Source organism: Glycine max, chromosome 6 (genome assembly GCF_000004515.6).
Source record: "Glycine max cultivar Williams 82 chromosome 6, Glycine_max_v4.0, whole genome shotgun sequence".
NCBI lineage: Eukaryota > Viridiplantae > Streptophyta > Magnoliopsida > Fabales > Fabaceae > Glycine > Glycine max.
In genome coordinates, this window is record NC_038242.2 from 13,546,609 (window position 1) to 13,618,697 (window position 72,089).

The 72,089-nt window shown below is 30.6% G+C and overlaps 4 protein-coding genes, 1 long non-coding RNA gene and 2 other non-coding genes across 9 annotated transcripts; 2 read left to right on the plus strand and 5 right to left on the minus strand.

Moving 5' to 3' along the window:
- Window positions 1–12,988: 12,988 nt before the first annotated feature.
- LOC100801568 (protein MHF1 homolog) lies at window positions 12,989–16,951 on the minus strand. Of its 2 annotated transcripts, XM_041016549.1 has the most exons (5): window positions 16,819–16,951; window positions 16,647–16,718; window positions 16,303–16,383; window positions 16,057–16,192; window positions 12,989–13,309 (listed from the first exon to the last, which is right to left on the minus strand). In XM_041016549.1, the coding sequence occupies exons 1-4, from the start codon at window positions 16,919–16,921 to the stop codon at window positions 16,068–16,070; spliced, it is 381 nt and encodes a 126-aa protein (XP_040872483.1). In that variant the 5' UTR covers window positions 16,922–16,951; the 3' UTR covers window positions 12,989–13,309; window positions 16,057–16,067. The 2 variants fall into 2 exon arrangements, with proteins under 2 accessions (XP_040872483.1, XP_003526924.1); XM_003526876.4 differs by lacking the exon at window positions 12,989–13,309 and having other exon boundaries at window positions 15,948–16,192.
- A 3,869-nt stretch (window positions 16,952–20,820) lies between these two features.
- On the plus strand, window positions 20,821–29,490 carry LOC100802094 (probable alpha-mannosidase At5g13980). Its single transcript, XM_003526877.5, has 29 exons — window positions 20,821–21,188; window positions 21,269–21,352; window positions 21,549–21,637; window positions 21,896–22,070; window positions 22,240–22,359; window positions 22,481–22,564; window positions 22,647–22,718; window positions 22,941–23,054; window positions 23,288–23,388; window positions 23,611–23,704; window positions 23,899–24,066; window positions 24,150–24,239; window positions 25,114–25,179; window positions 25,272–25,328; window positions 25,640–25,859; window positions 25,953–26,089; window positions 26,227–26,298; window positions 26,440–26,502; window positions 26,590–26,661; window positions 27,282–27,329; window positions 27,428–27,547; window positions 27,643–27,708; window positions 27,812–27,924; window positions 28,029–28,113; window positions 28,224–28,331; window positions 28,430–28,525; window positions 28,752–28,799; window positions 28,940–29,008; window positions 29,118–29,490. The coding sequence occupies exons 1-29, from the start codon at window positions 20,979–20,981 to the stop codon at window positions 29,313–29,315; spliced, it is 3,039 nt and encodes a 1,012-aa protein (XP_003526925.1). The 5' UTR covers window positions 20,821–20,978; the 3' UTR covers window positions 29,316–29,490.
- Window positions 29,491–31,629: 2,139 nt separating this feature from the next.
- Window positions 31,630–36,447, minus strand: LOC547736 (cyclin-H1-1). 2 transcript variants are annotated; one of them, XM_006581779.4, is made up of 13 exons: window positions 35,832–36,447; window positions 35,586–35,636; window positions 35,167–35,245; window positions 34,879–34,997; window positions 34,687–34,760; window positions 34,343–34,463; window positions 34,189–34,257; window positions 33,981–34,046; window positions 32,943–33,020; window positions 32,493–32,551; window positions 32,225–32,309; window positions 31,999–32,087; window positions 31,630–31,904 (listed from the first exon to the last, which is right to left on the minus strand). In XM_006581779.4, the coding sequence occupies exons 1-13, from the start codon at window positions 35,889–35,891 to the stop codon at window positions 31,823–31,825; spliced, it is 1,032 nt and encodes a 343-aa protein (XP_006581842.1). In that variant the 5' UTR covers window positions 35,892–36,447; the 3' UTR covers window positions 31,630–31,822. The 2 variants fall into 2 exon arrangements, with proteins under 2 accessions (XP_006581842.1, XP_003526926.1); XM_003526878.5 differs by having other exon boundaries at window positions 34,005–34,046; window positions 35,832–36,439.
- Window positions 36,448–41,167: 4,720 nt separating this feature from the next.
- LOC112997675 (ADP-ribosylation factor GTPase-activating protein AGD1-like) lies at window positions 41,168–48,713 on the plus strand. Its single transcript, NR_163597.1, has 19 exons — window positions 41,168–41,339; window positions 41,909–42,009; window positions 42,436–42,506; window positions 42,857–42,919; window positions 43,230–43,274; window positions 43,466–43,531; window positions 43,642–43,689; window positions 43,786–43,881; window positions 43,972–44,013; window positions 44,310–44,528; window positions 44,624–44,755; window positions 44,853–45,077; window positions 45,163–45,243; window positions 46,294–46,554; window positions 46,748–46,893; window positions 46,964–47,054; window positions 47,332–47,500; window positions 47,574–47,824; window positions 48,519–48,713. It is a non-coding gene; the product is annotated as an ADP-ribosylation factor GTPase-activating protein AGD1-like (long non-coding RNA).
- A 1,633-nt stretch (window positions 48,714–50,346) lies between these two features.
- Window positions 50,347–53,623, minus strand: LOC100788688 (rRNA 2'-O-methyltransferase fibrillarin 2). Its single transcript, XM_003528043.5, has 7 exons — window positions 53,293–53,623; window positions 52,831–53,132; window positions 52,610–52,705; window positions 52,423–52,500; window positions 52,157–52,333; window positions 51,010–51,078; window positions 50,347–50,626 (listed from the first exon to the last, which is right to left on the minus strand). Exons 1-7 carry the CDS (start codon window positions 53,306–53,308, stop codon window positions 50,447–50,449), a joined length of 918 nt encoding a protein of 305 aa, XP_003528091.1. The 5' UTR covers window positions 53,309–53,623; the 3' UTR covers window positions 50,347–50,446.
- On the minus strand, window positions 51,403–51,473 carry LOC113002015 (small nucleolar RNA snoR60). The gene has a single exon (XR_003267544.1). It is a non-coding gene; the product is annotated as a small nucleolar RNA snoR60 (small nucleolar RNA).
- On the minus strand, window positions 51,732–51,802 carry LOC113002014 (small nucleolar RNA snoR60). Its single transcript, XR_003267543.1, has one exon. It is a non-coding gene; the product is annotated as a small nucleolar RNA snoR60 (small nucleolar RNA).
- Window positions 53,624–72,089: the final 18,466 nt, after the last annotated feature.

Consider the following 72,089-nt stretch of genomic DNA (forward strand, 5'->3'; position numbering starts at 1 on the left):
AAAAAGTATATACATTTTATCGATATAGGTAATATCAATTAATTCATTCAAGTCATTCTTAACTGTACAATCTCATACATACACAACTTCTGAATCTCTCTCGTTTTAGTATGATTTGATCAGAATATTATAATCTCAACTAATAATCATGAGGAAATAAATTATTTTAAAAATAAATTTAATTTGCATGCATTATTAGTATAATAAAAATTACATCATCAACTAATTTAAAACTATTATTTATGTGACTTTTAAGATAATTATTATCATAAAAAATATAAAACTTATCATAATACTCTTTATTTTATTTTTATAAAAAAATGTTGATATGAGAATACAAATAATTCATATTTGAAATTAGTCATTCTAAACTTAATTTTCCTTCTTGTATTCCTTGGCTGAACAGTAATACTGTTACTTTTTAGTGGGTTCCACGTTCAGATTATTAATATGTATTCCAACATAATAATAGCTAGAAAAAAATAGCATACTTAAGGCAGTTCTGAGCGTCTTATTTATAGGCTATAGATTATTAGTTAGGTTTTGCGTCTTAACTTTTAGCTATATCCTTAAAACGCAAGCTCTTAAGGAGAGATTTGCCTGTTGGAATATTTTGGAATCCTAACATAGAAAGCATGCCCCTCAAGTGAAGTGAAGTGGTCCTGAATCACAATTGACCAAAAGCCAGTATAAAATATAATTTTAAACATATATAATCAATAGTTCTTTTAATTTTTTTTTAAATTAAGTTTTATTAAATAATACAAAATTGCCTGTTTTTAACTCGAGAATTTCTTCTAAAAAAAAGTCGAGAATTAATTAAAGATTAACTGCTTTGTACAAAAAAAAAAAGGAAGGTTAACTGCTATATTAAGAGACAATATAGAATTTATATAATTGATAAACTGATAGAAAGGAACTGTTTTAAGTAAATTAATGGGAGATTTAAATAATTTACAAATACTTCCATAAGTGTTTATTGAGTCTGGAAATTTATCGGAAGTTTTAGATAAGACACACACCCTTAATTACAACTTTAAATGCAGTACATAAATTAGCATTTGGGATAAGATCCTTCCGCAGCTCCATTCCAAAAATTATTGGTTTGATTATCTTTATCTTTAAATATGTTTTGTTATACTCCAATCAAGGGACAAATTTAACACTGCGATGTTGCCTCTCTCCTTCCTTTGGGTGGAGTATGTGGCTAGTCTCAGCTCATGTACTTGCCATTTTCCCCAATCAATCAGTTGCACATTTTGCTCGTTTACCCAATCACATGGCCAATAATCTATTCTGAACCTCTCATTCATTCATTCATCAATTTATAAGTATTTTTTTTTTGTTTGTTTCGTACACATCATTTTATGATAAGTAGTACTCCATGTTCGTTTTTACAATTTAATATACATGGATTTGTCCTAATATCCTGTGCCTTTTACTAATAAATATTCTATAAAGTTTAGTCGTATTCTTTAAATTGAATTTAAATTAATTTTATAATTTGAGTTTAATTTTGATATATTATTATCATTGTGAAATTGCATTATAATTGCACCTACTAATATATTGTCATATTATTTAATAAGTTTGACTATAAAAAAATTGCAAAGAATATTATAATTATTAAATGATATTGCAAAATATCTTTATATGTTAATATATAAAAAAATCATATTAACAATGTATTTATTTTCAATATATGTAAAGTTACCATCAAATTATCTTCCAAAAAAAATACATTCACATTTTCGTGCTATATTGAGAATCCATCTCACTTGACTTAGTGAATTAATGTATTCTTTGCTTGCGATATATCCCTACACCCTTTGCTCTTGCTTGAAAAAATTCTTATATGTATAATATGCTTAGAGTCATAAAAATGAAATCAACAAAATAATGGGGATTGACACATTTGGATTATTTGTTAATCAAAACATTCCCTATGATAATTGCAATTACTAATAAAAAAGATAAAAGACAATTATTTATCAAAACAGACAACTACGGTAATATGGTAGCTTCGACCTTACCGCCCTTGACTTCTTTTCACATTTATTCTTGATCTTGTCCTCTCAAAGAAAGAGTACCAAACATTGATTCATTGGGATGTCAAGAAAAATTGTTTCTTTCTTCCTTTTCTTTTGCCTAATATGTTCAGGTAGGAAAGTTTATCTATATATATATATATATATATATATATATATATATATATATATATATATATATATATATATATATATATATATATATATATATTATTTTTTTCAAACATTTTTATATTAAGATCTTTTACAAGATCTTTCTCTCTATTCTTGAGCTCAATGACTTTGAGATGAGATTATGAGAATATTAAAATCATTGAAGAGAAAATTATAGGTTATCTGTTCGTCAATATATGTTCAAATTTTTTCTCCTAATTGTTCATCATCTATGTCAATATATTGTTGACCATTTTTTTGGCATATTCTCATAAGTAAAAGCAAAAGTATCTTGCATTTTCTGGTTGTCTTGCAACCAAAGACTTCATTGCATACTAATATAGATAGAGAAAGCATGATAAATTATCTTGGTTTTTACAACAACAAACAATTGATATGTGGTAATAGCAACCAATTGCAATGGTGATGAAAGTGGTAATAGTAATATGCTAAGACCGATTTATGGATTCTATGAAATTGTTTGTAATTAATCACAATTCAATAAAATCACATCTTTATATTAAATATTACTACCACATCTTTATATTAAATACGAATATTAGCATACATAAATAAGTTTTGAGATATTTAAAATTTGGAAGTATTTCAGTGACCTACAATTTTTCTTGAATTTTTATTTTTATTTTTTATGATGTTACATTTTTAAAGTGAAATTCTAGGATATTGTTGGATTTTATTATAAGAATTTTATTTAAGACTCAGTAAGTGTTTACATTTTCTGTTGGAAAGGTTTCAAATAATTGTAACTTTAGCTCAAATTTTAATTTAAGAGATTCTTAACTAAAATCAAAGTGTTAATAACATATTTTTTTAATATATTTCTTATTTATTAAAATTTATTAAAAATTATAAAATCACGAGAGATCTATTAAATAACATGTGAAACCTATAAAATTGTATGATTTTCAATCAATTTTAACCATTAAAAGAAGATGTCTATAAAAGTGAGTGTCGGGTGTATTTTTAGCACTTTTCTAATTAAATTCAACTCTTAACTCAAACCTTCTTTTACCTCTAACTATGTGTTTGTTTTTTAGTTGAACAAGCTTCAAACATACGTTTACGAAGAAGTAACAATTTATTATTTTTCACAAAATAATATATCAAAACATATACCGACAGAAATGATAAAAGAAACACACCCTAAGACATTTAGTTATAGCTTCAAATGCGATAACCTAAGTTTGAAATTCAACAATTGCTAGTTACAATTGTATTATTTTCATACTAATGTGGGTTTGTTTGTGAAGGTTATATGCAAATATCTTATTCCCACACTTGACTCTTTTGGCATCATTTATGGTTCCAAATTCCATCACGGGATGTTATTGGCCTTCATATTTCTAATCAATGGATTCTCAAGTTAGAGTTTTACTTGGCAGGGAGCCAATATGAGGAATAGGTTAAACAAGTTCATTGAAAATTTGGATTTGAATTTCATATTTTATTGTCCTACCTCATTCCAACAAATGGAACAAAATGGATTGGGCATTAGTCAAGTGAGTTAAAAAAATTTATCTTTCTCACTCAGTAGTAGCAGGTTAAAATTTTATTGACAATTTAAGCTATATTCAGAATAAAAAAATACAAAATATATTCTTTCAAAAATATATTCAACTTTTAAAAGTACATTTAAAATAATTATCCAAACATACACTTGGATGGATCAAAACCAATTATCAAATTTATATGGGTGAATATATTTTATGTCATTCAATAGAGACATATGACGTAACTTATATTAAACTTAAGTCAGGTAAAACTTTTACATAAGATAGGTCAGATCAAAACTTTTAGTAAAATTTATTTAGTTAAACATATTAAGTTATAAATCATTCAAAAAGTCTTATAGGCCTAATTGACTATTTAAAAAAATATAAATAATTATTTATTGTTAGTAGTATTATTATTATTTTAAATTTGTTATAATTTAGTAAGATATTACATTTATTAGTTTTTTAAAATGTTAATCACGTTGATCTACATAAAAAAAATCAAAAGTCAAGTTAAATTAAGTTTCTTGAAAAATAAATTTGTCATATTTAAATGTCTCATTGTAAAATATATTTTAAAATAAGATCATGAATATTATATTAAAGGTTTATATTATATAGATAAGTTATATTTAATTTGTGTAAAACCTCACATACATAATTTTATTCCTATCTGAGTGATAAATTAAAAAAAATTAGACCCATAAAAAAATTTGTAGATCAAACAAACTTTTATGTACATGATTCAAACTCATATCCTTAAAAAAAGTGTTTGACAAATAAAAAAACAAACTTATGCCATATATTTTTAACTTAGATCACAATCAAACTCAGCAAAGCCTAATTCTACCCTCCCCTATTTTCACCACTACCCATTAGTGAAAAGAAATAGGTTAAATAACATCACTAACACCAGTCCAATAAAATTACTAACACTACCCCTAATATTTCGAGTATGGCAGAGGCACACCATTCGAAATTGAAGTCCAATCACATTCTTCTCCTTCTCAGCTTTGTGATTGGTAACAATGAAATCTCTAGGCACTAGGAAATACACAAAACGTGAAACTAAAAATCCCACAATGCACAAAAAATCTCTACTTCAACTAATGGCTCACAACACTTTGGTTACAAACTTCAATCTTAGAAGTGGGCATCTCATATACTGGCCTTGTATGTGGGGGGCAAGAAAGCATTTTACATATGCCGAGGAAATATCGTCGCATAGCTTCAAGCGAGTGGTATGACTTGGTTTATTCCAAGTATGGAACATTTTCTTGCTTGGAAGAGAGACTCATGGCTCAATCATAAATTATAAACTTCCACTGCCAAAAGGGAAAGATCATGAGTGCAAGTATGGTGTTCAGTCCTACTTTATTTGTCTTTAGGCAAAACCGTAATCATCCAATAATTAATAACTTTTTCAACAGGGACAAAACTTGAATATGTTGTTATTTTATTTGATTATAGATGTATATATCGACAAAATTATTAAGATAAATTATTGGTTAAAATTTACTTTTCCCTATCTTTCTTTAATTATGTGATTCGTTTATTCTTCTAATTCTATTTTTCTTACATTTAATTTTAAGACTTTTAAATTATTAATTTTTTGAAAGGTTTCAATTATTAAAATTAAATCTTTCAACTTGCATTCTATTTAATGATTAATGAATATATAATAAAAGTGTGTCGTGATATTAATTTATACACTGACAAATAAATAAAATAGTTAAATAAATAAATGTCAATAGACAACACTTTGAAATCATTTTTATTTTTTATTTTCATTTAATGATTTAATATAGTTTTGGTTTATTTACAAGTCAATGAGACATTAGCCCTGGGGCATGTATATCAAACTAATGTAGGATTGCTTTAATTAACTTAATTAGTAGCATCAAGAAAAAAAGTTTTATTACGTATAATGATCATACCTGGTTTCAATAGAATAATTTGTTGTGACATATATTTGTAATTTTTTTCTAAAAAAAATTAATGTTACATTATACTTTTGTTATATTTTCCCTCATTATTTGACTATATTTGAGATTAAAACTATTAGAATATATTTAAAATCAAGCTCGTCAGTCAATTCTAATTGAATGGTATTTGTAATAGTATATAAAATTGATCTTACAAAATTAACATCGACCGTCATGATTGACTGAATGATACTCTTATATCTTAAACGTATAATTAAAGATTTCATCTCTAGTCTATACGAATGAAAAACATCTATAAAGAGAAAAATCAATATATTAAATGAATATAGTAATATATCAAAAGATTACTCATCGGATTTCAATGGTGGGATATCCTAATTTTTTATTAAAAAAGATAGTCCTAAAAAAATACGTAGTACTGTATTTTGTCCATTTTATTACATAATTTAATAAAAATATCATGTTTGATTATTTTGATTTAAGAAATTAGCGATGAGAATATGAATTTCTTTGTACTACTGTATTAATTAACAACCACCTCACATAAAAAGTAAACTCTTTGTATTAACAACCATTTACTACAGTGTGTGTCTGCATAAATGTTTGTTCCCATTGATGCAAATGATAAATCACAATCACGTCATGGCATTGGCAGTGGCAGTGGCAGCTCCATTAATATTGGCCCATGCGGGTGTCACGATCTAGCGTGCAAATTCAACGGCGAGGATGGCATCGGCGCCACGTGAACCGTTCTAGTTTCCTCTCATGCCCTTGTCTTCATTATTATGTAACCGTTCGTTCCTCTTTCGCTGTCACAACGACCACCTTCAAGCCAAACCCAAACTAACTAGTTAGGACTTAGGAGTATGTATATCATAGAGAAATATAAGTAACATGTTTTTAACATACTTTTTCAAACATATTTCTTATTATTATTCATTTAAAATCACAAATTTTAATACATCTAACTTTTCATTTAATATTTTTCTCTCCATTCATTTAAAAAATATGTTACTTAGACTCGTATGTCATATCATATGTTCAAGCTGCATTTACATAACATATGCTTCTGCCTAGCTCCCGCACCCAACCCCAACCCATTCTCTTTTTTCTGTGGTCAGCAAAGTTTCATATGCCATGTGGCTTTGTGTGAATGTGCGCAATGCAATGCAACCCAAACATTTTGAATTCCATCTATATTTTGGCTCTATATATAGTTTTTACGTGTGTCTACTTTGCGCCTAAGCTACGTGGAATGGGGGACCACCACCAAACGTTGTTAGAATTTGCGACATATACACAAACACATCATTTCGGTATGCCTAATTCCTAAGGTTCTGCCTAACTTTTTTTTTTATATGCCCAGATATATATATGACATAACAATATGTTAGAAGATACTATAATAATTCAAGGGTTTTGTTACAACAACACCTTTCTCTCTTCTTGGAATGCCTATAGCAATGGATAATAGATATAAACATAAATATAGATAGATAGATGCTCGTGTTTTATATATATAAATTGTTGTGCTCTATGGGTAGAGGGGAATAATCTCGTAGCACTGTCAATTAGTACACTATGTATCATTTTAGAATTAACTTCCAGCAATTAGTACCCCTTTGCTAGTTGCATGCTTCGGTGGCTTTCGTGATTGCTTTGATCGGATAACTTAGAAAAACAGAGTTGTTCGGCGCTTCTCAACTTCATCTAAAAATAGATATAAATAAACGGCGTCGAAGGAACACCATTGTCAATCTCATTAATCACGTCGTATATGTTCTTTGCCTTTTCTTTCAACTTCTTCTGAAGGTTTCTTCATGTTCAGGTCCATTATTAATCAGGTTTTCTCATCTACATGGCCGTACAATATTTATGAAAAAGAAAATAAAAAACATAGGAAGGAATGCTAAACAGAATTACTATTAAACAAAATTTATTTATGTAAAAGTTAAAATTACAAGAGGGTGTAATGCACTAATTATTTGAGGAGTACTAACCACACTTTTTAACTCGTTCTTTATAACACATACTTTATATTACTTAAAATTTATAAAATCAAGAGAAACTCATAATATAAACTACAAATTCAACCAACAATTTTGTCTTCATTCTTGTTCACAAGGTGCTATGTTTATTGAAAAAAGGTTTTTCTGACGTATTTAGATGTTTTAGGGTCATTTGATTTGTTAAAATTTATGGCATTGGGCAGGATAAATATTTTTATTTTACATTTGATTTGAAAAAATTTATGAAATAATGCAAATTAATCACATGAGACAAAAATTCAATTTTTTGTTATTTTGAAAATCGGATAACTTTTTATATCAGATGCAAAGTATTTAAAAGACACGTATATTCAAAACATATTAAGATAATTAATATTAAAAATATTTTAATAAATTTTATATTATTATGCTTGTGTTATTCATTATTAATCAAACAATACATATAATAAAAAAATTGTCCTGTAATTTGAATATTTTATCATGTGTTGTACCCAGTAACAAACTTAATCTTATATTATAACCAACTCACAATCATAAAGGATAATGTCAGATTCATGTGTCATGTTTTACTCATGTTTTGCATTTTTTTTGTTAGATTTAGGTATCATTCTATTATATTTTTGTTTAATTTCTTTTGTTTAGGATTTTGTACAACATTAGGATATGTTTTTGTTTTAGGAAAGATAGCTTGTAAAGTAACCAAGTGTTAAGGAATCGCTAAGAAGAAAGCAATAGGAACTAAAGGTAGTAGAAATCCTGAAGACAAGCAATCAAGCAAACTGAAGGCCTACTCTGCACCCAAGCTAGCAATTTTGCCAATTGGGATATAATTGCAAAAAATTTCAATATTCCATCAACTTTGATTTATGTGTTGAAGCAAAACGTATTTGGCGATATGATTCACCATCAAAAGAACCCAATTATCACATTGAAAGGTTCTTGGAAATCTATGAGACCTTGAATCATGAACTTGTGATGCATTGCAACTTCACTTATTCTTTCTCACTATTAGGGATAAGGATAAGGCATGGATGAAAATCATTCCCAACTCCAAAGGGCGTGAATACTGGACATTGTGTGAACAAGGTTTACCGGAATGAGAAAACAAGACACCTATTTCAACTAAGGGGGTTGTGACAATCCCTATATGAAGCATGTGAGCAATATAAAAAAGAATTGGACTGTGAACCACCGCTCAAGGTTTACTTAGAAGCATGATCTCATTGTGGGCTTGAGCAGTGGGTCATATAATCTAATTCTTCTTGAAAGTGTTGAACTATCACTACCAAAGTATAGTGACTTTAGATTCTGCAATTGGGAGGAGCTTTCATGAACAAGCCAATGGAAGAAAGCATTATCATCCTCGAGGTTGTGACTTCAAAGGAAAAATATAGTCCATGTGGGGAGAATGAGAAAGTAAAGTATGAGGTCAATAATGTTGACCTATTAAAGGCAGAATTAGATGCTCTGAGTCTAAAATTTAATAAACTGGAAATTTAAGGCTAAGGTTGATTCTATGGGTACTGTTAATCTTTATTGTAAGCTTTGAAGTGTGTGCATGGACATATAATTATAGACTGTCAAGCATAAATATCCAATGAGCAAGAGGTATAGATAGAAATTTCATCTATATTCAAGTGACGGATCTAGAAACTTGAGTCAGTGGAATAATTTATTTAATAATTATTATATATATATATATATATATATATATATATATATATAAAGATAAAGACATAAATAAAGATATGAGAATAGTGGAAAATAGTGTAATAACATATAACAATAAGTAATAGGTGTGTAAAATATAAAATTTTAAGATAAAAATTTGTAATTTTATTAAAATAAGGGGTGTATTTGTTTATTTCATGCGACGGAATCCGTTTCTAAATTTTATAATTTAATATCAAATTAGTTATTGAAAATAAAATTTAATATAAATTTGATCCTTAAAAAATACAGTTTTGTGTCAAATTAATCCCGCAAAACAAATAATATAACATAATTATTACACTTCTTTTTACATATTTAAGGATTAAATAAGAATTTTTGATATTTCAAGAACTATATTGAGACTATTTTTTATTTTTGAAAGAGGCAAAAATTTCGTAAAACAAAGGATGAGTGTCGCCATAAGAAATGACCACCCTAAAAAAAAATAAACAAAACCAGAAAATCAGCTATTACAAGAAGCTCGACTACACCAAGTACCAGAAAAATAACGAAATTAAACTATTGCACTTGCTGACCTCAGTACCTCTATAACACAAAATTTCACACAGAAAAGTAACGAAATTAGGATTGATTTACACATCCAAAGACAAAAATAGTCATTTATCAAATAAAAATATAATATAATTAAAATTCAAATAAAGTGAATTATATTTCTTAATTCATCTGCATAATTAACTTTGTAGACTTTAAAAAGTGTGGTGTAATAGACCCATCTCAAAAGGATGTAAAGTTTGTGCGTTTTAGACCCATCAGTAACTTAGAATTAACAAAGATGCTTAAAGATACTAAATTTGAATGATGAATACGCCAAATTGGCCAGTTGTTTACCTCTTGTGGCCAATCATGAAACATAATGATTACATTAGCGGGGTAGCGAATCTTCTTAAACTAATTTGAGTTTTGGATAGCGAATGATTTGTAAAGGTCGCCAGTGCTTTGAACTGCCTGCAAAATAGTATAGTTATTAAATACACTACAATTAAGATTGCAAAATATTTAGAATTTATTTCGTATTCAAATATTTTATTAAAAATTTAATAGTTATCATCAATTAATAATTATAAATACACTTGTAATAATTAATAAATTTATTCTAGATGATGATTTTATGATTGGATCACGATCAGTGCATATATTATTTTATTGCAAAAATATCAGGTAAATATAGTTCAGTTGAACACTAAATTTATAAGAACATGGCTTCAATAATATACTATCGAAGAGGAATGAAAAGTTTTAAGACTGTGTTTGTTACATACTATAGAAATTAGTTGTCGCAGATGAAAATGTAAGACGCAGGTTTGACGGGGTTGTACCACATAAAAATAAGATTGAGTGATGTGGGTCCCATTTTGTTGATGAAAAAGTCTATTCTATCCTCCTGAGTATCTTCTTTCACACAAACAAGAATTATTGCATAGGATATTTTTATCATTTTATCATAAAAAATAACTTTATAATATTATATATATATATATATATTTAAAATTTGTTCAGCCACCATTTTTTCATTTATATGTCATTTGGTGGTGTGTTGTAGATTTATTTTTATTTTCTTTCTCTCTTTTTTACTTTTTAAAATTTTTCTTTCCGTTGGTTTTCATGGTTTACTAAACCTACAAAGCAAGCTGGGCCCACGCCTAGTTTTTATTTTATTTATCTTAAATCAAACAATAAAATATATCATTTTATTTTTATTATATATTCTTTTTATTTTTATCTATTATATTTTTTTCTTTTAAATCAAAGAGAACTTAAGAGCTTAATTATGATAATTTTTTTTAAAATATTTTATCGTAAAGGTAATTTTGAAAAGCATATGCTGCTGACATGCGTTTCCTTGGATTGCGACGTGGCATTTAGGGTGGTGAAATGAAGCTATTGTCAGGTTCCTAAAACTAAAAGATGGCACGGGCTTTGCGGTGAAAAAAAATGGGTTGGTTTGTGATTGTGATGAATTGCAGGGATAGAGGAGAAAAGATGAACAAGTTTGGATTTGGACCACTTTGTGCGTGGGTAGCTAGGTGGGGCAAACAAACAAACAAACAAGAAAAAGGTACTAATTGACACCCCTTTTCTTTCTTTCCTTTGTAACTGAAACCGTGACATCCTCGGCTTTCAATTCCTTTTGGTTGAAAATCGAAATATGAGTTTGATTTGGTAATGGAATAGTGGGGGGAAGGTAACTGCACCAAAACATAACAAAGCTTGTTTGGTTTGGAATCTAAACAGTTAAAGCAGAGAGAGAGAGAGAGAGAGAGAGGGTACGCTATTGGAAGTTGAAACAGAATGAATGAGGCCCACGTGAACAGTGAGTGGATCAAAGCCTCAAACTACTTCATTGTGGTGGGGCCCACTGTGGTGTTGCAGTCATTTCGCGACCAAGTATTAAGATGCCTGAGTTACTCATTGTGACTATCGGCGCCACAAACGGGAGCGTGCAAGTGACTATTACTATTTCAACCCCCCCTATTTTTTTTTCCTTTTTATGTTTAGCTACAAATTCAACTATTAAAAATATATTTACGTTAAGGAAAAAGAATAATAGTATTTTCACTTTGCAATTGAAGACAATCACTAACAAGGTTGAATCTTACAGAAAGGGTTAGTCTCTCAAAAAAAAAAAAAAGTGTCTACATTTAGTGTTACCTCAAACTGAAGTGTCTCCACAGAGGAGACTTTTAGAAAACCAAAAAAGTTGAAGACAATCCAAATCTTATTGACATGGTTGTTATTAATTTATTGTCCAATACACAATTAAGTGACGTGCATTCACTAGTCGTATTTTATTACCGGAATTATGAATCCGAGTTAATAACTTAATATAAGGCAATCACAAATAACTAATCTACAATGGTAAAAAATAATGGTGGCTGACGAGTGATGACGAGGAGAAGTAAGAAGTGGTAAACGTTTTTTGAAATTGAAACTGAAGCATTGGCATTTGGCAGCCCTTTGAGGTGTTTGTGTTCCCCAATTCACCTACTTTCGATAGATTCTTGACTCTGATTATGCACATTCAACACACACTTTATGGCATTTTACTCCTCTCTTTATCATAAATTATAAAAGAAATATAGATTCATAACAGTATGTTTTGGTCTCATCTTTATTAGTGGGAGTATTAAATATTCACTAATAATTATCATTTTAATTTTTTAATACAAGTAAAATTCATTATTTTTATATTTATATTCTTTATAATAGTAATAGTGAATACAATTTTTAAAATAAATTAATAATAATATAAAATTAATACTTTTTATCCATTTATTATTTTTAATTCACATGAAATAATACAAGAAATTAATTATTTTAGAACACAGGAAATTTTATTATCCTTGATTCTTATTTATAAGATTAAAATTTAAAATGATATTTATTTTTTCATAATATCTAATTTGTAATATTTTGTATATTAATTATTTTTTACTAAAAATAATCCTAAATTAAAAAACCATTAGAAGAAAATATTAAATGACAAAAATAAATTTAATTTTAAAATAAATTTATTATTATTTATTTTGATTTAGATAATTGAGTCTTAGTAAGATACTAATATGAATAAAGATAAGCTGAGAAGGTGCGAAAAGTACAGAGCAGGCCAAGATGCTTTTTCCATGTGTATGTCCCTTCTACGGTTGAGTGTATCATAAAACTCTGCACAGTTCAAATTTCAAGATTCTCGTCAGACATATACATTGAGCTGCGCGCATTGCAATACCGTAACGTAACAAAGACATGAAACAAAACTGATTCAGGCGCAGAGTCTCCAATAAATACTGTAGCAGAGTTATTCCTAACAATAACCTTTATGCTAAATCCATTTATAAATACCCTAAACGGAAACTTGTACAGTCGTGGAAATCCCGCGTATCATCCAAATATCCAATATTGTACGAAACCTGAAAAGAAAATTTAAAATATTACAAGAGTGTTCGATATTTAGATTTACAAGTGTCTAAATAGTAATTAGCATTGCCCTATATATTAATAACTCATGCGTGGATGTTGAGTTCATAACTTATATTAGTTTTTTTAGAAGTTATATTATTCTTTGATTTAATTTTTCTAAATTGCTTAGAAATTATGAAATTATAAATATAAAGAAATTTAGCAAATAAAGTTAACCTAATTGGAAACTAATGTAAGCTAGGTTATAACTTACAAGTCCTCTCCCAGAGAGTAAACCTATTTTCATTCTTATTTTTTAAGTCAAAAATATATCTTAACACTATAAATTTGTATAATGATTTATTGAAGTAAAAAAAGCATACATAATTTTTTTATTTTATACCGATCTGAGAAATATGTTATACATCAATTTGTTTTTTTTTACAGCTACCTCATTCAGTTATATATAGTAAGTTATGCAATTATTTTTACTTTTAAATTTAATATTATAAATAACATATAGCAAAAAAAAATATAATGAATAACATGCAAATATAGAGTTATTTACAACTGAAATATCCTATTCAGCAAAAAAAAAAAAAAAACTGAAATACCCATAATTGAAATTAGATTCATTAAATGAAACTTTAAAAAAATCATTAAATGAATAATTCTCTTTTCGATTGTGGATATCTTTTTACAAATACGTATTGGGTCTAACACTCTAACTCCAACTGCCGATGTCTCATATAATTTATTAAAATTGTCAAATCAATTAAATAAGATGTCAAAACAAGATTAAATTTTAGGCGCTAAAGATTTTTCCGTATCAAATCAGTACAGGACTATTTTAAGTAGTCAGCGAAAAAAATATCAATAAATTTAATTACACATTTTTTTAAAGCATTTAATTACACATTTTATCATAGATCTATCACCATTTCACCAATTCTACTATTAAATTTTTTCCGTACATTTTATTATCATATTTTTTAATATCTACATAATTTACTAATGCTATACGTGTAATGAAAGATTGACGTATCCCACAAGAATGACCTTTTTTTATCATTAATTTTTACAAAATGACATTTTGTAATTAACGTGATAAAATATGTAAAAATTAAAAACTAAAGCATGCAGAAAAAATGTTGCGAAAAATCATATTGAAAATCATAAATTATGTCTATATAATTAATTGTATTTAATAACGTAATGTTTTAACTTTTTTTTAAATGATCATCCGGAGAAATATCCTCCTCAAATTGAATAAAACCACTGTAAGCAACAAGTCCTCTAAATCTTTAACTTATGCTAGTTGTAGGACCAAGTAATGTTTAACTTCTGCTGTATATAATATCTATTTATTGAACATCTTACAATATTTTTTAATTCCTTACTTTTTTAAATAAATAAAAGTTTTATATGTGTTAAAAATATTTAATACGTTTAGTTCTTGTTTAATAGTTTTTTTTGTTTAGGATTAAAAATATCTTTCATGAAAAACAACTCACGAACGTTCCTGATATGATAGAACTAATTCTTCTATTAGAAATCCTGTCATACATAGAGCTCGAACATAAGATTTTATTCAAGTTATACATATATTACTTAAATCAACCATTCATAGAAATAAAATAGAAACAAAAAACAAACAACTCCATTGGTTATTTAATGCTTTCTTCATAAAATATTATAAAGATTAAGATTAAAAATATATTATAAAGGGATATAAAATCAATCTTATTATTTTATAAACTTTAACTCAGCAAATAATGTTTTGAGTATCGTAAGAATGTCACTTTACTCTCTTGTCATCCTTGAAAGAGAATTTTTGTGGGCACAACATGCTAAAATTATTGCAACGATACTCCTAATTAATTGCATGTTTCAGAAATATTATTTTAAAAATTAAGCAATAGTCTTTTCAAAAAATGGTTTAAGATACTAACAAAATTAAATAGTCATTTATTTAAAATAAATTGAACTAAATATGTTTAAAATATATGCCAATCAGCACCATCCATGTTCAGCGCAAATCCGCATCCAAAACAGTATAAAAACAACTATTAATTGCTCTGTGGATTCACATCCAGTGGTTCAAAGAGCGTTACCAAATTGAAGTTAGAAATGTTTTTCACTTGATGCGATATAAATCCAACGAAAAAAATGAAAATAAAAGTAAGAGTCCTGGTCCTTTATTAGCAAAATTATTTTTTGTCTCAAATATTTTTTTACTTGATTTTCAAACATACACTAAGTGTATTGGATTGAATGTGCTTCTAAACATAACAACCTTTATAAATTATAATAGGTTTTCTAACTTGAATATCTAGAGCTCGCACTCTGGCTTGCCTAGCAGAGTCTAATAGCGTGTTTGAAGTAGATTTATGATGAGAAAAAATCAATTAAATAATTACTTCTATTTTTTTTTCATAATTTCTATGATTTTGTTAAAAGTAGAATCAATTATATATGTGTGCCATCCAAACACACTATACACCTTTTACTAGCAATATTTGAATTTGAAATCGTGTTTCTTAAGGACATATTACTTATTTCTTAAAAAAAAAAAAGAAACCATAGATAGAAAATGCTCCTAAATTAAAATGATTCAATTACACACATCATACAGTGAGTGGTATTAAGTTTAAAGGCACCCATAAATGATTAAGATGGACTAATAGATTCCAGCAATAGCTAACAAGTCCAATAAAAGTAAGGAAATAATATATATATAAGATTTTACTAATCATACCAAAATATGTTCTAAGCGGTTCCTTTGTCGTTCTTTTTGGTTTCTTTCTTTCGCTTCCTTTCAGATTGAGGATCGTTGGCTTTTAAAACATTGGAGAAGCTCCTCAACATGCCAGATACATGTTCATTCCTATGTCCTGAAACCAAAATACACTACATATTAAACACAGAACGACACATAAGTCATCTTCGTTCTTCTTAAAAAAACAAGCAAAGTTTCAATGCTGCGAAAATAGACGAAACTAACCACAAAGTATCACATCTTCCATATTTACAGATTTACGATTCGCATGCTGCGCAAATAGATGAAGATCCCTAGCCACGCACTCTGCTCACGAAACAAAAACACTTTCCTCCAATTTCATTATTTCAACTCAAGAACTATTTGCATTGATCATAATATGTACAAAGGAAGCATGGAAGATACGTGCACCGTATCGATGCAATCGTAAGCGACATTATGTCATGCACGTTGCAATCGTACTGATTTCAATAGACGGCGTTTTCATTCGGTGTCGTTAAAGTTAATTGTAACAAGGTGCCGACAGAAAAAGCATTGTGCAGCGAAAACGACAGTAATGTTACTGCTACCTGTATATTTGAAGGCCAAATCCGCAATGCAAGTGACTACGATTTTTGCTACTTCCATGCCATTTTGTTTTGCTGCGTAATTGCGTTGACGTACACAAGAATTAGGAACTGGAATTTCGCGCGAATGGAGAAGTAAAATTGACGAGAGAAAGAAGAAGAAGTAGAATTGAACCTTGAGATTCGATTATGGAGATTGCGGAGAGCCTGAATTTATCTCTCAAGAGCTTCATTTCCGCGTCGTTTTCGACTTCGCTGTTCGCGTCCGCGTTTTCCATCGTCGAGATTTTTTGCAATGGACACGAACGAGGGAGGAGGGAAATTAGAATATTAATGGGCTCTATTGAGAAGATATACTATGGGCCCAAAATCCAATGCTGATTGGGCCGATATACGGTGGCTGGATCCAACTACGGTTTTGCTCTTGAAGTAATAATGCCTTGGGATAATTTATAAAGAAAAAAAAGGTATCCTTTTGCTAAACACACCTCCATCTGTACTTGTACATCTCCTATCCCTTATTATTTTTCAATAAGTGAAGGGGTGTAAAAGTACAAATGGGAGTGTATTTAGCATAAATCAAAAAGTATTTTAACAGAAAGAGTAGTGTGTAGTGTTTTTAAAGGGAAAAGTCTAAAATTAGTTTTGAATATATCATCATTGATTTTGAAGTTGCTGTTTTGTTGTTAGGTTCATTTATTCTCAATAGTTTAACACTTATTTGAATGCATGTTGATCCAAATATCATGATCGGATCGATTAGTGATCTACCGTTTGGTTAAATTGATCCAGCCAAATGGTTAGATTTTTTTATATGAGGAAAATGAATTGGTTTTGAGTAAAGATGACCAGTTCTTACATTTTGGTCTTGAGTTAACTGTTTAACAGTTGGTTGTTGGATCATAACTTATAAGGCTTGAATTGAACTAATAAGTGAATCATTTCTTGTTAGACTAATTATGTTCTGTTTAGATTTTTCTCGTGAATATTTATAGAAGAAAATAAGAAGGAATAACTTTATCCAATAAGTTAAAAATAGTTTAAGCATTTTTTTTGTCAAAGTTTATGAATAAGTTAAAATCAATATTTTAGAGAAGCTGAAATCATTTAGTTTTCTTTTCTTTTCAAAAAGTTATTTTTGTTTGTAAGAATTAAACTCATATAGTAAATATTTATAATAACTCACGTATATTATTTAATTAATTAAATTTCGCACAAATTATTTTAACTTATTTTTTTATTTGTAAAAATTAAAGATAGTGTTTAATAACTCACACGTTCTTGTTTAAATGACTGAATTAGACCCTTCAACTTTCTAATTAACTTACTTTTAACTCATAAAAGATACTTATTTTATTTTTTCTTATTTTTATAAATATTTATGAAGAAACTTATGTAAATAACACCTTAGTCTGATTGGATTGCTTTTATAGAGTTAAATAGTAAGATGTTATGAAGACATATAAGGGAGAAAGAGGTAGTCACAAACAATGACCCGTTGGTGCTGCTAACTAAGTGGAATTTATTGTATTTAGAAGAAAGAGATAGGGCATGCATGACATTGCATTTTTTGGTTTCTTGTCTGGAATGTCTCACTAAATAAGTGCTTAAACAACTTAGTTAAGATACAACTTCAGTTCCTCTGTCTTGCTTAATATGCAATTTTAACCATCTAGTTTAAAATTGTGACATTAGTTCACCAATTTTTAAAAATAAGTAAGTTTTGTCAAATCTTCAATTTTACATACCCCTTAAAAGATATGAAACAAACTCCAAACATGCATTTGCTCATATAATAAAGTAAAATCATTTTAGAAATAAATTTTTCACTTATTAAAAAACAAATTTAAGAAATATATTTTGTAAATTATACAATTATAATAAATTTTACTAAAAAAAACCTCTATTAAATAATTATATCCACTGAAAAATTGATTTTAAAATGTTATAAAGATACATGTGGAAAAAAAACGATTGAATTTTACTATCTAAAGAAAATTATTTAATTTAAACTCATTTTAAAATATTTTTTCTTAACATAAATTAATATTTTAAAATCAACATATAATTTTCACACACGAAATAAATATGTAATTTAATACGCAATCTCATATTCGAATCTTAAACACATATTTGCACTAAATATTTTGAGAAAAAAAATTGTCATCCATTATAATTCTATTTGACTCAGACGTAATTATCTTATTTTAAAAAGGTACGCGCAACTGAAACAGTTTTTTCTTATTATAAAGAAATTGTTTAAATTTCCATTTATGTTCGTTAGGTTTTATTTGAAATATTTGGAGTATTATTTTATTTTATTTTTTGTCAAAAAGCTAAGTCTAGCAATATAATCGAAAATAGGCCAAACTAGTGATAATCTCATACAATATTTTAAATAAGTATGAAAATTTCTTAAACTTAAATGCTTGATTTTTGCTTATAACATAAGTATTTTTTTTAAAGGCTTAATTTATCTGTCTTTTTTCAAAAGCCTATTTTGTGATTTAAAAAAAAATTAAACATGTCAATGGACCAACCTTTAAATAGGTTCATTGACTTAAACTCATACACCATATTCAATCAATTAAGCTAGAATCCCTTATGTTAATTTATTGTGTTTAAAAAAAAACTTAATTTTAAGGACAGAAAAACCCCGTAAGAGAAAAAGACATAAAATCCAACTTAGCTAAATAAATGTTGTTTAAAAAATATTCACCAAACTTATTTAATAAATAAACTTAGGTTAGGTCATATTTAATCTATATATACGCTTAAAGAGGGATAGTAATTATGAAATTTAATAAATATATTATTTAATCATATTTTTAATTTCATTTTATATTAAATTTTAAGTTTAAATGCAATTTTGGTCTTTTATTTTTAAAAATATGCAATTTTGACCTTTTTATTTAAAAATAAATACATTTAATTTTTTATTTTTAAATTCTGTAATTTCAGACTCACTTTTTTAAATAAAAATATTTAGTTTTTCAATTTTATAAAATTTATAATTTTAGTCATTTCATCAAATTCAAAAAATGTTATCCATAACAAATTAAATCAATGTATTCCAAATTTAGTAATGTGTCACAATATAATTTGTTTAACCTATGTCCTAATCATTCTTAATATTTTAATAATCAACTTTCTTAGTTTGAGAGAAAGACAAAATTTATAAATTTTACAAAAATAGAAAACTAAGGGCTGATTTGTTTAAACTTATAAAAAAAACAATTTTAAAATAAATGTTTTTTTAATAAGCACATAGGATTTGTTTTTTAAAATCAATAGAAAATAACTTTTTTAAGTAGAAGCAATTTAGACAAATGCATTAAAAAAATAAAAAAATTATTATTTTATAAAAATAAGTATTTTCTTCAAGAAATAGGTTTAAACAAACACATCAGGTTTAAACAAACACATCAGGTCTCTATTTTAAAATAGAGAACTAAAATTACAAATTTAAAAACCAAAAAAATTAAATGTCTCTATTTTAAAATGAAAAATCAAAATGAAATTTAAAAAAAAAATAGAGAAACAAAAGTTACATTTAAACCTATATTTTAAAAAAAAATTATGAACATTAAATATATTTAATAAATGCAACATAGAAATATTTAATTCCATTATTTCTTTTGAATATATATATATATATATATATATATATATATATATATATATATATAATGAATATAATAGTATTTAATTTTTAGGGAATCAATTTTACCAATAATATTTATAGTATTCATTCAATATAATATACAACTAATTTAAGTGATATCATTAAATTTTATATTTATTAAATATAATATATGTTTGTTGAACAAATGATTTTTCATATATATATATATATATATATATATATATATATATATATATATATATATATACACACACGTGTGTATAATTAAAATACCTATATATATAATATTGGTCGAACATTTACCATCTTTATTAATTTTTAACAAATTAGCTTAAAAAAACATATTTTAAATAAGTAAACACAAATATAGTTTATCTATTTTTAATCACTCCTGACTCCATCGGTCCAACCTTATCATTACTGTTTTTTTTTTTTTGTTGGCTTTGTAATCTCATGGAAATCCTAAACTGATACTGACATCTTAATACTCTTTTTATAGGAATCAGCGAATCGCAACCACACCACAAGAAAAAACCGACAAAGATTGCGGAGTATCCTCCGCCAGCTAGTTCTTCCATATAATATAACCACTTTATTACAAATAAATAATAACATTAATTCTCTTTGGATTAGACTTAGATCAAATCAAAGTGTTCTTCTTGCTTGGTCACAGACTCATAGTCACTTCCATGGAGAACACTGGTTTGTGTGTACTATGCTTTATACTACTCCTGTTGGGGTGTGTCATTTCCTCAGAATGTAAGTATATAAGATACAACACAACATCAACCATTGTTCCTGGGAAACTCAACGTTCACTTGGTCCCTCACACTCACGATGATGTTGGATGGTTGAAGACCATTGACCAGTACTATGTTGGTTCCAACAACTCAATTCAGGTCACTCTCACACTCTCACTCAATTTAGTTACATTAAAAGGTTTTGAATTGTGAAGTTTTTCACTGTTGGGGTAGTGCAGGGGGCGTGCGTTCAAAACGTGCTCGATTCCCTGGTAACCGCATTGCTGGCAGATAAGAATCGCAAGTTCATATATGTTGAACAGGTAACTGTTCTTCACACCCTACATTGACTAATGATATGACCAAAACAGTGAATATAATAAGTGAGGGACTGTACAATACTCATCTAACAACTTAATTTTTGGGGTTGAGTTAGTGCCAAATTCTAAGAACTACTTCCTCACACATTAATTTTGGACAGTGAATTCATATATGTGATGTTCTTTGCTTGCGTTGCAGGCATTTTTCCAGCGATGGTGGAGGGAGCAAAGTGATGATATCCAGAATATAGTCAAGGAGCTGGTCAACTCTGGTCAATTGGAGTTCATGTATTCACCTATCTCATCTTCCTTCTGACTTAAGGGTGTGTTTGGTTGAGTTTTTGTAGAAAGTGGGATTTGAAAGTTTCATAACTAGTCTACTTTTCCAAATTCACACTTTCTACCTACCTACTCAACGAAGCACTTTTTCATTATTGGAAGTCATTGAAAATTGATTAATGATTATTGCTCGTCTGCTTGACTTTAAAGTATAATAGCATTCAGTATCAATGGCATTATGTTAAGTGCTAAGATTTTGGATTGCAGAAATGGTGGTTTTTGTATGCATGATGAGGCTGCTACTCATTACATTGACATGATTGATCAGACAACTCTTGGACATCAATTTATTAAAGAAGAATTTGGAGTGACTCCGAGAATAGGGTGGCAGATTGACCCATTTGGACATTCTGCAGTGCAGGCCTACTTGTTGGGGGCAGAGGTAACGTTTTGCTAAAGCATATGCAAACATCGATGAGGGAAAAAAATGACATGGAAGTTGATTAATGTCATCTAAGTTGATTTACCAACTGAATCTCTCTCTCTCTCTCTCTTTCTTTTCTGCCTAGCATTGCTAGTTGTTTCTTAAGCAAAACTCTTTGTTGGCATAGGTTGGATTTGACTCTCTATTCTTTGCACGGATTGATTACCAAGACAGAGCCAAGAGAAAAGATGAAAAAACTCTTGAAGTTGTGTGGCGGGGCTCCAAGAGCTTTGGTTCATCATCACAGGTGAGTAATCCATAGTGGTTTATGTTTATAACTTTATATTGATTCTGCATTCTGTTGGATTCACTTCATCCTCCCTAGTAAGCTTTTAGGTACAAATCCTTAAAATTGTTGATGGATACAGATATTTTCTGGTGCATTCCCTGAGAATTATGAACCTCCCAGTAGTTTCTACTATGAAGTAAATGATGATTCTCCCATTGTTCAGGTAAATTCTAAGTCAAATATTGATGTAGGGCCAATTACCTTTTCTTGTAAGTGTGCTAAGAAAACTTTTTCTCCCCTTGAAGGATGATGTCAGTTTATTTGATTACAATGTCCCTGAAAGAGTAAATGAGTTTGTGGCAGCAGCAATATCACAGGTATGAAATTTATCTTAAGAATGGATGGTTGGTTCTACATACTGCAATTTGCCTGGTTTAAAATGCACTTTTAAAATGTCTACTATATAGATATATAATTGATGTGTCTGAAATTCTGAGAAATCAATATAGAAATGCTCCAAATGAAAAATGATTTAAGGCTTGTCTGTTGCACTTAAAAACTGATTTGAGTGAACAACTCCACTGGCTTTCCTGTTTCAGGCCAATATTACGCGCACAAATCATATAATGTGGACAATGGGGACAGATTTCAAGTACCAATATGCACAAACTTGGTTCCGACAATTGGACAAGTTTATTCACTATGTTAATCAAGTTACTTATCTTCAACTCCCTGCTCAATTGACAATTTTTTTCTTCTTTTTACTTAAATGTTGCATTTTAGCCATCTAACATTCTTCTCCTTGACCTGCTAAGTTTGACATTTTATATGTTTCTTTAGGCTGCCTAATTTTCCATAATCTATCTTATGAATTTAAATCGAACTTGACTTATTTTGTTTTAGTGGTTTGGCATACTAATGGGACATCTGACTAATGCTTATTTAGGATGGTCGTGTTCATGCCTTATACTCAACTCCATCAATATATACTGATGCAAAACATGCTGCCAAGGAGGCCTGGCCAATCAAGACTGATGACTTCTTTCCGTGAGTTCCAAATACAAGACATAAAGTATATGAGCTACCAGCTCAAAATCATGTTCATGAAGAAGCAGCAAGTAGTGGTTTATGTCTACTACATGATTTTGAAAATAACATTTGGGTGGCTGCACTGCCTGCACTGACAATCACTTCATATTTAGCTTCATGTTAACATTCTTTTTCGTTCTTCTAACTTGTTATTTCATATTTGGACCATGTAATTATTAGGTATGCAGATCGTGTAAATGCCTATTGGACCGGGTATTTTACAAGCAGGCCAGCAATCAAAGGTTATGTCAGATTCATGAGTGGCTACTACTTGGTACACCTTCTAACTGTTAATTGAAGTAATTAAGTAATTGATTATATTTGAAATGCTCTAAGAGGCTTAAGGGGTATTCTGTGCTGCTCATTTTGGTTTCTGAAAGTTGTGATTGAGAGCATTTTACTTGAATATTTTGGAATGTTACCAAAATTCTACAAGTGGCCTCTTATTGCTCTTTAATCTTGAAACAGGCAGCAAGGCAGTTGGAATATTTTAAAGGGAAGAGTCCCTTATGTCCCAAAACTGACTCTTTGGCTGAAGCCTTGGCTATTGCTCAACATCATGACGCGGTATCTGGTACAGAAAAGCAGCATGTTGCTAATGATTATGCTAAACGACTTTCAATAGGTTACACAGAGGTAATAATAATTGTCTATATCTGTTCTTTGAACATTATTACTTATAATCTCAAAAAATGTTTTTTTTTCAATGTCTTGTTCAGGCTGAGAAAGTTGTTGCATTATCACTTGCTTGTTTGACAGAGGGAGCAACCAAAACAGGTTGTAAGAACCCACAGACTAAATTTCAACAGGCAAGTAGTGATGTTCTTAGTTCAACAACTGTGAGCTGTTGATTACTAGTATTCAAATAGCATCTTAAGGCATATGGCTAATCTTTTTGTGATGACTGCAACTTACCACAGAATTCAGTTTTGTAGGATAAACACCATTCAAGACAAATGACTTAGGAACTCTAAACTCATACCATTTTCCTTTCCTTTTTTACCTTTTGTATGACAAATAAATTCATGAACTTATGCATGTTTATGCACTGATAATATTTCTTTTGATAGAGATAATCCAAAAATTTAATGAGAGTAAGTCCTGTGCCTCTTTTCTAACACTTAATTGCATATATTTCAATATTTCATGAATTAGGCTACCAATTTTCCTTTTGAACTTCTTTTATGAAATCAACGAAGTTGTTATCAAAGAAAATAGAATGTGTACAGCTTCTGAGAAAGAGAGAGTAGAATGATATAGAGGTCTTTCATGCATGCTTCACTGGAGCAGATGCATATAATAGACTAAAGCAGTAGTTGTTATGCACTTACATCCACGGAAATGAAATTATGTCAGAACTTTGAGGAGGTTTCATTTTCTTTTTTTGAATTTTCCTTCTTGATATTAATTCTTTGTGCACAACGAGAAATCGTTAAGGCAGTAAAACTAAATCAGGAATTTACAATTCATAACCATCACAAAGCTTACTATGCAACTTCTTCAAGATCAAAGCAGTAGGTGAAGTGAAAGTTGCATAACTTTTGAAACAATACTGACATATTTTAAGAAGCAAAATTATGAAGACTTGATGCGGAGGTTGAGTATTGGTTTGGTTGTGTTTTGTTCTGTTCATTGATTTTTATTTTTACTTTTTTTTTTATTTCTTCTATCTTGTCATTGCAGTGTCCACTTCTGAACATAAGTTACTGTCCTGCATCAGAAGTTGATTTCTCAAATGGGAAAAACTTGGTGAGGATCTATGACATCTACTCATCTAATCTATTGCTTATTGAGACGCAAGAATTTTAACTAAGATTTTCCTGATATATTGCTTCCTGTAGGTAGTTGTTGTTTACAATGCTCTAGGATGGAAAAGAGAGGATATCATAAGGATTCCTGTGAGTTTCTTCCTTCAACTTCAATCACCTACATTGCCTCCTTTCTTTTTCTTCTTAAATTACGAACAATCTACGAGCCATACAAATATTATCTGCTACATGCACAAGCCCTTCGATACTTAGCTTTTATGTGCCAATTGATGCCTTCTAGTTGAAGCATTGTGATGCATTTTTTCTTGTTCTGTGGAATTATTTAACTTGTGTATCAACTTGAATGAAGAATGTTTTGAACTTAATATGGAAAAATCATTTTGCAAGGACAAAACACGGCTATCCTCAAACACTGTTTTTGTTTATCAAATCTGTCATAGGTTGTCAATGAAAATGTTGTTGTTCGGGATTCCAGTGGAAAAAACATCCAATCCCAGCTGGTGCCAATACTTGACGATTTTCGTGGTTTAAGAAACTACCACACTGTCGCATACTTGGGAGTGTCTCCAACTGCAAAACCCAAATACTGGCTTGCTTTTGCAGCAACAGTTCCCCCCATTGGTTTTAGCACTTACTATGTATCCTATGCCAAAAAAGAAGGTTAGTCTTGATTAGTTATTCCCTTCCTGAAAATTGTGCTATCATCAAATGCAAATACAAGACAGAACTATAAAATTTGCAATTGCATTGCAGCTACTATTTCAGATAGAGATACAGCTTACCAACCAGGGAATAAGAGTGATACAATTACAGTGGGCCTAAAAAACTTGAACCTAGTTTATTCTGTGAAGGAAGGGAAACTTATTCAATATATCAACAGCAGAAGCAAGGTTTGTGATTTGGATGGCACATTACTATTTATCCCAATGTATTGCCAAAATCTATACCATTATAAGTTAGTGCTTCTAAGGATGTATTCTATAAGTTTTACATGATATACATTCTAAATTTCTGTTCACAATGAAAGGTCAATGAATCTCTAGAGCAGGCATATAAATTTTACGCTGGGTATGGAAATGATGGAACAGAAACTGCTCAGGTAATAACATGTTTCTTATATCCGGAGAATTTGAATTGATTATTCTTTCCATAAGATAATTCTTTTTATCAGAATAATAGATGGTTTAATTATTATTCTTTATGCCAACCTATTGATTTAAATGTTCTGAATTGTTAAAAGGCTTCTGGAGCATATATTTTCCGCCCTGATGGTTCACCCTCTCCCATCAAATCCAACGGGAAGGTGAAGTTGTCTATCTAAACATTTATGTTCAATTACCAATATTTAGTGGTAACAAGAAATTCACGAGTTTTTATTTCAAAACTTTAGTCTCCTCTCACAGTTTTTCGGGGACCAATTGTGCATGAAGTGCATCAGAAGATCAGTCCATGGATATACCAGGTAGTATGAAACAAATTATTTTTGGCAAGATCATTTTGTTTTAATGTGATCTCTCTATTAAACAAGTTTTCAAATCTGTCTTCAGAATCTGTTACTGTTATAACAAAGTATGATGTCGTAGGATCAATTAAAATGCGTGCAAGTTATGAAGACAAAAAATATGTTATTTATGGATAATATTTTTTAATTTTTAATTTGGTTCCCACACTTTGCAGTAATTCCATTTCCATGTCAATTTTACAATATCACTGAATTTTACTCTTTAAAAATGAAATGTGTAAAGTGAGAAAAGGAAGAATAAAAAAAGACATAAAAAGAAAAAAAAGACACATGTAATAAGTGAGCCACACTTATCTCATGTATCCTTAGCCAATTGAAGAGGAACCAGGAGACATCACAAAAAAAATGATGCTTTCTTTCTTTCTTTTTGAAGAAAATGTTTAGACTATACAACTTTCTTGATTGTTTCAAACATCAATGGTTCTAATATACTTGCACAAGTATAAATAACATGAATTATTGTTTGGAAACGAATAAAACTTCTCGAATTTGTTAGTGGTTAGCATCCCTCATTGAAAGCTTCCTACAGTTCAATATTTGACCATGGCTTAATTGAACAGACTACTAGACTGTACAAGGGGAAAGAACATGCTGAAGTTGAGTTCATTGTAAGTCATTTTTTTCTCCCAATTTTTTTTTTCTGATTTCGGTACATAGAATTTTATTCTCTGAGAGCCAATAATCATGATGAAGCTCTTGACATCAGGTTGGACCTATACCCATTGATGATCGAGTTGGCAAAGAAATTGCAACTGAGATCAAAACAAATCTAGCAAGCAACAAAACCTTCTATACTGATTCCAATGGACGTGATTTCATTGAACGTGTAAGTCATACATGTTGAACATTTGCATTCTAGTAATGGTTTTCCATATGAAGGCCTAACCTAATGAGTTTTTATAATTATGCATACCTTTACAGGTTCGAGACTATAGAGAAGACTGGCACTTGGAAGTAAATCAACCTGTTGCTGGAAATTACTACCCTGTATGTTTTGTTTAACCATGTGTGTTACAAGATGCTACATTAATACCCACAAAGACACGGTCCTTGAAGTTGTTGACTAATGGAATCTAGTTTCATGTTTCAGATCAACCTTGGAATTTACCTGAAAGATAAAAGCAAAGAGTTCTCTATATTGGTAGATAGAGCCGTGGGGGGCTCCAGCATCATAGATGGACAATTGGAGCTAATGGTTCATAGGTTTGTTATGCTGTTCAAGCTCAACTGCTTATGCTCATTGTGTATCATTCAATATTCTACCAATCAAACTCCACTGTCTCCATTTCCCCGCCTATTTTATATAGGAGGTTACTTGAGGATGATTCCAGAGGTGTTGCAGAGGCACTGAATGAAACAGTTTGCATTCATGATAACTGCACTGGGTTAACTGTAAGTAAATCTAAGTAGCATGTGAGTTTTGGGTTGACAAGGATCATAGGCTTTTTCTTATCTGGCTCCTTCATCAATGATCATATACAAATATACAATAAATTTTGCAGGTGCTAGGGAAGTACTATTTCAGAATTGATCCTGTAGGAGAGGGTGCCAGATGGCGCCGATCATTCGCTCAGGAGATATACTCACCCTTGCTTTTAGCCTTCACAGAGGTGGTTAAAGAATGGTTGTTAGAAGTGTTTGAAAATTGCAGTAAGCTGAACTTGTGACTTACCACTAATGAATGTTTTCATTTTCACATATTTTCTAGGGTGAAGGTCACTGGGGAGATTCTCATGTCACAACCTTCTCAGCAATAGATTCCTCATACAACTTACCAGATAATGTTGCCATAATAACCCTCCAGGTGCATGTCTTTCATTTCACCAAACATTTGTCCAAAATATATTTATTCAATGCTTCTTAGTACTCACTACTCCCTCACCCTCCATTGGAAAGTGTAACCAATAAACAAAGATCTTTTGACATTTGTTGAAATTCCTAATTCAGCTGAGCTTCTTAATGGACACTGTTGAAGATTTACATATCTTTTGTTCACTGCTAATGTTATGCCATCTTCTGGAACTCTGCAGGATCTAGGTGATGGAAGAGTTCTCCTACGGTTGGCACACTTATACGAGGTATATTCTCTTTAGCTTCTATCTATGGTTATAATGTTACACTCTTAAATGATTTTACCCTTCTTATATTCCCTTGTTTCAATTGTTTTTGAGCCTTTTTTTCTCGACACACTGAATTCTTATTCTTTGCCAAATGCAAGATTGATGAGGACAAGTATCTTTCAGTGAAGGCAACTGTAGAACTTAAAAAGGTGTTTCCCAACAAGCAGGTAGAAAAACATCACAACTAATAATCCTTTATTAATTGCAAGTTGTTTCAGATTTAGCATGTCATTGTCTAAGGTGTTTCATATTAAATTCCTTTTGTGTTCACTTCAGATAAACAAAATAACTGAAGTGAGCTTATCAGCAAACCAAGAAAGAGCAGAAATGGAGAGGAAGAGATTGGTTTGGCAAGTTAAAGGGTCACCTCCAGAACCCAAGGTGTGGAGGGGAGGACCAGTAGATCCAGAAAATCTAATTGTAGAACTTGCTCCAATGGAAATAAGGACTTTTATCATCAGTTTTAGGCATTAAAAGTCCACTAGGAGCACTACTGAAAAATAACTAAAATAAGAAATTGCATCAGATTAGATATTTCCAACATCATGTAAGCCAGCAACAAGAAATATGTTCAGAGTTCGTTTGGCTAAAGGTGTATGGACTCAATCAAGTTCATTGCCAATAAAAGTGCATTGCTTCTCCCCTTTTCTATTGACATCTAACCAAAATTTATGACTACTTTTTTTTTCTTGACTTAATTGCAATTTTAGTAACGGTACTTGAGAGTTTACGTATGAGTTTACAACTTTGCAATTTGCAATGCCAGCATCTATATCCATACTCCAAAGACCATAGTAATTAACAAAAATATGAAATAGAATGATAACAATGAACTGGCTATAATAAATAGAACCATCCTAAACAAAACCATAATCCAAATAAGTTTGGTAAAAATGAATATGAAAGACAAGCCTGCAAGAAGAGACAATCATATTATATATCGAACTATGCAGTACAAACTAATGATATTGGATGGTGGTGACCGAGATGGCTTCATTAAGATGGATTGCACCAAAATGGGCAAGCAAGAGCATTGCGCCAGTTCAATCGGTTTAATTCTTTGCATGGAGAAATAAGACAAATCTGATGAATGATGATGCTCTTATTCAATGTGGCTTGGATTTGTATCATCATATGACTCAGTTACGAGTTAGTGTGTGGTGAATGTTTTTCTCCCAAAAGCCAAGTGATTGCTACTTTTAAACACTGACCTCGATTTTAGTTGAGTTCAAAGGGACAAACATCTCCCACATTCAAATGATTATCTAATGCAAAGTTTTAAAGACGTCATGGTGGATTAATTCGATTGATTCAAGTTGACTCACCATGAGTAGTTGTTCAAAAAATGAGTCAATCCAACCTATGTCATTTTTAGTAAGCCTAAAACTAGTCAATCTAACTCGCCTACTACATGTTACTAAGTAAACAAGGTTGACTCTTCTAAACATAAAAAATAAATGGATAAATTAAATATTATTTTAATTTATAATTTGAGTGTTGTGTATACTTACTCCCCTGTAATTGAGAGTCACAAATTCGAATGAAAAAAAAACCCGATTATATATGATATGAATGTCAAGAGACTATATAACACAAGTTTAAAAAAAGGCAATCAAAAGTTATTGACATATATAGTTCGATTTTAGGTTTCTTAACTATGATCTAAAATTTAATCTTCGGCTTGAACATGAAGTGATCGGAGGTTAGGATTATGGACAAGGAAAGACCATTTGGGTCATTGTTTTGGGAAAGACCATTTGGACCATTGCCTTAGGCCTGGTATGTATTCATTTGTTATAATCATATGTCATTGATAGAAGTATAAAAAATATCTACCGTTTGAAATTTAAATTTATTGTTTATTGATAGAGAAAATCATTGTTAATATCACATGAGAATTGTATTAATGTGCTTAAACTATGTGAATAGTTGTTACAAGTAAAACTTAGGGGGAAAAAAGTAAATATTTTTAATGATCATTTTATACTTTATATGTTTATGATTTAAGACATTGAAAAATAATCATGAAAAAAATTAGGTATTTAATGATAGAAAATGAAATGATTAGATATAACAATTTATAATATTCAAAAGTTAGAAAATTAATATGTAAATTGATAATTTTATATTACACAAATGCAAATTAGTGCTCTAAGGGTAATGGTTAGGTAAGTAAAAGATGAATTTTTTTTTATTGAGATGAAAAAAATGTATTCTCCCATGATTTTCAAGATGTGTTCTAATGTGAGTTCCACTAAAATTGTCTCTTAATTTATTAACAGTGGACACTAATTAACAAAAAGTCTTTATATAACAAATTTCTTAAAGAAAATTTGTCTTTTAAGAACTTTTGCACTTATGCAACGCTTTTCACAAGGTAGAGAAAAAGATGAACCTTGCAAATGTCAATCATTTTCTGTTGTCATCGTCGACAACAGCATTTGATAGATGGAGATACTATGCCTCCATTCAAAACAGAGAGAAAGAACAAAAAGAAAAAAAAAATACTTGATTTTTTTATATTTAATCTGGTGTAAGATGCCCACCGTAGTTTTCACTTATTTTAACCATTAATTTTATCTAAAGCACAATATTACTCCATTTTTTCTTCCTACCGTGGGAAAGGAGTTTACCATTCCCACCCTAGTCTTAGCCTCAACAAATAAAAATAGTGTTGCAGATGCGAAACTATGGGGGGGAAATGATTTGTAGTTTAAACAGAAATATTTGTAGAAGTGAAATGTGGCAAGGGCAAAATAAGCAAAATAAAAACACCACGAGCATGGAATTTTTAATCGAAGCATTTTCAGGCAATAAGTTCATTTGGGAACAAAGAAGACATAAGTGAAGCAACAAAATCAGACTCACTAGTAAGCCAGCGGAAGGAGTTTTCAAAAGATTCCTTTTCCTTTGGCCACTGACCGAGTCATTTTTTGTATCCAAATAGAAACAAAAAAAAATTGCCATCCATATGAAATGAGCTAGGCAATAGATGGCATATTTTGAGCTTCATTTGAGCTCTTTTTGGACTTGTGCTTTGATTTCTTCTCCCGCTTCTTGCCCCTGTAAAACAAGCCAAAGTTATTATATAACACAATTTTCTCGATAAAAAATCTTTTTTTGGGTGTGTGGATCTATTTAAGGGTAGAGAAAATACTCGTCATGAGAGTGATGACCCCAACAAGACTTCAGTTTTCGGTTGATATGCTTCAATTCCTTCTCAGAAGGACTTTTGTATTTTCTAACCTGCATACAAAATCAAGGCCACACAGTGGTCCATGTAAAACAGAAGTAACCCACGGTTCCCAGCCAATACAAAATGTTGATTTGGAATTACACATTTGTTCGGTTAAAGGACAAACATTAGAATGAGAAACAATTACCCAAGAATCAATTGCATCCAGTGATTCAGAAAGCTCGGACATTGTATGCATGGAATTCTCACGGGAAAAAATACCCCTAAGATAACTGCAATTAAGTGCGAGTGTAAAGAGTATGCTACAATTTGGGTCAAAGAATATGCTACAATATCACACCCAAGGCAGGCCATTTTGTTACATGACTTTGTAACAAATAATAACAAAAGGGAAAAGAACAGGGGGAATGGTTAGAATAAATTATCGCAAAGAAACATGTGAAGCAATAAAGTACCTATCAAAGTCAATGACTCTGTGGAATGCATTTGAGTTGCGTAAAGCAGCCAAGGCCAACTGCATCCAAAGTCACAAACAGGTAGTTAGATTTTCGAGTAAAATGTTTAAAAGAAGAAAACTGAACTAGAATATTGAAATCTAGATTGATTAGAAAATGTTAAGTTGCAAATCAGTAATTGTGAAGTTTTCTGTTCTAGGAAACCCTAGCAAGTATATTTTCAATTTTGAAACAATCAACTGAAGTTTAAAAAAGAATAATGGTTAATCAATTTGCATAGAAGTAATGGTTGACCACTCTTTCTGACATGGATTACTTGTTTTCCGCTGAATAAATTTATTTTAAATCCTTGGTAAAGGCAATGCAGAACAAGAATTTTTTTGGCTGCTGTTTGTAACAAAACCACTGCTACAAGGAAATTTCAATATTTACAGATTATTTTAAGAATACCTGCCCAGGAGGAAATAAAAGTGGTGCATCTGTAAGCATCATTTTATCAACTTCAAATCTTGCTGTCTCTTGCAAAGTCTATATGCATCAGGAGAAAGTTTAACATAAGACAAGGAAGTTATTTGAACACCAATAAGTCAATGAACATGTCCAGGTAAAGAGGACGTATATAGTTTAATATACCTACAGAAGAACAATGGTTAAACGGATAAAAATTAGTTTTCCATGAGAGAAGGGAATAAAGGAAACAATAACTAAACACATTGGAAGTGCATTGGGAAAGTGTCAGATGTGAGAATAGCAAATGTTGATCATCGATATAAGATTAAATGATCAAGATTAACTCTGCACAGCCTTAAGACCCTTTATTTTTATAAGGGCAGTCTTTTAGTAATTAATGCTCAATATTTGGCCAAATGCCAAGTATTCCATTTAATTGAAATATAAAAAATAAAAAATCAATATATTTCAAGTGGGAAAATGGATAAATGAATCGACATCATCTGCAGTCTAGAAAAAAAACTGCAAGCTGTGAAGTTCCCAATGTAATGATTTAAATATATTATTCTAAAATAAATTTTAGCTATAGAATACGAATAATGGGTACATTTGTTAATAATTTTAGAAAGAGATTATAATGTAAAATAATATAATGTAGTGATTATATTTTAGAGATTTAAAAAAATAAACTAATTTATGATTGTTTACAATCATAAAATCACTTTTAAAAGAGTTGGTTTTTATTAGAAGCTATTTCAAAATAGCTTCTGATTTTAATCAGATTTTAGATTTTTTTCAGCTTATGATTATTTTGAAAAGCTCACACAAATGCATGAAAACCTTCTAAAAGTGATTATTAAAAACAAAAAGGAGACTTTTTATGAAAAATAAAAACTGTAACAAACAGGCCCAATAACCACTAATTGTCACAAGAGAGGGAGGGGGGGGGTACCAGATGCACATCCTACATATAAAATAAAAAGCCAAAGGAATTTCATCTGCTCACAGTCACAACAATGTGCTCGGCCAGACAATTACATTGAACAATAGGATTACTAGTACCTTGAGCATTTCAAGCTGGTTATCACCAGCATTAAAGAATTCCTGTCAATGCCAATAGTCACAATTTTTAGAATAAAATAAAATCATTGAAAAATAAGATTTATTCTGACTATTTGAGATGCAGAAATAATTTTTAAAAATGCATCATTTTAAAAAGTTCCACTCATGGGCCAACCAGACAAACCTCCATATCATTTATAAAACCTTCAACTGAGCGATATGGTGCATACACAATAAGATCAAATTCCAAACTCTGCAAAACAAGGGTTTCTTGTCATAGATGAACAAAAACAAAAAATAAGAAAGAGACCATTTTGTTATTTGAGGCCTATCCATGCCTGATAAACTATCATCTCATTATTGAGAATCATTTGATGATCCTGTGATATCCCCTTACCAAGCTCCTCAGCTGACACATGATTTTCTTCTATTTTACAGGCAGCATATATGCAGGTCAACCTGTGAAAAAGTTTGATCTGACATACTGAGAAGCTAACAAGTAAATAAAAACTTGAAAACTGATGACTAACCAGGTACAATCATCCTAACCAATTTCAACATATTAAAATAAATTTAAGTAATGAATTCACTATTATGATCAATTAGTTTCAGTTCCAACTTAATATTGCCAAAAAAAACAGGTGTGATACATAGGTCCTCATAAGACTGAGGCAAATCTTACATAATGTGTTTTGGTTGATGTTCCATCACTGACCATTGCAGATAGAATCTTTTAAAATAGATAAGGGCTGTTGCCTGTATATCATAAACTATTTCAAAATATTGAAAAAAGAAAACAGTATTGCCCTAACAGCTCATTAGCACAGACTGGTTCACAGTTACATTTAAAATATCAGGAGGAAAGCTTGCATACCTGGATCTTATGAGGGAAGCGGAAATTGTTACATACTTCTTGTAGCTTGTTTTCATAAAATACCTTTATACATTGTTCTTCTTCAATAGTAAGAGGTTTTGTTCGAGAATGCTTTTCAGCTGACATAAAATACTACACTTGTGAACAGTAGAAAATAGAAATTTACACAGACAATCAAGGGGAACAAAACCAAATGAAATGCTTTGAAAACAAATAAAGATTAAAAGACATAATGCTATCTACATATTGAGGGAAAAAAATGAGTGAAATTTACACTAATAACATTACCACTATCCTTTGCAGTCATTTGGGGTTCAGGATATGACAACGATCCATCAACATCTACTTCCATTAGTGTTGCTCCACACTTTAAAAAAAAAAATAGTCATCAGCAGCCAGATAATAAAGCTTAACAGGATACCATGAAATATTATGGAGGCATTTGGAAGAGCTTCTGAGGAGCTTATTTCAGCTTATGAAAATAGCTTATGACTCCCATAGGCTCATTTTACTTTATTTCAACAAATTTATCGGCGTACGTTATCAAAATAAATTCGTTTTAATTTGAACTTATTGGAATAAGCTCTCATGTGACAAGAGCTTATTGAATAAGTGTTTAACTAAGTTGTTTACCCAAATGCACTTGCAGGTTAAAACTCTCATTAGTGTACAAAGAAATTTATAAGGCTAGGGGAAAGTCTGCATACCTTCTCTAGAATTTGTTTGGCTCTCTGATTGGCAGCTCTATATTTCTCAACCTAAAACATAAATAGATATAAGAAAAAAAAAAAAGAGTAGATTGCACACATAATATAACAGAGAATATCAGAATATTCTATATTCCTTGAAGCCCCTCTGGTGCAGAAAAATTAGATCAGCCTCTGTTGGGGGAACAAATGTGACTATGAATATTAATTTAAAATGAATAGAAAAGACAGAAACAAAACAAGTACCAGCTGTTGAGGAGAGAAAATCCACTTGGCTCTGTGGGTAGAGGTCTGAAAATCAGCCATGACCGATCAGGAATTCTAACCGAGGAGCCTTGTTATTTGATCCACAAATTAAAATGGTTCAGACCACGGTAGTTAGTATCGTACGATTCACGATACGTATCGCACGATTCGATACGATACCAGCTTCTACCGATACGTATCGCACGATTCGATACGATGCCAGCTTCTACCAATACGAATCGAAGGTTGTCTCGTTTTTGTTCCTGAATCGTGGTTGAATCTATGTATCGGGGGTGAATCGTGCTTGAATCGCGATTTCCAGACGAATCGCGCGATTCTTCACCGGCGGCTGGCCTCGCAATTCTTCACCCTGCGGAGACTCGTCGGAGAGAGGAATCGCAGGACACGCCGCGCTGGATCGCAGGGTCGTGAAGACGAGCGTGTTTCCGCGTCGCTATTTTCTCAGCCGTGGCAGAGCGGAGTCAAGGTAAGTTTCAGATCTAGGGTTCCTGTGAAGGAGATGACTGATGTTTGGGCTTGCGGGTCTTGGACAAATTGGACTCACGTGATTTTTAGACTAAGTAACACTCCTCACGTGCCTTTCTAAAACATAATAAGGATTTAGATTCTTTTTGTCTACTACATGTACCGGAAGTTGTTAGGTGCATCCAGCATTATCATCATCCAGCATTATTTGACCATAGTGAGCAAGTATTTTTAAATTTCTCAAGACACTCTTCAAACTTTTGTTTAAAAGGACAATCCACCAAACTCCTCACTTTCATTATATAATCTCATGCATTCTTTTCATAAGTGTAACCCCAACCCCAACCACCCTAGCTGGGTCCTCAGTCACTTTACAAATTTTTTCTCATTCCAAACATCGTGCAACACATATGAGCGAAAACTTGAATTGATTTTGAAGTTGCTCCATCGAAAACATACTTCAGCCACAACACTTCAATCTCGAAATCTAGGATTATGTCTTTGACGTTGGAGACTAGCGGCTTCATTTGTCTCAGCCATTCACTGAATGCATTGCTCTGCCACATCTTTTGCTCAGCGCCTACCAGAAAAGCTCTGATAAGTGCCATAGCCTTTTCCATCCTTTGTAGATCGTGGTACTCACTACTCACCAAGCGTGTGAGAAGCTTTTTCAATAGTACGAGCTTCCCTATCCAACAAAAGAAGTAACAGAGAGAGAAAGGAGCAGAGGACCAGAAGTGGTTTAAACTTGACCCTTTTCTTTTATTCACCTTTTGCTTCAAATTTTATGGTTTTTAAAAGAAACAAGGAATGAGACGTTTATATATGGATGATCACAGAGACATCTTCATTTCTCTTTAAGAACAAGGAATGTAAAAAAGGTATGGACTGACACTGTAGCACTAAAAAAAATGAAGGGATGAAATAAGAGGGTTATGTGGTGATGGAGCCTATCTCTTGTGAGTTGGAGAAAGTTGAGAGAAGATGAATTGAGAAGGGTTGAGTGTTGTGTATACTTATAGAGAACATATGGTAGATTGAGGACCATAATGATTAATGACATGTAGCAGCATTATGCATTTATAATAGTAGCACTTTTCTTCGTTAGTCAGGGGTCTCAAGACTTTAAATCGTTTGTTTCTTTTCAGCTACGGGCAAGTTGAATTAAACATCCATGCAGCTTACATGTGTTGTCCCGTGACATGCATATATCATCCACCTTGCTTTACAGTTCAATTCATCACCTTCTTCTCTCTCTTTGCATATTTAGTCTTCTGTATTTGTTCATTGATATTGTTGCTGTGCCACTTTGTTGCACTGCTTTCCCATTTTCTCGTTAGTTAATTCTAGCAAGCAAATACATGGGCAAGTCAAATTGGTGAAAGTGAAAATATAAACATCATCATGTATGTATTTTTTATTATGCACATCTTGTACGTGTGAAACTTTGCTTTCTGTCTTTTCTAATATATAATTTTTTTCTTCTCTGCCTTTGTATATGTTGTCTCAAAAGTAAATCCTTCCCTTCTTGGTTTTATTGATTCTTATGTTATGAAAATATTTGTTTTATTTATTATTATTCTAAAAAAATATTTTTGTATGCATATGAAAGAAATTCACATAAATTGAATTGAATGTAATACACTGCTTTCTCTTGAAACTAAAACTAATTTCACCAAACTCCGCTTCATGTCATTGCATCATCTTACAAAGTACCATGGAAATTTTTGGTATATAAAGATTGGAACTATTTTCTTTCCCCGTTTGTTTACTTTTTCATATCTATTACTATTAATATATAGTCTTGTAAACTATAGATCGATTGAATTGATGCGGGATTAGGAAGATTAATTTTCTTACGGCATATTTGCAATGATACATTGAATTTACACAAAACAGTGATAATACTGACACAAACCATTATACATTAAAAATCAACAACTAAATTTGATCTTGTCCTGTATGCCCGATCATGTTCAATTCAACAGTTGCTACAAAAACAAAAACTAAACTTCTTGGTCTGGCCAATTTCGTTTCAGCAACCTACATTAGTTTCTCAAATCCAGCAATCAGCAGAGCCAATTTTAGATAAAAACACATAACTTGTCTAGAGCATTAATGCTAGGTTAGCATGTCTATTGGTAACTTTTCCTATGTGTATATTCATCTTGGAAATTTCTGCAGTAATTCTAATTTCATATTTTTTAAAATTATGAAAAATTTAGGTGAGTTGGATCCAAGAGTTCACCAGAACAGACTTCAAGGTTCAAAGAGCACTTACAGAAGTACGTGTAGATTATCCACTAACAAGATCCTCACATCAGTAGGGGAATCAAATCCATATCTTTGTGGGATCTCTTGTTTAATATATTTACATTCCTTTCTATCTAAATCCTAATCAAGACATCATAATTTGTTTCTATAACAGTATATCTTAGAGACAACATTTAAGATACTTGGAAGCTCACCTGGTGCTCAATAAAACGGAGCATTGAACCATTATTGGTTGAGCTTAGGAATTGGTATAGCATTGGGTTCAAGATGCCAGCTATCCTCAGGTATGCCATACTTTTCAATTCCCGGCACTCTATAAGCTACAACTTGATGAGAAAAACTTGGCAATTCTGTTTCACAAATTGAACGAGATAGATCAACTCCCTCGTACCTTTGCCTGCGGAAAAATGTTAACCAATTATGCACCTCTTCAAGCTTAGCCACTTCAATCCCATTTTCTCCAGAGAAATTTGAAACAATTTCTACAATCCAATATTGACAATTTTCATAATCAGTGTGCTCCCATTTTCTACTCCAATTCTTGTACATTGCCCAAACCTCTCCTTCCTGGGGATAAATCATATAATGTGGCCTAGTTGTACCTTGCTCATACTTGAGCAAATGAGAGAATTGTGACATATCAAGCACAACATTACCATTGCCAGGTTTAAATGTTCCACAAGCAACAGGTAGATCTTCTCTCCATTTGTTCTTATCTTCACCAACTAGTTGTTCATGTTCTAAAATTGTTACCCAAACTTGCCTATCAGAAACCACACTATTTACTAGAGCATATTGACGAGGCATGGTATCCTCCCCACAATAAATTGCCCAGACTTGACCAGTGGCAAAATCATCCGCTGATAAGAACTTTCCACCACGCAAAATATTCTGACTAATATCATCTCCTTCAATGGATTCTTCCAAAATTCTATCTTCAAATGGAACATCATCAGGGTCTGAGCTATTATCGCTGCACCACCTCTCTGAAGTGGAAGCAGAAACAATCTCAATGGAAGAAATTGGATCTTTGCCATGGCTAAAACCATCATGAAGATGCTTTCCTCTATCTGAAAGCATGTTCAATGCACTCTGAACAATTTCTAGAGCTGACTCAGCTCCAGGAAACTCATCTTTTACACCACTTACTGAGGTAACAAAGTCATGGAGAGAATTTATAGCAGCAGAATAAGTGGCAGAGGGATGTATTAAATCAAGAATGCAATGAAAATCAATATCATTGTTTGATAGCCTGACACTGGAAGCAAACAGTAAAATGTTGCAAATGGTTAACATCAGATTAATATTATCAAGTTGTGGGTATAGTAGCTGAGCACTAAGTAACTTGTTTCTGGCATCAGTGTAATCCTCATTGTGCATGAAGATTGCTGCAACCCACTTCTCCTGAAGAGCCTCCACTTTTTTCTGATTCAAGTTCAATTCTTCCATGTTCTCCTTGGCTTCAGGAATAGGATGCATGTCCCAACATCCATTTGAGTAGCATTTACCCAAACAACTATTCAATGCCATGCACTTACTTCAAATGTGTTTGAATTAAGCTGTAAAAATGTTTAGGAATAGAGAGAAGATTAAAGTTCAAGAGAGACAATGAACTCTGAAATAATCATCAGAAACCTTTGGTATATGCTCCAAGTTAAATTGTGAAGAAACACATGAACTGTGTGTAGAAAAGTGTCCAAAACGCGTTTTGCGTGTGGCAGGACTCAAAATTACCAGTCCACAACACACCAATTAAAAAATCCAGGTCATTTTAATTAAGTTTAACGATGTAATTATTTTCTTCCTTATAAAATTATAATTTTATTATATAGGTCCCTTTAATATTAATCTTTTTTATTTTATTCTTGTTATTTAAGTATTGAACAAATAGTTATTTTTTTATTAATTTGATCTGAGATTATCATGTATATAAATTATTAAATTTTATAATAATAATTTTAAAAATCATATTAATCTTTATATATATATTCTTTTTCTGAAAGGTGAGACAAAAAGCTGGTTGGAAAATGACCTCTATGTTAAAGGAAAATATATAAACGGTCAAAGTTAGAACCAGGTGTTATTTTAGTTGTGTTGTGAAGTTTGACACGGTTTGACTAGAGAGAGAAAATAAAAAGAGCCAATTTTGTTTAGATTTGGAGCGACAGACATGCAAATTCGTAACCACAGCTTCAACCTTCAAATCCGCTCTCTAAATAACATTAATTTGAATAAAAACTAAACAAACGAATAACTGTCTCTTTTTCTTTATGCTTCTTTTTATCTATCTTGTTTTGTTGAACTATTAGAAAAAGAAGAAGAAGACGAGCAACAACAAAGAGAATATTCATAAACATTATTTTTCGAAAATGAATTTCTCAAAAACTAAACGACTCGCCCAGATTCCGGCATCAGGTTCTGTTCTGTTTATTCTTTTTCCCGTTCAATATCTGAAGATTGTGTCATTAATTCTCGGTTATGGGGTGCTTTGAAAAAAAATTACATATTAAAGAACGTTTGTGTTATGTTCTTGTTACGTAAATTTTATTTGCATGGTTCATTTTACTGTTGTTTAGGAGGGTCATGTGTTTTTATATATTTGGTTGGTTTGGTGGTGTGCTTAACACGAATTGGTTGCTTAATTGTGAATCATGAATGGTTGTGGATGCAGCTCCAGTGCATGGAAGAGAGTTCAGAATCGTTACGCTCGAGATGTTTCAAGTTTTACAAAGGATGTTGAAAATACACGTACGTGGGTTTTCCATGCCATTGTTTTTGTTTAATTTTAATTTTTTAACTTTTGCACTTTAGAGACTGTTTTCTACATAATCTCATGCATGTTCTGTTAGTAATTGATGTGGGATTATGTAGTGGTATATATTTTTTTTAGCTTAAGAAAAATTTAAATGAGTTGGATCTCAAGAACTCATGAAGTAGTGATATATATTATTATTTAAGCGTGACAATTTATACATTATCTGTAAAATTAAACCCTCATTGAACAGGGTGCATGCATCATTATCTTCGAATCGCATGAATATAAAAAAAAATTCATTACTCTCCTTAGAAGGCATATACGTATCTAGTCTCCACTTTTATCCTTGAACTCATTTACCTTTGGGGCATGTTGAAACTTTAAATGTGGGAGGATTTTGCTTAAACCTTAAGTCTCAACAGCAAAACAGTTCTCAACATACAATTCAAGAGAAATTTTGTATATGCCTAGCGTACAAAACTTGTACAAATTAGTTTAATTATTGGCATTCAATAATTATATAAATTTGTGTCAAATAATTACTTTATATTTATCATGATAGGGAAGGGCTTGGAGAGGCATATGATGGAGACATTTCAATTGCAAGTGCCCTTGAAAATTTTGGAGGAGGGCATAATGATCCTCTATTTGTAACTTTGGGAGGTAAGCCTTGTAGCTCTCTTTCCTCTTGTTGCCTTTTGTATCAAATAGTAAACGTAAACTACCTAAATGATTTTCTGTCATATATATGCTTGCTGCCTAGTATATTTTGAGGTTATTTCTAAGTTAAATATATATTGGCCCTGAGAGAACATGAGAAATTTAGGTTGAGCACAACAAGTCATATATTGTTACTGAATGTATACTCCAGTTCTGTGCATGATATGTTTAGGCCATTAAAGGAACTTCTCAAATTCCTTGCATATTGTGTAAATGATACGCCAAATATTCTAATCTTGAGCATGCTATGTTTATAATTTTATCTATTCCCTTGTTTTTTTAACCCTCACGCATTCTTTGAATATTTAATATAATATTATATTCTTTTTTGTTAGTAATTTTTTATAAACTTTGAGTTGGTATTATCAGGACCTGTCGTGACCAAATTTTCTATTGCTTTGAGAGAAATCAGTACATACAAGGAACTTCTTCGGTCCCAGGTAATGATTTGTCTAATGTTGTCAGAGTCTTATCTTTCAGCAATGTAATTCTTTAAGGAGTTAGGTTAGACCATTGGTGAAACTTGTGGCTTTCCGGTGGTTAAACACTTAAACCTACAAAACTTGAGCTTTTGTTGTGAGTTTAATGAGTTAACAATATTTCATCCAAAAAAAAAAAAGTTAACAATATGTCTGGGCTCATATTGTTTAGTTATGCATCTTTCTAAATTGGATTAGACTACAAGATGATATTGTTGAAAAATCTTATTTTTAAAGGTTTTTTTAGTATATCAGAAACCGTTGTTATAACTGATATTGCTAAGCTGACTCTACTTAATGTGACTTCTTAGGCAGAGCACATGCTGAATGACCGGTTACTAAACATGCTAAATGTCGATATCCTAGATGTCAAGGTACACTATTAGTAGCAGAATTTTTTAAAATGTTATAAATATAATTAATAGTGTGGAAAATGTATATTTTATTGGTGTAATAAGACAATTAATAACTTGAAACTAATTTTCATTATCAGTTAAAACTATATATGGACAATAAATTAAAGACTACCATTGATGGAATTCAGTTTCAAAATTGACAACACTTTCAAAAAGGAAAATGCTCCAGAGAGTTGATTTTCTTATATTCAACAAAGGAAAATAATTATTGCCTTCAGATGACTTGTAATTTATTTTTCACTTTTAATGCTTCAAGTGATGTTTGCAGGAAGCTAGAAGGCGTTTTGAGAAAGCTTCCCTTGTACATGATCAGGTGCTTCTCAATTGCATACAAAAATTGCACAGTAAAATAGCTACTGCATGTGTACAAGTGTTGAGCAATACAATTCGTTACATGAAAAGAAGAAATTCAGGGCATTTTCAAAACAAATTAGATATGTTGAAAGTTCACTGGCCAATCTCTCTTGATCATAACACAAATACAACGTTGGTTTTATGCTACAGGGACGTGAGAAGTTTATGTCATTGAGAAAAAGCACTAGGATGGATATTGCCACTGTCGTAGAAGAGGTAGGTCATGTAGCTTTTCTTTGGCATTTTTATTCATGAATTAATATTGTCTTAGCTTGTCATGGGTTACCATGATTTTTTCAATCTAATTTGGTAGAGAGACATTCCAGGATTTGCACAATGCAAGAACCTCATTGGAGGAAGCTCGTTTCAATCTGGTAATCCTAGTTGAACAAGATATTTTGCTTTGAATAGTATGAAATGTATATAAACTTAGCTCTTGACTTTATAACACATTTCATCTTCTGTTCTAGGTTAGTGCTCTCCATAATGTTGAGGCCAAGAAGAGATTTGAGTTTTTGGAGGCTGTCACTGGAGTTATGGATGCTCATCTTCGGTATTATCGACAGGTATATGATGACACGGTTATATATTGCCTTTTCAATATGCAATATTGGATTTATGAATTATGATGTTTCTAAAAATTCTTTCCCTTGCAGGGATATCAGCTATTACATGAGATGGAGCCTTTCATTATCGAGGTTTTGCTATTTACTCTTTACTTCTTTTGCTTTCAACTTCACTAAAGATAGGAAACTTTTTTTTTTCTCTGTGGATACTTGGATAATAGATGTAGCTTTCTTTTGATTATATGCCTTAAGGTTAGAATAATACATTCAAAATGTTAACTATAGTGTGCTTCCTCAAAACTCAAAACTCTAGATAATCTGAGATGTGAAATCCATCAGCACAACCAGTTGAGCAAAATTGTGCATTTGAAAATATCACTAGCATTCCTGATTTATTTACTGAATGGAATATTTCCCGCATGTTGCAGGTTTTGGCTTATACACAAAAGGCAAGAGAAAGTTACAATGAGAAGCAAATTAGTCTTTGTGAAAGAATGTTGGAGTACAAAAAACATGTTAATCATGAAAGTATGTTGTCCTTGAATGGTCCTTATGACTCTCCCTGTAGAGATGGTCAAGTGCAGCCTTTTTCTAGGATATCAAATAAAGTGGCAGATGCTATAACAGAATCTGCTGAAAATGGAAAGGTATTTAAGGACATAATGATGTTTCACTCTTTCTCTATGTACTCACGTCATGTATGAGTCCTATTCTCTGATCTCGCCATCTGCACTACTTGTAGGTTCAAATCATTCGACAAGGATTTCTTTCAAAACGGTCCACAAATCTGAGGGGTGACTGGAAGAGAAGGTATTTTGTTCTTGATAGTCGCGGAATGCTTTACTACTTTCGTAAACCATGGAGTGGATTACATGTAAGTATATCCAACTAAAACCAAGTATTAGTGTATACTGTATAGACTCTTTAAGCTAGCTAGGCAATGCTCATTTCAATTTCATCACTTTGAGCAGAGTGGCAATCAATCATCTTTACACAGAAATTGTGCCACTGACAATAGTGCTGGAATTTTCAGTCGCCTGCTTTCTTCACATTACCATGGATTTATCCCTGATGAAAAATTTGTAGCACGTCATACAGTGAACCTGCTAACATCAACAATCAAGATTGATGCTGAACAGTAAGATTTAAGGTTCTGCTTCAGGATTATTTCACCATCAAAGAGTTATACATTGCAGGTCATTCAAAAAAATTTAGTGACATGTACTTGCATTTTATCATTACTTCTCTCTCTGTCTCCTCACTAAGGCCAAAATAATGCAGGCAGAAAATGCCCTGGATCAGATGGATTGGATGGAAAAGATAACTGGTGTAATTGCCTCCTTATTGAGTGCACAAACACTGGTACATCATATATTTTTATTTTGGAATTTGTTTACCTGCCAAAAACTCCTGGCATTATCATCTATTACACACTAAAGAACAACTTTATTTTTTATGCATTGTTAGTGTAAAAACCTGTCATCTTATTAGAAATCCTTGTTAGTATGACTTTTATAATAGAATGAAAATGTAAGAATAATACACTATTAGTGCATGTACTATTTACTCTAAAAGAATTTAATTCTGATGACATCTATATAAAAGTTTAAAATCTATAATAACTCATGATTGGATGAAGTATAAGAAAAGGTTAAATTAATTTGAAAGTTCCATAATTATTTGAAAATTTTAAATATGTTCTCATACTCAAAAGTTTGTAATTACATCCCTATACTTATAAATTATTTTAATTGAATTCTTGACTAAGGTTTTGTCAATATCTCATTCAGGTTCTGTCAATTATAAGGATCTAGAATAAAAAAGTGACAATTTAACAATATAAAACATTATATTATCATCTAATTATAAACCGTCACATATGATAAATTTATTCTTTTAAAAGAATTATTTTAAAAGTCAAATATTTTACGCTTACAATGCATAGAAATTAAATTCTAACAATCTAATCTAAAACTTTCAAATAGTTTAGGGATGTAGTCCCTAGCTAAATTATTCAATAGTTTATTGAAATATTTGAAAATTTTCGTACTTGAGATTACTCTAGCTAGAGACTCCATTAAAAATGATTTAAGTTGAGGGACATAATTATAAATTTTAAAAGTTTTAAAGTAAAGACTTATTTAAAAATCTCCTAATAATTCAGGGCATATTAATTTAACCTAAAAAACATTACAGCGGCAAACATGTACAATGATAATAGTGTGGCAAAACTTTAGTCACCAATACAAGTATAACATTAGACGTCTTTCTTTGAAGCATCTAGCATTTCTTATCAAATGTCTTACCTAGTTGAAGATTTCAATGCAAACAAATGTTCCTTAATCAATTCTTTAGCAGAAGTCTTTTAAATGCATCCTTGATGCCTGTATTAATCCGATAATTATGTGACAGTCAGATGACTCTGAAAGCAGTGACTGTTACTCTGCCAACAAGATGTATTTGTTAAAAGGTTCTCCTGATGATGATCCTGCAGTGAGTGGGGATTCTATAAAAAATGAAAAGCCAATTGAAGTTCTTAGAAAGGTTGGCGGGAATGAAAAATGTGCTGATTGTGGTAAACCTGATCCAGATTGGGCATCCTTAAACCTTGGCATCCTTATTTGCATTGAATGTTCCGGTGTTCACCGTAATCTTGGTGTGCATATATCAAAAGTAAGTAATTGAGGTTACATATTTAAGATTATGCTATAGTGTTATCAATTTTAAGTTGTTCATATTCTTGTTTTCTATTGGTTTTTAAATTGAACACAATATTTATAGTGAATTTATGTATAGTACTTAAAAAGGTTTCTGTTTTCAATTCTCACGATTGCAACTAAGGTGACTTACATTTTTTTTTTCACAGGTAAGATAACTGACCCTTGATGTAAAAGTATGGGATTCTGCAGTGTTAACCATGTTTCAGTCACTGGGGAATCTTTTTGCAAACTCAGTTTGGAAGGAACTGTTGCATTCAACAAGTACTTCGCAAACTGATGACACTCCCGATGGGTAAGTTTTGCCTAGATTTATGGGATTATTAACTGTTTGAACTTTTGCTAACATGATCCTTGCAATGTAGTTCATTCAAGACACACAAAAAGTTATTTCATGCAAGAAAACCAGCACATGATGATCCTCTTTCACTAAAGGAGAGGTTCATTCATGCAAAGGTAATAAAAATTATGTTATTTCCTCTCTGGGGAGATGAAATGAAACCTTTTAGACACCTAAGATGATGAATGTCTACCCTTATTTTTATTTACTGTGAACGAGTATTTATTGAACATTAGGCAACTCTCTGTTGTTTCATATTTATACCTAAGATAAGTTTACTTTGATTAAAACCTTATAGTAGCTGGAAGGAATCTTATTGTTGAGGTATTACTTGAATCAAGTTGAATACGTGGGAGATAGAGAACTTGAACTTGAAGGTTTCCCTTGTTGCAGTATGCTGTGAAAGTCTTTGCTCGCCGGGACAACGAATGACAACCGTCTCCTTTCAACGGCACAAGAAGTGGCAGAAAGCACCACTGCACCAGTGCCAATGACAAGAAAGCAGTGTACAGACACGTTGTGAAGTCAGATGTGGATGTCATTGCTATTAGTGGGGAAGCAGGTATATCTTCTTAATAGTGGGGAAGCAGTTAAAAAAGCAGCAAGTCCAATTAGAATAACGAATTGTTGTGCAGGTTTTTCTTCCAACATGCCTTCTTCAAGTAATCCAAACACATCATGTAAAACTAAGACTCGACAAGAGGAGGATATACAAGATGGCTCTAGTGTGCTTCACCTGGTATGCTTAACTAGTGATTCTGCAATGGTAGAGCTGCTCCTACAGTATGGTGCAGACGTAAATGCTATTGATTCTAGAGGGAGGACACCTCTACATTACAGCACTATGAGAGGGGAGAGTGCAATTACAAAAGTGCTTTATTACAAGGTAGTTATTTTGAGGGGGGTTTAATCATACACTACATGACCCCTTATATTTTTAATCATTGGACTTCTATATCCAAATTCACCTAAAGGTGACTAAATTTTTAGCTTGAAAATTTCCCTCAGTAAGGGAATTGGATAGAAATGGACATGTCAAATAACATATAAACGTTTCTGACTACCTAAAATTGTTCTTCGAAAGTAGCGTTACCATAAAAAGGAGTAAAAAAAAATTGCAAGGGATAAAAAGCTTGAAGATATGTTTCTTCTTGGTGTATATGCTAACGTTTGAGAACATGAAAAACTAGGTATAACTAAGTTTGAGAACGTGAAAAACTAAGTATAACCAAGCCAAATACAATTATTTTTAGTGATCGAGTCATACATAGTAATAAGCATGCATTCTGACCCCTTTCCTTGGTAAGCTATGCACGTAACCATACAATATAGGAACTCAGACTTGAGATTAGGTCACTACTGCCTAGGAGGAATTGAAACCTCATCCAAATGATATGGTTTATGCTTTAACTATGGAGTAGCTTTGTCATTATCCATCCCATGAAGAATATTGCATTTCAATTTTATATTACTTAACGTGTCTTGCAAACCTCAGTTCCATGACAACTTTCCCATCATCTGTATTATCCGACGTATAGTGTACATAGAAAATTACTAAAAGAATTTGCCAATTATTTCAGGGGGGCCAATCCACTTGCCGGAGACAAAGAAGGCAACACTCCTTTTAAGCTTGCACCGGAACCTGACACTGTTGTCAAAGATACTCTTGCTCTAAACCAGCAAACGACATGCCCTCAAAACTTATTAGAAAAATGATTCATGAACACCTTGTGTTGGAGATAAAAATATAGAAGACAAAGATAGATGATATGATGCGATAAAAATTTAAAAAAGAGATAGAAAGAAAAGAAAAATGTCAATTAGGTGTCTTTATTAAGTAGGTGTTCATTATATTATCACCGAACTATAAGGGATCAAAAAATCATGTCTCAGTTTTTTCTCTTGCTGATTGGCAATTGTACAATTAATAAAAGGTTTAAATTAAATATGTTTTGAGTTTTTTTAAGTCAGTGTTTTTTCATTTTTTATCTTTATAAGTTTTTTTATTTATAAATTTGTATGTTTTTATTTATAATCTTTATGAATTTGTGTTTAAAAGGACCAAAATTGAAAAAAAAATACAAATTTATCGAAACCAAAAATAAACAAAATATCTTATATGATCAAAATTTAAAAAAATACAAATTTATAAGAATTAAAATTAAAAAAATAAACTTAAAAAGACTAAAAATGAAAAAAAAATGTTAACTTACCGAAAACAAAAACCTATTTAAGCTGCCATGATAAAGTAAAACTCACCGGGTTTGCGCTGACTGCTTCTGGGGGTTGTTCCTGCCCCCATATCCACTCAAGTCAATCAACAAAACTACCTCAAACTATTAGCATCTAGTTGCTATCCCACTGTCATTTTCCATCAGAAATTGACAAAGTAATTCCTCTAACAAAACCATGTGCATAAGTTGAGAAACTACAGTCCCACTAATGTACTATTAACAACTAGCAATGATGTAAATCATCATTACATCCTTTTAGTGTACAAAAGAGAAGAATGGAAGATGCGACATTTTCCATTCAAAGATTCTTCACATAGAACTGTTAAAGGAGGCACACATCAATGAGTAACAAAAAAACTAACCTGAATTAATGAAATCCTTTTCATGAAACAGAACAGAACAGAAGCTCACTTCTAAAACATCTAAATTCCTGTAGCCAGAGGTGAACTCAAAGATTTATGATATGATGGATTAGGCTCTTCATATTGTTAAATGTCTTTCAGTCATTGTCTAACTCTTGCTTTCGCTTCATAACTTCCATCTCTTATGCCAGTCAACTAAATTTGGCTCATCAACCAAGTCCCAAATGAGAATAAAGTGGATGAAGATATCACTGACAGAACCAAACTTTAATTTCGCATTTAAAAAATTAATACTATTACTAAAATTGATTGAATGTTTAGTTTCTCCACCAAGATATCAAAATTAATTTTGAATCGAAAGAAGTAATTTTGACGGTGAATAAAAACTTATACTTAATTTTAATCATAACTTGATTTTATAATAAAAACACTCAAAAATCACATCTTGAAAATAAGTTTTCACCAAAATCAATAAGATCTTTGGCAACCCTTATAGAATTGGTCAGTGAACATTTTGATTAATTATTTTTCATAACATCCTTTTACTGAGAATATCCATTCGTTTAAAGGGAAGATTAAATCTTTTTATGAAAACACTAGTATAATAAACCCAATAGATACATGAATTCAAATTCCTCAATATCATAACAGAAGCAGCAATTTAATTTTTCAAAATTAATACAAATTCAAACCAACGCCATGAATCATTATAAAGTGATGATGAACATAAATAGCACTACTGGCTACGGGAAAGTAATCTACTCAGAAGCATATTTTTTCTTTTGGGGCATTCTGACATCAAACTATCAAAATTCAAAACAGAACTGTTTTATAACCAAGGTTTCGAAACAAAATTAACACAAATCTCATGAAATAACATTGGTACACGCCTACTGGCTACTGGAAAGCAATCTACTCAGCAGCATCTTTTTTCTTCTTGGGCATTCTGTATCCACCAACCACACAGGCATGGTCCCTCTCAAATGGTTCAAGGGTGACTTGCTCGAATGGTTTGAATTGATCAGCCTTTAACTTGTTCACTTCGCTTTCAAACACTGCCTCAGCAGGGACTGTGGAGTCTATGCAGTTAGCCTAAACATACAAATGAACTAAATGAGAACAATTCAGCAAAACTACACAAATAATTATGACATAGCACATAAGAGATCACTTATCAAATTGTCTTCCCATTTATCAACCAAAGAACCTAAAAATTGATCTAAGCAAATCATAAAAAAGATTCCAATGTTTTCATTAGAGGGCAAGCCTTGACACCTCCAATTGTTGCTTTGAGACCAAAAGTCCCCAAGTTCAAATTCTGAAAACAGCCTAAAAGGGTAAGGCTGATTCCATCTACTCAGACTGCCTAGGAGGGAACCTTGTGCACTGGATCAACCTTTTTAAAATGTTTACCATATTGATCATATACAACACAATAAAGTCTTATATAAACATGATTAGATGTCTGAACATACCTTGATTGAAATAACAAAATGACCCCCTGTTTTTAGATAATATGAAGCATTCAGCCCCAAAATCCTAGCCTGCAATCCTCACCAAAAAATTGTAAACAAAATATAGATTACAACTGAAGTCTCAAAACTACTAGGAGCTTTTATCTTCAAATAGAATAATAGAATTCATTTCCAGCAAAATATATAACAGAAATCCACAAATTAAAATAAAATGAACATACACAGAGTGAAAAATGCATACATCATTTATAAAAAAATAAAAAATAAAAAAACAGTGATAAAAAATAGGGAAATTTCAAAGTTTCAAACAAATATCTGACCAACACTGTTGTCTATTTAAAAAAGAATAAGTAATAAAACAATATATGGAAAAAGATAGAAAACAAATTGATTTGCATCCGAAAATCAGGTCTGCATCATCCTTGATGTCTCGAAGGGGAACCCAAGTAACTCGTCATTTACACAGATTATGTCATATTGACTACTGACTGGACACAAACACATGCATACATCATATCAACTACTGACTGGACACAAACACATGCATACATCATATCACATTCACATTAATTAAAACAAGTTAAGCAACTATCAAAAAATTGAAAAAAGTCAGTACTCATTGATTCAAAATGGGGGACAACCAGGCTAAAAAAAATCAGCACTGCTGTCTATTTAAAAAATTAAGTAAGAAAAACAATAGAAAAAAGGAAAAGAAACGGATGTGCATCAGATACTCGGGTCTGCATCATCCATGATGTCTTGAAGGGGAATCCGAGTAACTCGTCATATGCACATATTATTCAAATTTAAATGACTATAATCAAGTAAGAAAATAATATTGAAAACTGTAAAATACAAAGTCGAGAAACAAAGAAAACACCACAAATGAACTCTAAACTGAGATTTTAAGGATTCTTTATGTAAAAACCAAAGAAGCATATAAAATGCACCCATGCAATGTAAGTAGATAGCTGGACACTATTTGACAACCAAACAGAAGAGTAGATGAATCAAAATCAAATAAACAATAATCATATGGCACAACTGATTTAAGTACATCAATGTTATGGAACACTAGCATATATTTGCTGTAAATACAAGCTGAAACAGATCTGAAGAGGCATGATGTAAGAAATTTAAACCACACCTGATCAGGCTGAGCAACGTCAGAAAATATGACATCAACCATTCCAACTAACATCCTGTACTTAGCTGGATGTCTAGCATCTTCAATAATGGGTATAACATTAGTTCGCTTCTTTGCCATATTGACCAAGTCACGACCACTTCTATGGGAAAACTCTACTGCATAGACAACTCCAGTCTATATATACACAAAGAACAACACAACACACTCTAATCAGCCCTTCTATTCCACAAATCTAAAATTATGCAATTCTAAATTATACTTACTGGGCCAACAACATCTGATACGTGAGAAACAGTGGTGCCGGAAGCAGCTCCTAGGTAAAGGACTCTGGCACCAGGTTTCTTCATAAGACACAAGACAAAAATAATTTAAAAAAAAAAAAAAAAAACATGACGAGTGAATTTGAAGAACTACATCTAAACAGAGCAAATGTTGTAAAGACAATCTTACAATCCATATGTTGTCAACACCACCAAGGATGGCAGCGGCCAACTTCGAACGGAAAGGATTCCAAACTCTGTACTCATCTTTGGAACTGTCTTCGTTCTGTAAAAAAATGAAAACCAATCATTTCACGCATGCTTCTTCAATAGATGTACAACATTTATTTATCTACTTAAAAGAAAGAAAAAAACAAATAATGATGTTTAAAAGGTGAGAAAGAAAATAACCTGAACGGTAATCCTTTTCTCGTTGTAAACAGCTTCACCAGGAACAAGATTCTTAGTAACAAGAGCATCTTCTTTACCCTTGGCAATGAAAATGCCATCATGCCTATGGGGCTGAACCACAACCTTGCTACCTCCCTTCATTCCACCTCTGCCGCCGCCACGGCCACCACCCCTGCCTCCTCCGCGGCCACCACGGCCACCGCCTCTAGCTTTGAACGGCGTACCCCTGTCTCCTCCTCTTCCTCCACCGCCACCCCTTCCTCTACCTCTGTCACCCCTACCACCCCTGAACCCACCACCACCTGCAGAAATTCAAACGCTTGTGAAAAAAAGGAAAGCTAATTACCACTACATTGTTCTATCAACAAAAGAAATTATCAAACACCACAAAAACATCAAAAGGCAAGGAATGAACGAACGAACACGTAAACCCTATCTTGTTAATAAAAGGAAACTTATTACCTCTGGGAGGAGCCATCTTCGAGAGCAGAGGCTACGCTGTGAACGAACGGCGACAACGAAAGAAGTAGAAAATGGTATAGAGGAGGGTTTAAGAGGAAGTAGGGTTTTGATTTTATTTTATAGAGAAGCTATAAATTAAATAAAATGCCTTCCATCACCCACTAACATAACCCTAGAAGGCCACATCCACTTCCTGGCCCATTTTCCATACCCTCTGCACTTATTTGCGCTTACCTAAGACAACAAAAGGTGTTTACTATTGGCCCTATCATAATTACTCTCTGGCTCTTATAAAACTTTAAAATCCTTCAAAAATACCATTTTACTCCTTTGTTCAAACACTCCACACCTCCTTCCTTCTCATTTATCTTGCTCCTTCCCTCTTTCTCCTCACCCCGTGTTAAATACACAAGGAAAACATAATTTCATTGTCATCTTTGTTAAAATATACAATGAAATCACATTTTCATTTTGTATTTTTAAAACAACAAATAAATACATAAGGGAAATACAATTTTGTTGTGATCTTCATTCAGATAACAACATAATAGTATTTCTGTTGTGTATTTTTTATGATGATTTCTTTATTAATTATAAATGCAAGTTATCTTCAATAGCAACTCCCAACAATAAATGCTCCCTAAAGCAAAAATAAGAGGTTTCTAAAACTAACGCTACCTGGTTTACACACTTTATGTCAATAAGATAAAGTTTTTTGTGAGCTATTGCTTCCTACATTTTCCAGTTGCTTTCTGCACTCCCTTTTGTCTTTCAGAATGGTCACTCCAAAATGTGAAATTAAATTCTGAAATACTCTCCCTTTTTGTCTTCTAGAATGATCATCAATCCATAAGATAAAAAAACATTCTAAAAAGATTGCAGGAAACAACTTGAGAAGTGCAGGAAGCGACGGCCTCTTCTGTGTCATCAATGGGTATCTTTCTGGATTGTTTCTTGTTCTGAAAATTTAAGAATAAAAAATTGAACACTTGAGGATAATTTAGGGGAATTCTTTCAAAGAGAAAAAAGGGAGGTATATAAGAAGAAAAAAAAGTGGTGTAAATAGCTATAACCCCATCCGTGTTTTACTTCAGTTTTAGATAATCTTCTTCAAATGTCTTTTTTTTCAAAAAAACTGCCAAAATGACATTAGGAAGTGGGAACTCATACTTAATAGTTTTTAACTTAAATTGAGAAGCTAAAAATTGAAGCTTGCAAAAGTAAGCGTTGGTAAACATAAAGCAATTTAAGTGATAATTGATTTTGAGCTAAATTGTAATTTTGGTTTCTTTTATTTTATTGATTCTCTATTTTATTTTATTTTTTATACTTTTGGTCAAATTCTAAATTTTACGTACGTGTATTTCTTTTATTTCAACATCTTAATCAATTAAATTATTTCTCCAGAAAAACCAATTAAATTATTTTTTAATAATATCTTAAGTCCAGGATTCGATTGAATTAAAATGAAACACATACAAAATTGAAAATAGAACTAAAATTGTATATTTTCTAATATAGGAGAATCAAAATCAAAAAATAAAAGGGATCAAAGTCATAAATAAAGAATTAAAAAAGAACAAAAATTACAATTAAGTGTTGTTTTTTTTTTTGAATCAAGAATTAAGTGTTGTTTTTATTAACTACTTTTTACTAATGTTCATAAAACTTTTTTCATATATATATATATGGACGGATCCAGTAATTCATCAAACAGGGGCTGAATTTTATCTTATTGTATTTTAATTATTTAACTATCTAACCTCAAATAAATAAATATTTAATAAATAATGACTTTTATAAAATTATTTATTAGTTTTACACATAAACTTAAAATTATTTTTTATTTCAAATGATAAAGAAAAAAAACACGTGTATTTATAATATTTTTATTTCAAATTTTTGAAGACATTTTGATTTTACAAGCTCAATAACAATCAAACATGATGCACAACAATAATCTCACAATAAAAAAAGAACAAACTCATTAAATATAATAATGACTAAAAATCATCAAATTTTATAACAACTATATAATATATATATATATATATATATATATATATATATATATATATATATATATAATATGTTGATAATAATTAATGTTACTAATTATAATTAAATATATAAATAGATAAATGAGACTTACAATAATACACAAAACATAATTAACCTAAGTAATAAAAATTGATAAAAAATTCATAGAGATGTAATTTTTTAATCATATCTATTATTCTATATATCTTTTTGGATTATAATATAATTGGTTACAAAATATATTATTAAAAATTAGTATATGTTAGGGGTAAGTGATAACATATATTTTCAAATTTATTAATTAATATTTTTTTACTGGAACTAATACATATTAATTATTAATTAGTTTATTGTTTTATTTAAAATATCTTTTAATAAAAAAATATTAATCATTATATTTAACATTAAAAGGGGTTTGAGGGTGGGGGCTAAAGTCCCGAGGTGCCCCCATAATAGATTAATAGGAAAATTTAAACCATAATTTTTTTTATGGAATTCAGAGATGTGCTAAGGCCAATCAAAGAAAGTAATTCTAATTATGTCGACACTACAACCATAAACAGTGAAAATAACACTCTCCACTGTATTAAATCCAAAATAGAAAATAAAGATCATGAAGAACAAAGATCAAAACCCACAAACAATCATTTGAACTTATAACAAGGAAGATCATACTTATTCCTAGACAACTCCTCTAATAAAAGAATGGAGGGAGTCCCACCAAACTAAACCAGGCGTAAAACTATCATGAGAAGCAAGTCTATCTGCACAAATTGTCCTCATGGTAAATATGAGAAAGAGAAAAGGACATAGAGTGAGTCATATTTATACAATTTAGTTATCTATTTATAAGTCTCCAAGGAATCACATTACGAATCTTGAAAGCTTTAATAACAAGAATGGAGACACACTCAATCCAAAGGGATAACATCTTTGATAGAAAACTAGCTTATTTTAAATCACATTAATAATAATATGGCTAATGAGTTACTCGAGTTATTTACTTTACTGAAATCTAGCTATTCTCATTATTAGATTAGATTTATGTCCAACCAATATTGAAGACATAAATTTTGTACCTATTATTTGATTTCTGCTCTTTGCTTTTATATTTTTGTTACTTGCAGTAGCCCAAAGGTCCTGAGTCCAGTGGGTTGGTTTTACTGGGCCTTATTCTTATTGTCATTAAGTTTTACGACGTTATTATTTTCTACATTTCCATTCCATAATTACTTTATGCACTTTCCGTTGCATTCCAAAAAGTCCAATCTAAAATGTAATAGAAAGCAGCTAGAAGCAATAGCAAGAGTGCAGGAAGTTTTAGCCAGTACGATGATAGGTTGAGTTTTTAATCCATTCTAATTTTTAACTACAGAGCCTGAGTTTGCAACATTCATCCTTTTCAAATTTTTGCGAGTAGCATGATCAAAGTTATACAGAGGTTTAGGATGTTGGTTTCCCATTTTGGTCATGTAACGGCATTGTAGTATTATGAACCTATGAGGATCAATTCCAAAAGATTATAGAAGAACACGGGATCGTGAAGTTTTCCGTGGTCGTGGTTATGCAACTGATTATGACAGCATTTGTTAGATTCAATGCATGTTATTTTATTTTTTCGGTGAATTTGTTAGATTCTATTAGCACGTTTTAATTCTCACATTTGACGTATCAATCGCTGGTTAAATCATGATTTGTTAAGGTTCATTTAATTTAACCATATCTTTTCCGTGTTCCGTAATTTTGACCCCTGTAACATTATATATTTTAGTTTAATTTGACATTATGGGAAGATTTGTTTGTAAGTTTTACCGAAATCAAACATTGTATGATTACATTTTAAAACTGTTTAGTGTGAATCCTTTTTCCCGCGAAAAAAAAGTATGTGTTTCATACTATCAAGATACATTTTATTATTGTTCTAATATATAGACATATATCGTATATTGGGGTCAAATTCAATCCCTTATAACCATTGTCGTAGGATAATTACCATAAAAATGAAGGACCTCGACACTACATCAAGATACATTACTTTTATTACTTTGAACTTAACTTTGGTTATAACCTAAACTCCACCTATACACATTTAATTGTTTTTTAATTACAAGAGCAACAAAATATTACCTCTACGGCTCTACCATTGGACAATAAAATAAAAAATTTGATGCAAATCAATTTATTTTTCTAAAATTGCCGAACATATTTTCTGTGTAAGCGTCATATGGTTTTATTTACCACCTAAAAGCATCAAATATCCTTGATAGTTACTTAGAGTTTATTTCGGAGATGCTACACATTTTGTCGGACCATTGATCGCTAGGAAACAAGAGTAGGAGAATTGTCAGATGTACAATATATCTTTATGAGGTGCTGCTTTATTAGGTTACATTTACTGTTTATAGTGTATAATAATAATAATAATAATAATTAGGGATAGCACATGACTAGTTGCCTCTCTCTCTCTGCATATATATTTGATACAGCTATTTACTTTTATTACATTATTTCTGTAGTACTAATTAGATAAGTAAAAAAACAAGTCCTTTAAAAAAAGTAACAAAATAAGTTAAACTCACTTATTAATTAAATAGTTAACACTCATTCTTGCTCTTTCTTGTTTTTCAAACAATTACATGGTAAGAAAAATATATAAAAAAGAAAATCATTTTCCGAAAATGAGTGATGGGTTTGGCAAAGTGGTGGCCATAAGATAAATGGTATAGAGAGTATTGTTGGGTTGATTGGTTGGTCTATAGAATAGAACTACCAAACAAGTATATATTGTCTGACTGACAATAGAAACATTAGGCATCACTTATTTGTTGCTGACATCTTTTCCTTCTAGAGATATTACCATGATTAAAATTCATTTCAAAACCAAATAATGAGGGGCTATTATTTTTTGTTTAACCAGACATATTAAAAATTTCTTATTTGACACTTAACTAATCATTTCTTTTTAAATTGGTTTATGTTAAAATAAAATGATACTTTCAATTGTGAGTTTTTTTAAGGATAAAATTTAGAATAATTTTTATTATATTTTTATTTTAAGTTTTATAATTAAAAAAATAACACTCCAGCAGTGATTAATAGTGATTGATAGCACTATGAATAGCTCGTGCTCCATACAAACTTTGCTTAGAAGGTCAACAGTTTGACTTCTAGAGATAATTTTTATGGGAATTTTACTTAATTACTATTTTAAAACCCGAAAATTAGCTTGATAACTAAGATTATAATTCAGTTAAGAAAAAGAAGCTAAGCTTATGATTATGAGAATACTTGGCAAAAAAACCAAAAATAAATTACATGTCAATATTTTCTTAAAATCAGCAACATAATCTGAATGAAAATGATTTAGGAGTAATTATTTGATTTGAGAATTTGATGATAAATACCCAAAAAAATTATTTAAATTTTATTTTAATATAAATTAGATTTTATATGCGATTAAAATCTTCTAAAATTGAAAAAAAAAAACTCTTAAAGGATTGTGATCCTACGTACCCAACTAGTGTGGCAATGCTTAGATAATACGGTCACAAGTTGTTAATGACAACCGCTGTCCTGTTTTGAGTCTAACAATTATTTTGAATATGTGATAATTATGATAATTGATAGGACAAATTAAATTTAATAAATAAGCATATATTGAACAAAAAAAGACAACATTTCTATATGTATAAGGCATTTTTCAAATGCTCATTTATATATCTCCTTTTATATATTGACTCTTTCAAAATGGTTGGATCTAAACTAGACAACAAGTTCATACTTCATGATATTTTTTTATCATACCTAGAGATCGAGGATATGTGTGGTTGGATAAAGTGAACCTAGATCACAAAATGCCAGACACGTAGGATTGAATTTAGGTTCGTTTATCTTAGAAACTTATTTAAGAAAAGAAGGAATAAAAAGGCAAAAGAATGGCATCCTCATCTTGTTGCATATATTGAAGTTTATTTTATTTCCTTAAAATAACAATATTATCTGTCTTAGCCCATGTTTCGCAGAGTGAGCTGTTGAATTTTGGTCTTTTCTGAAGATTACAAGGAGGCATGGTCTTGGTGTTTTTCTAGTTTCCCTTTTTCCACTTTTTGTTATATAGTTTTAATTCGACACGCTGCATTCTACTTTCAAAAATGTCCTATAATTCAAGGGGTTCTTTGGCCCATGAGAGCCAGAAATTGCGAAGCCCCACTCCGAGCCTTATTAATGCCTTTCACATATGCTGAGCGATTCAAAACCCACGGGGAAAATATGGCACATGGCATGTAGGGTTAAAATGTGTACCACATCATTACTGCCCTCATTCCCTCACCAATGACTGGACCAAAGCTCCAAATGCTTGTTCTCCTTTCCAAATAAACTTCTCTGTTTTAATTTCTTTCTGGTATAGCTTTATTACCCTCACGTAGTTTATTTTATATTTTTTAGAAGAAAAAAAATCTCAAGATGAGTTGCATTCAGTCACAATTAAGAAAGAAAATAAGAAATTGATTAGTTACCTATAGAAGGAGAACAAGGGGCCAACATAGGGTGACATAACTAATTAAGGATTCGAAACTAACTTTTTATGACGTCACTTTTTTTGATTGATAGATAATATTTTTTTTTTAGAGAAATCTCCTAATTCACACCTAGAGGTTAGTTAAGTAGTTGCAATTGGATGAAATTATTTGTAGTTCAGGTATGTGCAGTAATTTTCTAGGTTTTTGCTGTTAGTTTCAATTTGTAATTTATACATTGTCCAATAATATTTGGAGTGTCTATTTGTTTTACCATTTTTAAGTGAAAAAAGGGGATGAAGAAAAGGTTTAATAAAACATTCTGTTATAATCAAGTTAAAGGAAATCAAGAACAAAACTTTTAAGTGGAACGAAGTAGTTTAATATCATTATCATTAACTAGTTGACTTTTATTATAAGTATCATGAAATTTCTTCAAATATATAGTGCGGGGGAAAAGACGTAATATTCCTTATTGAGAATAGTTACATGTAATGCAACAAACACTCACAAATTACAAATTATCCATTTGAAAAAAATAATCACGAACTTTAAAATAAATGTAAGTTTTTTTTAAAGAAAAAAAAAAGTTTAATGGTCATAATTGCTTCCGGGAAAGTAATATATGTTTCTCTAATGAGCATCAATCTAGTCAAATAATTCACTAACATGGAACCCTCATACTTAATTTATTGGATTCATAACCACCTTAATTAGTCTGTAAAATTAATATATCTAAAATTTGACCACTCCAAATCCTTAGTTGTTTGATCGTAAGAAAGCTTTTGCAGACTGCAGTTACAGATTACCGACAGCTATTGATGAACTAGTTGGCCCAACTATACAACAAGATTAGACGTCCTATGTCTACTAATTTATCAGTATAATTATAGCATTAATCATATTATCTTAATTAAAGTTACTTGTTTGGAAGAACAATAAACCTAATGTTACCCCTCAGACAGAACAAGATAAATAAAATTATAATAATATTAACTTTTGTACTAATCTTATCAATAAGAGTTCACTGACCACCCCTAATTAGTTTTGATAAGCACGCTGTGATAAAGCGGGAGCATAGCCTTTATTTTTATTTCATAAACAATACCAAGTCATCTCCACTTATGTTCTCATAGGAAAAGGTCTTTCTTTGAAATAATGCTTTCTCCAACGATCTGATATGATCAATATTAATTTATAACTTTTTTTGTCACCATAATTTTAATATAAGATATTCATAGCTTTTACGTTAAACTAATTTTCATTCAGATCGACTCACTTATTGACTTATATAGGAAATAGTTGATTTATCTATTTTTTTTTATTCATAAAACTTGAATTCGAAATCTTCTTGACAGAATCTGAGTTTAATTTCACTACCAATGTGATGTTAGTTTATAACTAATTGGTCTTGGTAGCCTTAACTTGAATTAATCCATTATCTAATTTGTTGTATAAAATATTTATGTATGTATGTACCCAGCTGCTTGTTCTTGCAATCTTTCTGAAATCTAACTTGTGTAGTTAAGGTATGGAGGCCCACCGTACTGGGAAACATGGATACCAACCCACCTGCTTGAAATGGCTGTGTCTGATAGGGTTACACTGGATCCGCTAGCTTATTTTTAAAAACAGAAAATAACAAAAAGTATGATAATTAATTATATATATTTTATCTTCACCAAAATGAACACTTATCTATTATATATTGTATAAATTAAAAAGAAAACAAAAGGTAGTTTTAATATTTAAAAATAATTATATTTTAAAAAAACAGTATATCCGTGTTTTAGTCATATGTGGTAAGCCATAACTCAGATCTTTGCTATTTATTTAGGAAGTGTTTTGATTTATCTTCACCAACTTCAAATGCTAATTGGAACTAAATGATTCAAGATTTTGTAGATTGGCTTCAACATGCCCTGGAGCGTGTGCTGGCGAGAAAACAAAGATGTGTTTGGCTGGAAGAAAAAAATAAATTAGATGAGAATAGAGTAGAGAAAAATAAAATGAATAAAAATATGTGAAAATAGAAAAATAGAGATGTTTGGTTTAAAGAAATAAAAAAGAATAAAAAAATCATTGTTGGTCAATTTTTGCAGCAAATATTTGATTATCATATTTGAAAGTCGACTGTGGTTTTTGAAAATTGATTATATATGTTTTTAGTCGTTAGTAAATATCTAAAGTTGTCAATAATACTTTTTTTTGGCAGTTTTGAACTGTCTCCTAAAAAGTCACCACAAAATATTAAAAAAATGACTTTTCTTCTATTCATTTTCACTCATTTTTAGCAGAAAAATAAAAAAAGACGTAAGATTCAAACCGTCTCCGAAAAAATACCACAAAATGTTGAAGAATGATTTTTTTTGCAAAGAAATAAAAAGTGAGATGTACAGCTTCTTATTTCTCTTCTACCAAATAAACTCAGTTTCTCTTTCCTATTTGCTCTGCATTTCATCCCTAGCAAATTATATTTAGATTTTTATTTTATTTTAAAAATAAGCTCGTAGTAAAATTTTGATAGAATGAAAAAAGTACCTTAACTTGGTGTTCGACTATGAAAGATAAATTCAAACACAATGATTTTTTCAAATATGAAATTCGACGTTGAATCAGAAGAAAGAAACAAAAAGCTGAACTCTCATGCGCGTTGCATACGTTAATGGGAGTGAGTGTTGTACCATCACGATAGAGTTCCATTTTAACCCGATCGACTTTAGTATAAGTCACTCATCAACGCTACAGTACTACTACTTGTTTTGTTTTATCTTATTCTGACATCTTTTCTTGTCCAATAAACAAGGATTTCCCGTGGTTTTGTTGGTTTAATCAACCTCTATACATAAATTGTAATCCTTAAATTAGGGTTGTGAATGGAATTGAATTTAAATTGAATTGATTTTTGTTTAAATTAATTTAAGAAAAAAATGTATTATTTTATAAAACTAATTCGTTTAATTAAATTGTTTTTATAAAATCAGTTCCATCAACCAAAATAATTTTTATTTTAAAAAGATTAGTTCAAAAATGTGAGATTGGTTTTGTTTTTAAAATGAGTTAACAACTCAACAGAAATAGTTTTTAAAAATCAATTTGATTTTGAACTAATTTTTAAATTTATTTGATTATTTAGATATAAAATTAAATCAGTTTAAACAATTCAAAATCAGTTCAATTCGATTTTATTTACCGAATTATTTTTTACAATTCCTACCTTCCATAATTCTTTGACTTTTCTAGAATTAAATCCATTATTAATACACTTCTCCCGTGAATTCACACTATATGTGTTGTGCAAAGATGGCTTCTTCACCACAAAATTTGTAGGTTGAACTTCGTCAGACTCAGACAACCTCAACACTTTGTATTGACCTGGTCTCACGAAGCTTTGTATCAACAAAATCATTGATATGAACTGCTACTTCATCTGCTCTTCATTTCAAAAGGTAACATGAGTGATGTTTCGTGTTTCTAAGTTTTCATCAATGATTAAAAATATATTATAACAAAATATTTATAATAAATAATTTTAACATTTTAAATCAGTGAAAGTAAATTTTAATAAGTATGTTATGTGAGTTTAAAAGTTTTTACACCATTAACCGATGAAAAGTTATCTTTTCAGATATTTATTATAAAAATTCACAAAATTAAATTTATGATATATAACAAATTATAATTAAATAATAATGTAAAATATCGTTATGCATAAGTATATATATATTATTTATTCAGAACATGAAGCAATTTATCAATAAAATGTTTTTTTCCTCCAAACCTTCATCCCACTCATTTGTGACATTTAAATTCAAGGAAGTAATATTTGGCAATTAAATATTTCTCGTACAGTAATTCTTTTGTTAGAATTTCTTTTGCAGTAATAGTTTATACAAACAAAAATGGTTTTTAGATACTATAAAATTTATTTGGCATCCATCATGTGCTTGGTTATGCAAAAGAGAAGAGAAAAGAAAAAAAAATAGGGAAAGAAGTATTTTTTTTTTTTAAAAAAAAGAGAAGTAAATGGACAACTAAATAAAAAAGAGAGAGTCACGTCTTTTATATAATTTCTTCACAAAAGAGCATAAAAATAGACAAAAGTTGGTGTTGATGGGAAAGGTACATAATTAATTATGGCTATATACATAATCAATTACTTCTTCGCAAAACTACTAGCTCTATTTCGCGCGTGTATAATCAATTATATATATATATATATATATATATATATATATATATATATATATATATATATATATATATATATATATTATTATTAATTTTTTTAAAACCAAACTCGCTTATTTTAATTTTATTTTTTTCTCTTACCTATTTTCAGTCCCTGTTTAGCAAACAAAGTTAAATAAAAAAGAGAAAAATATATAATTCTGAAAAAATGTTAGACACAGTACAAAATAAAGGATTTTATAATTTCACCGAGGAAAAAGGGTTCTGGAAAGTGGGAGGAGGAAAAAAAAAAAAGAACATGTAGGGACAATAGTGTTAGAATTATCTAACCTTTCTTTATGTGATCTACTGGTCTATTTTGAGTCTTCTCCCCACTTTGCCACTGTGATCCCATCACGCACCAACCAAAGCCATCCAAAAGCAAAGGAAGGGATTGAAGATATGTGTATATTGCATGATCACAATTCACACACACCCAAACGTGCAATCCTCCACACCTTATTATCCTTATGCCATTTATATATGATTGATTGATTGTGATTAATTAAATGACTTAGGTCCTCCTTCCTATCTATATATGAGGCTTTGGTAAAAAAAAAACTGAAAATTTATTTCCTCCCACACCTAGCTAGTCCTATTGCCTACCCCCCAAAAGGGCCAAAAAGTCCTAAACCTCAGGACCTCATCCCTTTCTTTTGTTGGTTACTTACTTTCTTACTTTTTCCTCACACCAATGAGGATTTGCCTCTTTTCCTTTTCCGTTTCATTTGCATGCCCCGTCCCTTGTCTCACTTTTGATCTATAGTTTACTCCTTTCAATTCTGTTTCCTTCCTTGCTAATCTCTTTTGCTAGCTTTATTCCAACCTTGTTTAATTACTCATGGCAAATCATTAAAGTTGGGGGTGCAAGAAAAAATGGGTGGGTGAATATGTAAAGGGGGCCGGGGTGAATTTTGTTGGACTATTTTCAATCCACTTTGATTAATAATGCATTTTGAATAATAAGTTTATCTTGTCTTCCAGTACTATCATCATGACCATGTTCGTTCTTACCATATTTGTCCTTCACCTATGTGTCCGCGCATTTTCTTTTTCTTTAATTCGACAATTTAATTTTAATTATTACTTATATGAAAATTGTATATAAACTACATGCTTCTTATTTCTTCACATTATAATCAAATTGATTTTATTGTTCTCACACGTGGTGCAGGGATAACAAACTCAAAACCTTTGCTGTTAATTATAAACCAAAGTCATGACAATTAATAATTGAACAAATTATACATGTTACTCATAAAGTTAGCATTTATTACACTTGTATCTCTTTTTAAAATTGTATTTCTTTTGTTTTCCTTGAACAGTCTTACTAAGGTGTTAATTTTTTTGAAATGTTCTAAGATTTTTTATCACTCTCGTGCAAGTCTACTACCAGTTTAAGTTCATGTTGGATTTTGCTTACAAAAACACCGTTTGCTCCTCACCCCCTCGTCAACTGTATCGCATTCACCAACCACAACAACTTCACCGTTTCTGTCTCCTCCAACGCTGTCTTTGACCTCTTCCAATGTCATGACGACTTCACCAATGACCAGTACTCTTATTGCGTGTCGCATGCGGTCACCCAGCTTATAGCAACTTCTGCGTCACCTCCTGCTATAACGCGTTGTAGCTTGACCATTGTTTTGTCAAGTAGGCCAATGTCACCTTCATCGGAGTTGAGGATGTGACAACGGTGCCACTTGATCCTCACTTCTTTCTCATTTTTTTTGTTATCTTTGATAGTGTTAGGGAATTAGGGGTCACGGTATAATGGATGGTAAAAAAATAAGAAAATTGTTTATATGATAAAAAAAGAAATGAGATTGAATGTAATAAGTGCTAACCGTAAGAGGTGCAAATATAATTTGCTCATAATAATTTTACATGTCTTACAGATGACATACAATATAATTTGCTTATATGATCTTTCTTGTATATAATTTGTCAGACATTCTTTTGATTTTGAGCCGTGACTCAATGATCTTCATGACTCAAAATCAAAACGAACAATATTCGAGTTTTTTTTATTACATCAAACCGTGCCTCAATCATTCTTACTTCCTCATATTATATTGTATGTTATCTCCGCACGGGATCAAACCGTAGGAGGTGCAAATATAATTTGCACATCAATATATTTTTTCTCAGATAACATACAATCAGTTAACATCAATATAATCTCGTTCTCATTTATGTCCATAAGGATATATGTTAACTGATTTCATATTGCGGAGTAAAAGACGCAACATGATAGATTCATCCTCTCTCTATATATATATACCATAACATTACCTGAGCACTTTAGCCATTTAGTCTTAAATTTCCCATATTTATATGGGTTCAGAATGGACCTTAAAATTTGCAGAAAATGTAGAAAAAGAAATTAAGGTTCAGTCTCATGTTATTTCAATCTGTTTCTCGGCTCCTTCTGTCCTTTGTTTGAATTTATTGTAATATTGCTGCCAATATAACCTTGTTGGTTTCTACACAAAGGTCAAATTCAGTTTTAAATATTATGTATATCAGTTTTCTTTTTTGGGTTAATTAATAAGCAGTTTTGGCGTAGCTTTCATATTGGTCATCGTTTAAAATTAAATGTAGTTATTGGATAAGGGCAAGAACATACAGATCATGAATAAAAACATATATATGATGTTGTCAATGCAATGACGTGCATAGGTGTGAATGAGTGTGCTTTTGTCCATCGACTGAGTTCGATTCTTTTGGAAAACAATTTATTTGCAGGTAGCGATCAGGAGTGTGACATGTCTTCTGCAGCAATTTCCTCAGTTGGAAAACTGGCAATAGTGAAAATTTCCACATTACTTTGGAAGCACAAATTATGTATCAACTACCCGTGTTAATAATTTTTGGTATGGGTTTATAACTTTTCATATTGAGATGTAATTTTCTTTTTTATTGATGTCATGCCACCGCTTTGGGGAGTGAGTAAGAGACCTGCGCGGAACAAAGGAATAAGGATTACCCCACTCCTCTGGTGTAAAGTTGATGGGAAACACTGTTCGGAAGAAAAGTAGATAAATTTAACTAATATGTGTATCATAATTTTCTACTTTACAAAATATTTGTTGACAAATACCTTACTCAAAGACTCTATTCAACTAATATGTGTATAATATGTGTGTATCATAATTTTTTAAACAAAGACCTTGTACTCAACTTTAAAAAATACACCCCTTTATTTTGTTCTTGTATAATAGAATAAAATCTTATTTTTGACAATAAAAATAACTCTTGCTATACTATATTCCTTTGTAAGACACGTTATTCAATCGTTATTTAATAATGATAAAAACGTATTACCTAAATTTGCAACTACTCGTGCAATTTATGAATTTTCGCAAACTTGATTACATTGAAGCGGTATAAATATATACCAAGTAGTAGTAGTATTTGGTAGCATTCACATGGTTTAGGGTTATAACTTTGACAAAATGATTCAGTCCATGGTGGGTGCAAAAAATGAGTACGTGGGGGACCAACACGTACCATGTCGATTTGGTTGGGTTTGTGAAGATAAGATTTCCACGCGGGAAAACAAGAGAGGCAATAAATTACGTATAAAATTGGCAAGTAATTTGATCATATGTGGAATGCGATGTCGCATGGGTTTTGAGACTGTCTTGCAAGGTGGGGTACGTAAACGGACGAACCGCAACGCCAACGCAAACGCAAACGATAGCGAGAGCCAGAGTGAGTAAGAAGAAGAAGAAAAAAAAAGAAACTTGAGTTGGTATTACTATTATTATTATTATTTGATATCATGGTAATTAAAACCATAAACTCTCCTGTGCTATTTTAAGGTATATATACTTACAAAGTTTCAATTATTTAAATAGAGTATTATTTGTTTGTTTATGATGAGATGATATTTTAGTTTAGCGTGTGAAATAATAATATTAGTATTTGTGCGGGGACAAAGATTCCTTCCCTCCGTTTGTTGCTTTGGACCATACACACTGACACACACCTGCTATTAGACAAAAGAGATGGGTCCCACTCACTTTCCTCTTCTTTTCTCTCTGCTCCAACTTTCGCCCTACACGTACCCTTGCTCCCTTCTATTTCTCTCCTTTTTCTCATCCTCTCTCTCGTATCGCAATCACGACTCGCTTATATATGCCTTATTATTTTGTTTTTCGTACATCAAGCTCATAATTTAATTTGAAATTTGTTATGATTTCTTAAAGAAAGAAAGAAAAAATCAATACTTTCTTCTTCTTTCGTATTGCATTTTACTTCCTCATTGTATCCGTTGTTGTGGTAGTGAAAAATATTTTAATTGAAATAGATCTTTATATTGTTTCTAGTTTAGATTTATTTAAAACGTGAAAAGATTATTAATGATTGGTTTTAAATTATTTATTTCATTAAAAAAATATGATTTAAGTGTTGGCAATATTAAATTATATTTTTTAGAATTTTATTTATTAAAAATCATTATATTATGCATAATTCTAAATAAGGGTAAAAAAAATTATTCAATCAAGCCAGTGAATAAAAAAAAATCTTTAATATGTTTTTTTTTCAATTTATTTTTTATTTTCGACTAACATTTATTGATTTTTAGTGTGAAAGTCAATAAGTATTAGGGTGACGATATTCCGTGAACTAGTTGCTATGTATTTTTTTTCCTTTTCGTAATTTAAACTACACTTGATAAAATTAATCAATAACAAGTATCTAAAACTTATAAAATACAAGAATTAAACAAAATGAGAATTGAAATGATGTTTTATTCATTCCACAAAAATAGTTTTACACTTATTTATATCATTGTTAATTTTTTTTGAAAAAAAAAATATCATTGTTAATGTTAGAAGGCCAGCTTATTGGATGTTTATAAAGCTCAAAGTAAATCTAAGCGTTTAGTGGGCTTCAATCATGTGTAACCTGAGTTGCATAGGTTAGTTATTAAGCCTATTTAAACGAATGTCTTGTCTCCAAACATATTTGTAATTAATATTTGAGGCTGTGATTCTATGAAGATACATTACTCATATTTGCGATGAGGATCTAATAAGGAACTGCTATATTGAACCCATAATAAGGTCCATGAGCTTTTAAAAAAATACATAAGGTCTAGGCTTTAATATATATGATACTTAATTATTTCTTTAATTTGTACTTAGATACGACAAACAACCTTAAATCCGTGGCTATTTTATTTATTTGAACTCGTCCCAACTTTGAGGGAGATTCTTCAATTTGATTGGGATATGAATGCTTATACAAATATTATTTGAATTTTGTAATAAAGATGCGACGAAAATGAATATTTAATTATCTTTATATTCTCCTTTAAAAAAAAAGCTATCTTCAAACCCATAATCATCACTTTATATATATATTTTTATAATTTTTTATTACACTATATACATAAATAAATATAATATATGTATATATATATATATGATTTTATTGTTATATTTTTTATAATTTTAAAATATAAATTACTGAGTTTGATAGTAAAATAATTTAAATTATAATAATAATTTAATAACAAACTTAAAATTATACATTTGACTAAAAATATAATTTAACTATTAATTTTTATCTGTTATTTATGTTTTTTTGCATTATTTGAATTAAAATCTATTGTAATTAATAACTCAATATATAATTTATTAAAAATATATCAATGAATTAAAACAATACAAAATTGTGTGATGGGTTAGGTATATCCAAACCCGATAAAACACAATGAAGACGGAAATAAGTATTAAGATTTTAAATTCATCTCTTTTATACCCTTGAATCCATACTTGTCTTTTTTTTTTTTAAGAGTAAATCTAATTTCGTCCTATCCCATTCTTATGCCTAGTTGTAATTCAAAATTTTGTCAATAACATCGATGTATATCTACTTATAAGTCCGTTTAATCTAAATCTACACCTATAAAATTTGGCCAACAAAGATTTATCTAATTAGTAAAGAATAAATTTATATCTGAAAGACATATTTCAATTCTCAACTACATGAAGATCTTTTTTATTGGTAATCTCTAAATACTTTTGTAAATATTTTTTGAAACCTTGAGATCTATCCATAAGTCTCTAAAACTCAACTTCACCTATAATAATAGCCCTCCCTACAAAACTCATTTACCATATGTGTCTCAACAAACTAAGTTAGTGATATGTCGTCATAGTTGATCACGTATGATCCATTAAACAAACAAACGATTAACAACATCTTAGTACTTATCCTGAAAAGACTTAGGTGCTAACTTAGACCAGTTAGTCAATCAAATGCTCCACAACTCTTCAACGCCAAGCTTAGAAAGATATGCATAAGCTCTAACTCTGATCGATTGAGCAATCTAATCATGAATAATTTAAATATTTGTACAGCATGATTTAGAGCTTCACAAATGTTTTGTGAATGTTGAATTTATTTTTTGTATATGGTTACTTTAAATGGAAACTAACAAAAAATAATATTATATTTCCTCACAAAGTATTCCTATTAATCTTTCTGTATCTTATAAAATAAATGTAAATAAAAATAAATACTTTGTTTAAGATTTTTTCTTTCTTTCTGTTTTGATAAGAATATGTCGTAGTTTCATGACGTAGACAGATAGAACAAGTGCCCCCAAACCCCAACAACGTGTAATTTACGTAGATTACACCCCGAGTCGTAGACAAGTATTATCATAGATTTCGCTATTAAGCACTTAAATTTTCTGTTCAAAGAGTTGATTAATAGCACTGTTTTTCAGAGCTACGTACTTCCCTTGCTTTTTTATTTGTTATTTCTCCAACGAAAAAACACACATGCTGTCAAACTGGATTACGTCTTCCACAAGTTGATTAATTGCGCCTTATTATTGTGGTCGTATTTTTTTATTTTTTATTTTGCTGGATTATTACTTTGGTCGCATTTTATGAGGCCAAGGATTCATTCTGATTAATCAGAAGATTCATCACATAAAATGCATTGTGCTGCCAAATGCATGCTCCTCAAGTATAGGTAGTAATTTTCAAATCTATGTACTGTATAGTAACTGTACAGAATATTTTTTTTTTTTGGTAGAAAATCTATCAATTAACATCTTTGTTTGTTTTCACGAAAATAGTATTTATCAAGGGTTGATTAAACAGTTGCAAAATTTATCCCGGAAGAGCACGAGATAAATCACTAAATTAATACCAATCCTTGTTTGAACACGCCTTATTTTTTGTATGACTAAAAAGTCTATAAATAACGTCTACACTGCAATATTATAAAATTTGCAAATACTAAAATGTTATAAAACGTGCACGTTATATCTCTTTACAAACAACGCGTTTTTATTTATTTATTTTATATAAAGTTAGAGTATAAAAATAAAATTGACGGATTTTTTTTAGCTTTTCTAATTAGTTAAAAAAAAAAATAATACTCACCACATATATGATACATAGATTTAGTTACATTTTTGTCTCGCAAAAATTAATTTGTTAGGAATATTGTAATTTTATATACTAATAATATAAAATGCCTTATGAAATACGAGGTTAAAAATTTCGATTTAGAAGTTAAAAATTCAATTACATTTGAAAAAATCTGCAACATGTGAGGTTAAGGTTTTAAAGATATATATATATATATATATATAATGAAATGTGACATTTTAAAATGTGAATTTTGAATAAGAGTGTTTAAAATGATTTAATGAGTTTGACTTATGGAAAATTTAAGGAAAAGTGAAAATTCAATTTTTTTAGGATAGGGAAATTTGATAAAAAAAAATACTTAATTTTAATAATTAAAAAATCAAATTAAAAAATGATTAAAAATAAAATTACAAAATATTTATAATAGATAGATACAATGAAACCTAATATATAGAGAAATTCTTGCTACGAATTGGGCAGGTAATCGTTTTGCAACAGCACTTTTGCGTGGTCCAACTCAACTTATTGACCTTATTATTAGTATATACAATATAACAATATCAAATTTGGCAACCGTGGACAAGGAGAAAATATATATATATAT

Bases quoted from the DNA above. Each gene is read 5' to 3' on its own strand.
- LOC100802094 (XM_003526877.5), top strand. From the start codon at position 20,979: ATGGAGAACACTGGTTTGTGTGTACTATGCTTTATACTACTCCTGTTG. The intron at 26,090-26,226 runs GTTTGTGATTTG...TCACAATGAAAG, and splicing joins ATATCAACAGCAGAAGCAAG to GTCAATGAATCTCTAGAGCA. The intron at 26,299-26,439 runs GTAATAACATGT...AATTGTTAAAAG, and splicing joins ATGGAACAGAAACTGCTCAG to GCTTCTGGAGCATATATTTT.
- LOC100788688 (XM_003528043.5), bottom strand. The intron at 51,079-52,156 runs GTGTGGTTTAAA...TGAGGATTGCAG, and splicing joins ACGTTGCTCAGCCTGATCAG to GCTAGGATTTTGGGGCTGAA. The intron at 50,627-51,009 runs GTATGTTCAGAC...TTGTATGTTTAG, and splicing joins ATTTTGTTATTTCAATCAAG to GCTAACTGCATAGACTCCAC.
- LOC547736 (XM_006581779.4), bottom strand. From the start codon at position 35,891: ATGGCTGATTTTCAGACCTCTACCCACAGAGCCAAGTGGATTTTCTCT. The intron at 34,998-35,166 runs GTAATGTTATTA...ATTTTATGTCAG, and splicing joins AATGACTGCAAAGGATAGTG to CTGAAAAGCATTCTCGAACA. The intron at 33,021-33,980 runs GTAATTGTCTGG...TGATGCATATAG, and splicing joins TAGTAATCCTATTGTTCAAT to ACTTTGCAAGAGACAGCAAG.
- LOC100801568 (XM_041016549.1), bottom strand. From the start codon at position 16,921: ATGGAAAACGCGGACGCGAACAGCGAAGTCGAAAACGACGCGGAAATG. The intron at 16,719-16,818 runs GTTCAATTCTAC...GCAATTACGCAG, and splicing joins CTCCATAATCGAATCTCAAG to CAAAACAAAATGGCATGGAA. The intron at 16,384-16,646 runs GTAGCAGTAACA...TTTCGTGAGCAG, and splicing joins TTTGGCCTTCAAATATACAG to AGTGCGTGGCTAGGGATCTT.